Raw genomic sequence first — 71,188 nt, forward strand, 5'->3', positions numbered from 1 at the left:
AAGATGGTGAGTTACAATGGTCCTGAGAAGGAGGAATGTCCTTGAACTCTGACCTCTTCTTGATTTGGGGGTGCTTTTTAAACATTCAGTCCCCTGGGGACTCTTATGTGCTAAGGGAAAACAACGAAATAATTCAAGGTTTCCTCAAACAGGAGAAGTGGGGCTCCTTCCTAACCATCAGGATTCAAAGAGAATCAAAAGACACAATTCCTCTGCACCTCAGTTCCTTCATTTGGAAAATGGAAATGTTAATGCACACGTGGCTGACTCGGCACCAATCCGATTCCCTTCCGGACTGCCTTCTGTCCTGCGGCAGCTGGAAAGCTGGGAACCCAGTTCCTCAGACTCCTTTGCAGCTGGGATGTAGGCCCGTGGCCTGTTGCCCACCAAACCATTGTGTTCGCGTGGGACTCAGATGTAGAAATGAGTAGGGGAAGAAGGCGGCCACAGGCTGGGAAAGGGGACTTTCTGAAAAGCACAGAGGCAGAGGTGTGGGGTCTTCCCAGAAAATGGAGGAATTTTGCACATTCGGGCTCAAACACCAAGGGTGGTAATTGGCAGGTGTCAGCAGCAGAGGGCTTTCTGTGAAAATGGTGAGTTGGAGCGTTTGGGGGCTCTGCTGACCCGAGGGGTGTCCAGTATTGTTCCGGGTCTGAGTAGCATTCGAGCTTGGCTCTTTGGTCATCTCGGAAGGTCTCTAAGGTACCTAATAAGTAAACTTGAATAGATGCCTTTCGGTGTGAATTTGCTAATGTGGATTCTGTTGCCTCAACTAAGGACCTGGGCCTAAACCACAAGCAAAATGTTAGATCAATGCCTGGCACCTGGCAAATTCTTACCACATGTTAGCTAACATCCTGTACTATTTGAATATTCTATGAAGAGAATGATGTGTCTGCTCTTGTTCAGCAGCACACGTTTTACTTTTATTTTTTTAAAAGATTCTTATTTGTCTATTTGACAGAGAGGGAGAGAGAGAGCACAAGCAGGGGGAACGGCAGGTAGAGGGAGAGGGAGAAGCAGGCTCCCCGCTGAGCAGGGAGCCCGATGCGGGGCTCAATCCCAGGACCTTGAGATCATGACCCTAACCGAAATCATACATTTAACCGACTGAGCCACCCAGGCGCCCCATGAATCCTCATTTTATAGATGGGGAAACCAAGGTTCACAAAGGTGAGGTGACATGCCCAAGGTCTCATAGCTGATGGGTGGCAAAGCCAGGATTTGAACTCGGGCCGTCTGATTTCAGAGTCTAGGCATATCACCCACCTATTCCACCTATGGTGAGGGAAAGCAGGGGCAGAGAGCCACCTCGCTTTTCTTCTTTTCAGTGCCTTTAAATGTAAAGGGACTTAGCAAAGTGCTGGCACATAGTAATTGCTCAGTAAGTCCCAATAAATTATTTTTATGGATACCCAGGAACCAGGTGGGCTATGGCCGGCCTGAGCTTCTGTGCTCTGCAGGAGGCAGAAGATGCATGTTTGGGGAAAAAATTGATTTATATCAGATGCCAAGCAGTCAGAAATAACCGGCAAGAGGGGAGAGACCAGACAGAATGTGTAAGTCTCTCTGTTTCTCTTCACTTGTCACACTATTATAGTTAAAGAGGGAAAACTTAGCAAGAAAAAGAGCATACGTCTGCCCACATTTTTCTAGATTTACATTTTTTTCACTTATTGGAAAAGAAAAAAAAAAAGGACCAAATGTTAAAGACATGAAAAAAAATCAAAAGGCAAGAAATATAGAGGGGGGAGGGAATCAGACTGGCAGCTATGTGGAAACTAGAAAATGCAAATGACATGGAGCTGGTTTCAATTATCTGAAACCCCTGTGCTGGAATTGATTATTGCTGTTGGGAGGAGAAACTGGGATGAGAGAAATCTGCAGAGTGTCATCCTCAAAACTTTGTGTGGGGGGTGGGATTTAATGCCCAACACAAAGTGAGCCCGTGCGGCGGGCTGGAAGGTGGACACAACATGGGAACCCCCTTGAGAAGAGAGGCTAGCGAGCCTTGGAGCCTCCAGAGGAGATGTCCCTGCAGTAACATAGATTCACCTCTAGGGGGCGATCGACTCCCCACCCCCACACCTCGAAGTCGCGGCTGCGGTGGGGGGCGGGCAGCATGGAAGATTGAGGGGCACTGGGCTGGACCCCCAGGGGGTAGGCAGAACAGATACGCAAACCCCACAGGCGGGACCGTTCAGGTTGCCCCAGCAGGGTTCTCTCTGCTCAGCAGGGCCTGGAGTGAGACCAGCTGAAGTCAAAACCAAGCCATGAAAGAGTAACAGCACCAAAAGAAAAGTGGCCAGTTGGGCCAGAATTTGACACACTTGGAGTCAGGAACCCCAGAAGGGAGTTTTTGATCAGTAATCGTTGCCCATGAAAATTGCTTTTCTGGAGATGACAGGCCCATTAAGGAGGGAATGGAGATGATGCCCTAAATCAGGGGTCCGTAAAACTTCTCTGGAAAGGGACAACTAGTAAATATTTTAGGCTTTGCAGGCGGTTGGGCTCTGTCGCAACTGCGTTGATAGGGCGTGAAAGTAGCCACAGACAATGGGTAAGCTCATGAGCACGTCTGTGTTCCAGTAAAATTTTATTTATGGACATTAAAATGTAAAGTTCACTGTTAAAAGAATGAAAAGAAAAGCTACCGACTGGGAGAAAATATTGGTAAACTACATCCAGTGAAGGAACTGGTACCCCAAATATATAAAGAGTTTTCAAAACTCAACATTAAGAAAACAAGCAACCCTATTTAAAAAATGAGAATGAGATCTGGACAAACACCCCACCAAAGAAGAGGTACAGAAGGCAGGTAAGCATATGAAAAGTTGGACAACATCCCAAGCCATTAGGGGATTGCAAATAAAAACAGCAAGGAGATACTATTGTGGAACCTGGACTGGATCGTCTGACAGAAAAACCAAGCGGCACCCAGAGATCTTGGAGGATAGGAGGTTTAATACCAGCGGGCTCAGAGGAGAGTGGTCTCCAAAGGTCTGAGCCACGAGCACAAAGGGAGTAATTTATACACTTCTACTTCCGCATACTTGGCACTTTTGGCGCGTGCGCGAAGCGGGGCAGGGAGAAGAACCCGGAAGAGGCCCGGGGCAAGGACTGGGACTCTCTCGCTGGCTCGGTCGGCCATCTTAGGACACAGATTTTCCTTATCATTCCCCCCTTCGATGCCCCTTTAAACACCTAGTTTAGAGAGCATCATTTTTATCTTCTAAGGGGCGATAGTGAGTAAGGAGTAACTGGAGTCTGATTTTAGCAATTTGAGTAGTGATAAACCTAGTAAGGGCATTAAGAATACAAGGACCAAATGCTACTATGAGGAGAAGCAATAGGAGGGGGCTGACGAGGGGGGTGAACCAAGGGAACCATTGTGAGAGGGTATCCCACCAAGTTGTCTGCTGGAGTGTTTCCCACGGGCGATGTACTCGTTCCTGTAATTGGGTCAGAGTTTCTTGGACCACCCCCGACTCATTAGCATAGAAACAACATTCCTCCTGTAAGAAGAGGCAGAGCCCCCCCCCCCCCCCCCCCCCCCCCGCACGGCCATAGGTCAAGCCTGCACCTGTTTTGGAGGACCACTGAGGTCAGTGAATCGAGTTGGTGCTGCAGGACCAGGGCAGACTGAATGAGGGTGGAAAAGCCCACCATGAGTTGTTGAGTTAACCCCTGGTACTGAACCTGGGACATCCCGACGCCAGTGGCGCCGAGGGCAACACCTGATGCGGCCAGCAGGCTCACGATAGGAGGGATGGCCACGGGGGAGCGTCAAGGGCGGCTAGGACATCGCCATATGAGTGGGGCATCGCTCCCAGGGAGGACTGAAAGATCAGGTAAGAGACTGACAAGTGTGCATGATTGATGGCGTGGGGTGATGCTGATGTATACACCTTGATCACAAGCCAGAAAAGAGTTGTTTGGTGCACAGACCCGACTGTGGCCCGTGATGGGAGAGGAAGAGTTGCCATACAGCGGTACCAGAGCCAGGAAGTGATAATCTGAGGTCCCCAGTGCCGAGGTGGGAGGTGACACAGTAGATTGGTTGGGATGACCCCTAGGTTTTGGACAGGACCGGGCTTCATACAGATCCAGCAGTCAGACGCTAGGGGTGGATTTGAGTGGTTAAGCGTTTGGTGGGACGCATTAATCATACCTAACAGTTACGCTAGAGATGCTTGCTGCATGTGCATGGGGGACTCAGGGATGCGCCAAGGCGAGTTATTTTCTGTCTGACTCCATGGGTTAACTGAAAGGCTTAGAGTGCACGTGGACTTAATCATAAATTTGGCCATGGGGTCAGTCCCTATAGGGTGATATTGGCCCAGCAGGAGAATGATTCCTGTAGCCCATGATGTGGCATTGGGTTCTAAGACTGAGAGGGTGAGCGGTATACAGTGATTGTTAGGGCAAGAGGTTGGGGCGGCCTTGCACGACAAGGAAATCCGGCTGTCACTGCGCTGTTTGAGGCGCCACCTGGTGGACATCGTTCCATCCCTGGCCAAGTCGCCACCCAGGACTCGCAGCCCCAGGCTTGCGAGCAGAACTGAGGGCAGGTGTTTGGCTGTTGAGGCATGGGGGCCCCCACAGATGTAGCTATCTACCAGCTGGTAACCAGAGTGACGGCCATGGTAGGTTCCCAGGAGGTATCAAGAAGCTGGCATCCGTCAAAATGGAGGTCAGCCTTTGGTGTGTGTCCATCCCAGGTGGAAGAAGTCAGTGGGGGCACTGGTGTGGGATTGAGGGGGATAAGCTGGAAAGTCCATTTGCCAGTAATGGTGATACGAGAGTTTGCCCCCCTTGCCTGGCCGGGCAAGCTAGAGGCAGTGAGGAGGAACAGCACACCAGGCAGCAGAAGACCGGGACTGACTGGGGCCAGGAAAACCATGGTGAAATCCACTCAGGAGTAGACAGCAGAGGGCCAGTGAAAGTGGGGTCTATGACCTTAGGTAGAGGGAGCCATCATGGCTAACCCGTCAGCAGATGAAGCCCATGGACAAGTAAGTGCAGGAATACACCCTAGGGACACCCAGTAAGCAATGACAGTAGTAAGCCTCTGGGGGAAAGTCCAGCCAGGAGGGGCAACAGTAGAGTCCGACTCCCAAGATGAGGGAAATCATGCCAATGAGAGCCAGGGACCACGGGGAGTAGGTGTCCATCAGTCGGTGAGGTCTCGTCGAAGGTGAAACCGGAGCGGGTTCGTGAGGTCTGGCTGGACTCTCCACTGGCATGGCTTCTCATCCAAATGATGAGCTTTCTTCACTCTGGAGTGGTGGACCCACGGCGGACACCTGAGACCTTGAGGGCAGTAGGGGCGGTTAGAACAACAGTGTAGGGCCCTGTCCACTGCAGTTTGAGGGGGTCTTTCTTCCAATCTTTAACCCAAACTGAGTCCCCTGTCTGGAAGGAGTGTACCTGAGACCCTAAGGAGATTGGGGCCCTCTCAATGGTGTACTTTTGTAATTTACTTAGGGTGGCCCCCAGGGCCTGAAGCTGCTCCTTTATCCCTTTATCTCCAACCTGATGCAAGTTTCCTGGAAGGCTTCCCAAGCACGGGGGAGGCCGTCCATATATTAATTGGAATGGGGGAAACTTGATGTCCTGGGCATGCAGCAAGCACACAGGAGAGCTAGGGGTAGCAGATCCGGCCATGGGAGGTTAGTCTCCTGACAAAACTTTGTTAAGTTTTCCTTGAGGGTGCGATTCATTCACTCTACTTTCCCTGAACTTTGGGGCTGGTAAGCAGTGTGGAGTCTCCAGGTGATGTTGAGAGATTTGGTCAAGACCTATACAATGTCTGCTTAGGTAGAGGGTCCATTGTCACTATGGATTGTTAATGGCAGGCCAAACCGGGGCAGGATCTCCCACAAGAGGACTTTAGGGCTACTTCCTGGCTTTGCTCCGTCCTGGTCGGGAAGGCTTCAACCCACCCAGTAATAGTAAGCACCCAGTGCATACTATTACCAGGAGATATCTGAATCCCCTGCTCGGCTGCACATCTGTGAAGTCTACCTCTAGATCTTTGAAGGGCTTGCTCCCATCCTCTGGACACCTGGGGCCGGGGGGGGGGTGGGGGGCGTGGTGCAGACTGAGCATTATTTTTAGCACATGTTATGCATGGTTCACTCGTTGCTCGGCATAGTGCCGGCAGCTGACTGATGTAATAGTGCTTCGTGAGAAGGGCTCTAATGCAGTTTTTCCCAGCTGAGTGAGTTGGCGGTATTCCTTGACTAGATGCCCTCCAGTTGCTGTTGGAACAAAGATGCGCCCATCTGGCATCATCCACCATCCCTTTTCAGTCAGGGTGGCTCCCTCAGCCATGGCCCATTCCTTTTCCTTTTTAGTGTAACTGGGCAGAGAGACTTCTTCCAGGGGTGTTAGGGCCATGGTGAGGGAAGGGGCTCTGTCCATGTCCTCGCTGGCTGCGGTCTTGGCTGCCATATCAGCCAGATGATTTCCCCACGTTATGGGATCATCTCCTTTCTGGTGTCCCTTACAGTGCAGGATTGCTACTTCCTTTGGAAACCAGATGGCTTCGAGGAGTCTCAGTATCTCCTCCTTGTTCTTGATAGCTTTTCCTGCTGCGGTTAGGAGGCCCCTTTCCTTGTAGATGGCTCCATATACATGTACAGTAGCGAAGGCATACCGAGAGTCAGTGTAGACGTTGACTTGTTTGCCTTCACCAAGGGTGAGGGCTCAGACTAAGGCATATAACTCAGCCCGTTGAGCTGACCATCCAGCTGGTAATGCCTTAGCTTCTAGGACTTCAGGGGTTGTGGTTACTGCATAACCCGCTTTCCGGGCACCCTCTTGTAGATAACTGCTGCCACCGCTGAACAGCGTGAGCTCTGGATTCTTTATGTCTTGATCCCGCAGATCTGGACGGCTCACGTAGACTTCATCAGTCACCTTGGAGCAGTCATGGTCTGGTTCCCCTTCTTCCATGAGGAGAAAGTTGCTGGATTTAATGTCCTTACTATTTTGAGGGTGACCCGGGGGTTTTCGCAGAGGAGCCCTTGGTATTGTGCTAGCCGAGAGTTGAAAAGGAAGCGGGGTCCCTATGCGTTCATGAGGGACACAACTGCATGAGGGACCTTGACATTAAGTTCTTGCCCCAGGGTAAGTTTGTCCTCCTCGTTGGTAGGACTGTGGCTGCCAGCACCCTGAGGCACGGCGGCCATGCTGCTGCTACGGGGTCCAGCTTCTTTGACAGGTAAGCAACTGGCCATTGCCAGGGTCCAACAGTCTGGGTGAGTACCCCAAGCACTATTTTTTCCTTTTCATGCACAAAGAGATTGTAGTAAAACATCTGGTAGGTCCAGGGCTGGACCCTGCCCCAGGGCGGTCTTTATCTCTGTGAGAGCAGCTTCTGCTTCCTCAGTCCAGGCAGGGGGTTCTCAATCTGGTCCCCCTAAGAGATCATAAAGGGGTCTTGCTATTGCCAAGAACCCAGGGATCCAGATGCGGCAGAATCCTGCAGCCCCCAGGAATTCTCGTAGGCCCCTTTTTGTCTGGGTCTGTGGCAGGGAGATGACGACCCTTTTCCTCTCTGGCCCTAGTTCTCGTTTCCCTTGGGTGAGGAGGAAACCAAGGTATCGGACTCTTGTTGGCAGATTTGTGCCTTCTTCCGTGAGACTCGGTATCCTAAGTCTGACAGGAGATGTAGGAGAGCCTTTGTGCCTTTTGTGCAGTCTTCTTGTGTGTCACTGGCGAGGAGGAGGTCATCCACATACTGGAGGAGGGTGCATCATGTGGCCTTTCTTGGGAGGCTGACGAGGTCCGCGGCCAGCGCTTCCCCGAAGAGGGTTGGTGAGTTTTTAAACCCCTGCGGGAGGCGCGTCCAAGTCAGTTGCATCTGGCGCTCTGGATCAGGTTCAGACCATTCAAAGGCAAACAGTGGTGGGCTCTGGGGAGCTAAGCGGAAGCAGAAGAAGTCATCCTTCAAATCTAGGCAAGTGAACCATCTGGCTGATCTTGGGATTTGGCCGAGGAGAATGTATGGATTCAGGACCACTGGGTGCAGAGAGATGGTCACCTTGTTGATGGCCCGCAGGTCTTGAACTGGTCAGTATCCCCCTCCTGGCTTCTTGACTGGCAGGAGTGGGGTATTCCGAGCTGACTGGCACTCGACTAGAATACCTGCTTCTTTGAGTTTGGTCAGATGTTCTTGGATGCCAATCTTAGCTTCTTGTGGAAGGGGGTATTGGCTTTGCCTCTGAGGTTGGGCTCCTGGGATCAGTTCAACAATGATAGGGGCCCAATTCTGGGCTAGTCCAGGTGAGTTGTTTTCAGCCCATACTAAAGGGAAGGCAAGTCTGAACTCTGGCGGGCTGCTCGGTTGGGCTGGGCACAGAATAGCCTCCATTCTTCTTCCCTAGGCATGGTAATTGCTACTTTAGAGACCCCGTCTCCTCTTGCCTTGGGTTCAACTGGAGGCGAGGGTGTCCAGTGGGCTCAAAGTTTATTTGAGCCCTAAGCTTGGCGAGTATGTCTCGGCCCAGGAGAGGGATGGGGCAATCACGCAGATAAAGGAATTCATGTTGGACCTTATGGCCCCCGAGTTCGCACTGGTGAGCCTGGCAAAAGCGCTGTTGTATCGCCCGCGTCCCAGTGGCCCCAAGGATGGTCGCAATCCTTTTGCTGAAGGGTGCCACTGGGGAGGTGACAACAGAGTGCTCAGCCCTGGTATCAATCATAAAAATCACTGATTGGCCCCCCACCTTCATTTTGACCATGGGCTCATGGGGGCCAAGGAAGAAAGAGCCCGGTCCCCCTGTCTGAGTCAATTCCCACAAGGCCTATGAGGTCCTCCTCTTGGGGTTCTTCCTTGTAGCGGCTGGGCTTTTGAGCCTTTCCCCGGTTGGGACATTCGTTTTTCCAATGCCCTTTCTCTTTACAGTAGGCACATTGATCCCTTGCCAAGGGGGTTCTGGGCTTCCCCCCTTTCAGTGGTCGGGGTCTCCCCACCTTTGTGTTGTCCTTTTCTTTCAGGGTGGTGGCCAGGAGGATGACTTTCTTTTTCATTTTTTTGTTGGCTTCCCATTTGGCCATGACCTCCCTGTTCATGTAGACCTTATTGGCAATCTCTATTAGTTGGGTGATGTTCATCCTGGCAAAACCCTCTAGTTTCTGAAGCTTTTTCTGATGTCTGTGGTGGCCTGAGCCACGAAGGAGGTGTTTACCATCTGTTGGCCTTCCTGTGCCTCGGAGTCAAATGGAGTGTGTATCTGTAGGCTTCACATAGTCTTGCGTAGTAGTCCCTGGGGGAACCCCCTGGTCGTTGAGTGACCGAGGATACCTTAGTCATGTTCATGGGTTTCTTAGCTCCTGCCTGGATTCACCAGAGGAGGGCCTCCTGGTACCAGAGGATGAGGGCCTGTCCCTCGGTTGTGGTGAAGTCCCATGCTGGGCGCTCTTTGGGTGCAGCCATATTAGCCCAGGCAGCAGGGTCGATGACTCCCGCTGGCTCGTGCTCTTCCAGGTACTGCCGTGCACCTTTCATTATTCTCCTCCTTCCCTCTGTGTTAAACTGGGTGCGGAGTAACTGTTGGCAGTCTTCCCAGATTGGCTGATGAGTCTGGAAGAGGGATTCTATGAGGTCTACCATGGCCTGTGGTTTCTCAGAGTAGGATGGGGTGTTATGTTTCCAGTTGAGGAGGTTGGTAGTGGAGAAGGGCTGATAATACATCATGGAATGGCCGGGTTGGACCGTCCCGTCTTCATCCTGCCTCTCGGGTTCCCGCGTCTCTCGTACTGGCATTTGGAGGGTGCTTGTGCCCGGACTGGGGCACAGCCTGGCCGCTGGTCCTGGAGAAAGTGGATCTTTTGGACCTGGGGGCGCCAGTGGATCCTCTGGGCCTGGGGGCACCAGTGAAACCAATGGCAGCGGAGTGTCTGGAGCTGAAGGGCCAGGTGTAGACGGTCTTGGGGGTATGTACAGTGGGGGCAGGTTTGGTTCATCCTCGGGATCTCCGACTAGGATCTGTGGAGACTGGTGCTTTTGTTGATTTTCTTTAGGTCACTTGGATGAAGCAATTAAGACCCTGGCCTATCCCTGCCTATCGCAAGCGAATTGTACCCAGAGGGGAAGGGTCTGAGCAATTCCTAGCCAGGAGTCAATGTACGGAAACTGGTCAGGGTGTCCTGGTTCTCCTGTTATGACTCGCCATACTCGACGAATCATTGGGACATCAAATGTCCCTTCTGAAGGCCACCCGACATCAAAGGTGGGCCATTCCAATTCACATAGGGTTCTCAACTAGCCAGGGTTCATCCTGACTCCACAGTCTCCCGAAAAACCCTTTCTTGAAATTTTTGATCATGGTCTCTAGAACCATAGGTTTACTCTGCCCTGACCCCATGGTGATGTCCCCGTGTGTGGCGGCGCAGAGACAAAGGGGGGGTGCCTCCTGAGGTGAGGAGACCAATCAGATGCCTGTCTGGCTGTGTCCCAAAGGAGCTTAGGTGAGGCTTAGCCATAGCGGTCTCAGCGTTGTGACTTACGATCAGAAACTATTCCAATACCACCATAGACTATATGCCGTTCACCACAGAATCGCAGACAGGACCACTCAGACTCCGTAGGCTTCTGGGGACCTTAAGGGTGCCCGCCTGTGGAGTCACAGGATCAGTCCACTTGAGCAAGCCAGGTCGGACTGCACATTCACTCATGCATTCACACTCCAGAAGTTATTACATTCCCTCCCTGGGAATCCCTACCTGTGAGACCTCTAAGAGGTCTCTGGGAGTGATCAGGCTCCCCTTCCACCCCAATGGGGGTGAGCCTGTCTGGGTCCGGGGCTCAGACAGGCCTTACCGGAATCCGACGTCAGGACCAGGTCCTCACCTGCCAAGTCTCCTCTAGTCCAGCAGGTACAGCGGAGCGGGGCCAGCCTGAGGCGACCGGGGCAGGAGACTGCCCAAAATTAGGCAGGGCGTGCCTTCTCCATTACGATCCCTCATTCCGTCACCGCCCCAAACCGGTGGCAACAATGGGCCAGCGCAGTTGGGTTTCCTGGGCAGGGAACCAAATGTTACAGAACCTGGACTGGATCGCCTGATGGAAGAACCAAGCGGCACCCAGAGATCTTGGAGGATCGGAGATTTATTTAACGCCGGCAGGCTCAGAGGAGAGTGGTCTCCAAAGGTCTGAGCCCCGAGCACAAACAAAGGGGGCAATTTATACACTTCTACTTCCGCATACTGGGCTCTCTTGGCCCGTCCGCGAAGCGGGGCAGGGAGAAGGACCTGGACTGGTGCGCACGGGAAGCAGAGCAGAGAGAAGAACCTGGAAGAGCCCCAGGGCAAGGACTGGGACTCTCTCGCTGGCTTGGTCGACCATCTTAGGACACAGATTTTCCTTATCAATAGCACCACACACCTATTGGATGGCTAAAATCCAAACCACTGACAACACCACGTGCTGGTGAGGATGTGGAGCCACAGGAACTCTCATTCTTTGCAAAATGAGAGGGGGGTGGGGATGCAAAATGGCACAGCCACTTTGGAAGACGTTTTGGCAGTTTCTAACAAAACCAAGCATACTTTTACCATCCAGTCCAGTAATTGTGCTCCTTGGTATTTACCCAAATGAGTTGAAAATGTATGTCCACATGAAATCTGCGCACAGATGTTTCTAGCAGCCTTATTCATCATTGCCAAAATTTGGAAACAGCCAAGATGTCCTTCAATAGGTGAATGGATAAATAAGCTGTGGTCCGTCCAGACAATAGACTCTTATATAGCTCCAAAAAGAGATGGGCTAACAAGCCATGGAAAGACATGGAGGAAACTTACATGCATATTACTAAGCCAATCTGAAGGGGTTACATACTACCCAATTCCAGCTACATGATATTCTAGGAAAGGCAAAACTATGGAGATAGTAAAAAGATCAGTGGATGCGGGGATTTGAGGGGAAGGAGAGAGAAGTGAATAAGGGGAGGCTATGCTCACATGCAGAGGATTTGTAGGGCAATGAAAATATGCTGTGTGATACGATAATGGTGGATCTATGTCATTATACATTTGTCCAAACCCCTAGAATGTATACCACCAAGAGTGAACCCTAATGATAAACTCTAGTTGATAATAGTGTATCAATATTGACTCATCCATTGTAACAAATGTACCCCATTAACCCAAGCTAATAATAATAGGAAAAACGAGTAGTGGAGGTAAGGAGGTGTGCAGAAATTCTATATGTTTTGTGCAATTTTCCTTTAAACTTAAAATTGATCTAGGGGCGCCTGGGTGGCTCAGTTGGTTAAGCATCTACCTTCAGCTCAGGTCATGATCCCAGGACCCTGGGATCGAGCCCTGCATCGAATCGGGCTCCTTGCTCAGGGGAGAACGTGCTTCTCCTGTTCCCTCTTCCTGCCACTCCCCCTGATTGTGCTCTCTCTCTCTCTTGCTATCTCTCTCTCTGTCAAATAAATAAATAAAATCTTAGAAAAAAAAAACTGATCCAAAGAAGATAGTCTATTTAAAAACAAAGAAAAATTGCATTTCATGTAATGTTCATGTGTCAAAAAATATTCTTTTGATTGTTTTCCAACCATTGAAAAGGTTAAGACTCATTTTTAGCTTGTGGACCATACAGAGATAGGCAGCAGGTGGATTTGGCCCACAGGAGGTATTTTGCCATCCTCTACCCTATGCAATCATATCGGTAAAGATAAATCTCTTCTGAGAACTTGGGGAGAGGTGGAGGGCAAGGGAGGGAGCCGCTCCTTAACAGCCCACTTTATGCATGTTCCCCTCCATAGTCATTCCCAACGCATAGGCTGGGCGTCGGTCCCCCACATGACGGTAGTGCTGACTCAGAGCGACCACAGAGGCCCGCAGTAGACCAGGCATGAGGAGAGATTCTGGAGCCGGTGTGCCTGGGTCTCCTCTCCAGCTCTGCCACTTGCTGGCTCTGTGGCCTCCTGCTGGTGATTTCACCTCTCCGTATGGTATTTCCACATCCGTAGAACACAGATGACAGTGATAAATCTATTTCACAGCATTATTGCAAAGAACAGATAGTCTATGCACTGTCTAGTTAATCTCTAGCCCCTGGCACAGTTCCTGGCACATAATTGCTGCTCAAATATTTTTGGGAGGGAAGGAGAAAGGAAGAGGAGAAGAAATAGTATATGTCAGCTCTTTCTACCGTGCTGTGTAACAATCAGCCCAAAACTCAGTGATTTAAAATTATAATCCTTTATTCTCATGCTCAAGGTCAGCAGGTCAGTTGCCACCTGCCTGGCTGGGCTGGGCAGAACCCTTGGCTCCAGGCACCAGTTTATCCAGGCTGCGGGTTGGGTTCAGATCTGCTTGATATGTCCTTCAACTTCCTTGGGCCAGTGGCTATTTGGTGCAGGTTGTCTACTCTATGTGTCCTTCCCTGGTGCCCACATTGAAGGAGTGGTGGTGACCTGGTGCATGTCTTTGTAGCAATCCCTGAGCATAAGAAGACAGGGCCAATGTCCAAGCACAGTTCAAGGGCATAGTCATGTCATGCCTGCTAATTACTGTCATGTCCTATCCGTTGACCACCGCAAGTCAGGTGGCCAGGCCCAATTCATTTTGCCCTGTAGGTAATAGAGAGCCGTGATCTCATATTCTAGAGCTGATATTGTCTGTGTCCCCTGTGGGCTCGGAGTTCCTATGGTTCAGGGACTGTCTTTTACCTTGGGCCCTGCTGTGTGGAGGTTTCCTTAGACCAGGTCCAGGAGGCCAGAGTCAGACGCCAAGGTGCTCGACTTCTTGTGGCAGAAGGAAAAACAGACTCAGATTTGGCTGAGCCAGTGTCCAGCTGGCTCTTCTGGAACTTGTACCAAGCAAGAAGGAGGATATGGCTTTCTAAGCCAGAAAAGAAAGCTACGGGCAGGGCAGGAAGGATCAGATGAGGGAGGACAGAGGGCCACAGCAAAACACCACGGGGCAGTGGACACAGCCCCTTGAACACTGAATGTCCACCGAAGTACGTCCTTCTACAGCCTGCTGCCCTGTATGGGCCACAGGCAGACTTTCCAATTTATTTGTCCTTTAGAATAACTTTTCTAGAATGTTCAGATTTCAAAAGCAACACCTATTTTCTGTTTTTTTTTTTTTTAAAGATTTTATTTATTTATTTGAGAGAGAGAATGAGACAGAGAGAGAGAGCATGAGAGATGGGAGGATCAGAGGGAGAAGCAGACTCCCTGCTGAGCAGGGAGTCCGATGCGGGACTCGATCCCTGGACTACAGGATCATGACCTGAGCCGAAGGCAGTCGCTTAACCAACTGAGCCACCCAGGCGCCCCAGCAACACCTATTTTCTGGAGAAAAGTTAGAAAATGCGAGCAAGCTAAAGCAAAGCAAAGAAAAATTCACCCATGATCCTACCACCCAAAGATAACAGACTCTTTTTACTCGCTCAATAACCATCTGGCCTTTTCCCTGAGAGTACCATACATTCACATATTCATTTGCAAAAATTGAATCATACTCTATAGCCCCACTATAACCTTTTCTGTCCTCATGTGGCAATATATAATTAATGTCCTTCCATATCAATAATCTATAATCTCATTCGTAATGGCTATATTGCGCGGACATACCTGTGCCCTAATTTAGCAACATTTACTATTGAACGTTTAGGCTGCTTCTCAATTTTCATTATTCTAAACAACTGTGATGAGCGTCCTTTTGGCTAAATATTTACCCACATCTTCATTTACTTACCTGCATTATATGTTTAAAGGTGGAGTTACCTCATTAAAAGATATGCCCATTTTTAAGGCTTTGATGTACATTGTTTAACCAACCCCAAGAAAAGTAGTAGTGGGGCACCTGGGTGGCTCAGCTGGTTAAGCGACTGCCTTTGGCTCAGGTCATGATCCCAGGGTCCTGGGATCAAGCCCCGCATCGGGCTCCCTGCTCTGCGGGAAGCCTGCTTCTCCCTCTCCTACTCCCCATGCTTGTGTTCCCTCTCTCACTGTGTCTCTCTCTGTCAGATAAGTAAATAAAATCTTTAAAAAAAAAAAAAAAAGAAAAGTAGTAGTAAATTATACCTCAGGGATGGATATTTAAGGGTACCCGGCTTATCTTTATACACAGTGTCTGGAACAAAGCTTTGCCCATAGCAGGAGCTTAATTAATATGCATGGATTGTAATTTGAGCATAATAAATCCAGACTCTCCCAAGCACACGATCTGCACTTTTGCTGCTCTCTTGTTAGCTCTCAGAGACAGAGCAAAGATTTACTCATAAGAATGAGAGAAAGGTCAGGGATCACGAAAAGGAAGAGGGACCATATCTCAGGGGAGTGGCCATTTAGTAACAGCAGCTCTTTCACTGAAGTTCAGCTGTTAATGGTCCAGTTCTGAACACATCTATTCCGATATAAATTAGAGTCTAAATTATTTAAAACAGCCCAATGGAACTATGCTGGGCAAAAATCATGTACATAGAAGTACCAGGGCTCAGAGGTTAAATACCATGCAGTAAGGAATTATGGCAATATCCAGACTCAGAATAAACCTGAGAGAATTACTACTCAAGAATACATACTCTCTCTTCAGTATCCAATGTAACCAGCTGGTGGAAAGCCCTTCATAGAAGTGTGGGTGCAAAGATAAAGGAGCACTTAGATACAATCTGAGCTCACCCTCTAAGCTTTGATTTCTATTTTTTTTTTTTTACAAATCCTCAGACCAGAGGGCCTGGTTCATTTTGACAGAAAAAGATAATCATAGAAAAACAGAAGGAGGTTTGGTTCAGCCTTATAATGGTTTCTATGTTAAGCCTCACAAATGAAAGTCATATTAAACTGGATTTATACAGCCCTGACATCAAAGAAAGGAGAATGAAAGAGGAAAATGTATTAAAACATGCAAAAATAATCTTTCTATAAAACCTGACATTTATGAACATAACTCAGAAAAATACCTTAAAATTAATCTGTGGATTAAAGCAATCTGAAATGTATGGGAAGAATACAAGGATGAAGGGGGCGGGGAACGAACCAAATGAAATGTATTGACATTCTAAAGTCTCTTTTCATTTGACGACAAATACTTTCAAAGAACACAAGGCTCTCTGTTATTAACAATTCATTTTTCTTTACAAGCTACATTCAAATTTGATCATACACAATAATATGAAAAATCCTCTTCAGGATTACCTGCACAAAATTGCAGAGAAAAAAACATAAGATTGTATGACAATTTCAAAGCCAAATTACAAATGTGTGCACCCAGCAGCAGATAAAAATGAGGGAGAAGAAAGGAATGATTAAGTTTTCAATTTCCCCACAAGGACTTGGTGTTAATTTCAATTCACTTACATGCTGCTTTGAAGAGGATTATTAATGAGAAAAAAATAACCTGATGGTTTGATGATAGGAAGGTTGTGGGAAATTATTTCCCAGAGAGATTGTCACTTAGGAGCTGGGTGAGTTTCCCAGTGACTCAGAGCTTCAGTTTCTCATCTGAAAACTGAGAAATGACCATGACACCTGCCCAGTAGGATTAATGTGAGGATTTCAGTACGTGATGAAATGTGAGTGCAGGGCACATTGTAGGGATTCCCCAAAAACAGCGATTTTTATTGACATGAGCATGGCAAAATTTTATTCTCAAAGTGCCTGTAATAAAGATCATCAATAAGCCTAACATAATCTACTTTTCTAGACTTTGTCTTTCCTTTTAATCCTTTCACATCTACATGCAACCAGTAATAAGTTCTGCTCAATGTGTTCTGAGATGGAAGGCATCCACAAATAACGAGAATTTTTATGGAGCATTCACTATGCGTCAGGTGCACTATATGATCTTAAACAGTCTCCACAACAATCCTGTTGAGTAGGTACTATTATTCATCTTAGTTTGACAATGAAAAAAAATTGAAACCTAGAGGAGTTCAGCAATTTTCCAAATTACTGGAAGTGGCAAGGGGGTTAAGAGTATGGGCTCTGGAGCCGGGCTGCCTCAGCTTCCCCACTGAGGGAAATTAGGATGGGTGGTGAGCCATATCCTATATGTGTATATTTATATATGGTGTGTGTGTGTGAGAGAGAGAGAGAAAGAGAGAGAGAGAGAGACATAGAGAGACAGACTGACTTTATTTTAAAGATCTGGCTCATGTGATTGTGGGGGCAAGAAAATGCAAAATTTGCAGGGTTGACTGGCAGGCTGGAAATTCCAAAAGTAGTCAGTGTTTCAGTGTTGAGTCCAAAGGCAATCTGGAGACAGAATTCCTTCCTCTTTGGGGACCTCAGTCTTTTCTCTTAAGGCATTCATTTGATTAGATAAGACCATCCACCTTATGGAGGGTGATTGTCTTACTCAGTCTGTTGACTTAAATGGTTATCATATCTAAATGGTTATCATATCTAAATGGTTATCATATCTAAAAAATATACCTTCACAGCAACATCTAGACTGGTGTTTGACCAAGCACTACAGCTAAGCCAAGTTCGTATAGAAAATGAACACCACAGGTGGTGAGAATATTACCTCCCTCATAAGATTTTGGAAGGAGTGAATGAGACAGTGTAGGCACAGTACTTGGTATGCCTCAAGTACTCAGTATCTTTAGTTACTCTGGACAGAGCCTGGTATGGAAGAAGCAGTCCATAGTCGTAAGTTATTGTTATTAAGTGATGGAACTATATCGGAACCTAGGTCATTTGCCTCCAGAGCTCATTGCCAACCTCTCAACCTGTTTTGTCCAATATGATAGCCACCAGACAGATAGGGCTACCAACCACTTGTAACGTAGCTAGTGTGACCAAAATTTAAATTAAAAACGAAAGCAGGGAAAGTTTTTAAATATTGAAATGACCTAGATTCCAGGATATGTTGGGTTAAACAAAATATGCCAGCAAAACTAATTTCACCTGTTCCTGTTTACTTTTCTTAAATGCGGCTTCTAGAAAAATTTAAATGACACATGTGGCTTGCATTATATTTTCAATGGACCTGTGCTTTCCCAGCAACACATGGGCCTCTCCCGTGTTCATAAGACCTGCACAGGACAGGCCAAGCAGAACAAACACTACATCAGTGCATCTTAATTTCAGTGAGGCTGCCCAAATTCTTTCTTAAAAAATCTTAACAGTAGCCCCAACCACAAAGGGAAAAAAAAAATCGGACGTTATTTCAGTTAAGACCTTTTCGTTCATTAAAAGGCACTGTTCAGAGAGTAAAAAGGCAAACCACAGATTTGGAAAAGATAGTTGCAATGAATACACCGGACAAAAGAATGTTATTATGTTGTTGTAGTTCCAGGATTTATAACAAATTCCTGCAAATCAATATGAAAAAGTCATAGAACCCAAGAGGAAAATGTGTAAAAGATCTGAACAGGTATTTTAAAAAGCAGATGTCTGGATGAGCAATTAACACATGGAATGCAAATTTGAACATAATGGCTAAAGTGAAAGTGACAGGAAACACCAAATGAGGACAAAGATGTGGCACTGAAATTTTCATGTGCCGCCGCCGTGGGGGGATAAATTAGGACAATCATGTTGGAGAATTTTTTTTTTAATCTGTTTTCTGATTTTCCTACTAAGAGCAAGCATGCTTCTCTCTCCCCCATCAGGAAAAAAAAAAAAAGGCAGTAAAATTGATCTTTACCTTAAAAAGTCAGCATTTCAAAATATATAAAATAATGAGACAGAGAGAAGAGGGCCCAGGGCTCTGCCACATTGGAAGGAATTGTCAGCAGTTAATTGAGCCACAGGGAGACTTTTGAGAGCAGGATCATAAACATGGTGAGCTTCAGAAATGACAAAACACAGTGCCTGATCTGTTTAAAGCAGGCCCCGTGGGCTCCCTGCAAACTGCGGGGCATTCTTTGAGGCCAGGAACCAGAGGGGCCCTGCCAGGGGCTTTGGAGAAAGCAGGGGTTTTCTGGGGGCAGGGGGGGTTACTTTCACATCAAATCATGAAATAATTCTCTTTGAAAAAATGTGTAACAAATGCCCCACAGAATTAGATAGATCACTGAAAATTGAAATTTGCAAAGCTTTGCTCAGGCCTTTGATATCATGTTCTACCTTAAATCTCAGAGTTAAGAGTTATTCTTGCCAGGCTTCTGTTTTTGAAGTTCCTCAGCATGTTAAGCAGTGCATGGGGCCCCGCTGTAGCTCTTGATCAGGGAAATGGAGAAATGATTGTCGTTAACACAAAACTCAGGGCACTGGGATCAGCTTTCTGTCTGCCTGCAAAGCCAGCTCCTTCCAAGCTCCTCTATCCCGTGGTTCTGCTCTCTGCTGAGGTGCAAGTCCAGGGAGTTTGATCCTAGGGTCCACGGACCCCCTCATGTGTTTGTGGAAGGAATTCAGGGCTTCTGTGAACTTGGATGGAGAAAAACGTATTTATGTTCACCAACCTCTAATCAAAATTTTAGCACTTCATTTTGAAAAGTAGCAACAAACCACAGTAATATTACCAGTCCCTATTGTCATTGATAGAGGTCAGGTATTTTCCTATCATAGTTGTTGCAGATATGTTGAAATAAAGTCTATGCTCGTGCTCATCCAAAATTGGTTCTTAAACCCACTGCTAGAACTTGTTTTATAAAGCCTTAATAAAGAAGCATACATATTACTATAATTTAAAAAGTATTTTTTTTTTTTAAAGATTTATTCATTTGACAGAGAGACACAGCGAGAGCGCGAACACAAGCAGGGGGAGTGGGAGAGGGAGACGCAGGCTTCCCACGTAGCAGGGAGCCCGATGCGGGGCTTGATCCCAGGACCCTGGGATCATGACCTGAGCCGAAGGCAGACGCTTAACGACTGAGCCACCCAGGCGCCCCTAAAAAGTATTTTGATAATAGTATTTCAATATAACTGTAATCTTATGTATTGCAAGCATTTACAAATATTATTCTGAGGTGCCCATAGGCTTCACGAGAATGCCAAAGGGGTCCCCAGCACGACAGCGATTAAGAACCCCCAGCAGGACAAGAAGAGGTGGGATTGCTTAGGGCAGGGGGAACCAAGTCGAAGGAACAACACAGGACAAAGGGGCTGGGCTTTGATTCTGGCATAGGCATAGTTGGATATGGCAAGGAGGGGCCCAGCCTGAGTGCCAGGCAAACCAGAGAGGTCCAGAATAGCCTAGTAGGGCGCCCACTCTTGGCAGTACTAGAAAGCACAATCAAGGGATTGTGCCCCACCCTTTAGAGAACCTGGGGTCACTCTTTGAAGCTCTGACTTGGATTTTGGTCAGATCCAAAAACCATTTGGTTTAATCCTGCCTCCATCACTCACTTTGGACAACTTACCTAATCATGAACCTCGGTGTCTCCATCTGTAAAATAGTGATAATGTTTGCCCAAACATTTTGTTAAATAATTTACTTGTAAATATAATGTTGAACAAAGAAAGCAAGTTACAGGATGATAGATATTCCATTTATGAAAAATGTTGTGATGCAAAACAATGTTATATGATGTTTATAGGTAAAGACTTATGTAGTCAAGTAGAAAATCATACATGAGAATGATAAATACCAAATTCGATTTCCTAGTGCTTACCTCTGGGGAACGGAGGGAAATAGGTTTGGGAGGTGTACAGGCGAGGGGGAAAAAAATCAGAAACAAATACAAGATTTGATGAAGCTCAGTAGTGGGTTCTTTTTAAAGCTTTATTTAAGTGACCTATAATCTGAACATATAAAAATACACAACTTGGTAAGTTTTCATATATGTGTATACGCATGAAACCATCACAATTAAGATAACGATCATATCTGCCACCCCCAAGTTCCACATACCCCTGTGTGATCTCTTCATCCTGCCTTTCCCTATCCCCTACTCTGAGATAATCATTGATCTGTCACTATTGATTACCTTGAGTTCTCTAGAATTTTATATAATTGGAATCATACAGTATACTTTTTCTTTCTCATTTGGGTTCTTTCACTCAGCATAATTATTTTGAGATCCATTCATGTTGGCAGATATATTCATATTTCATTCCTTTTTATTACTGAGTATATCCCATCATATGGATACTCTAAAATTGGTATATCCATTCCCTTATTATTTATCATTTAGGTCACTTCCAGTTTGGGGCTATTAAAATAAACCTGCTGTGAACATTTGTGTGCAAGTCTTTGGGTGGACATACACTTTCATTTTTCTTGGGGGAATGGAAAGGCTAGCTGTATGTTTGCTTTTCAAGAAACTGCCAAAATATGTCCCATTTTGTACCATTCCCATCAGCAATGAGAGTTCTAATTATTCCACATGCTTTCCAGCACTTGGTATGGTCAGTCTTCTTAATTTTAGCCATTCTAGTCGGTGTGTGGTCCTAGCTCACTGTGGTTTTAATTTACATTTTCCTAATGAATCAAGATATTGAGCATCTTTTCATGCACTTATTTGTCATCCATGTATCTTCTTTGGTGAAGTAGCTGTTCAAATATTTGCCCATTTTTTATTCACTTATTAGTGAGTTGCAAACTTTTAAAAATCTATTTTAGATAGAAGTCTTCTGTCAGATACATGTTCTGCAACCATTGTCTCCCAGTCAGTGGCTTGATTTCTCATTTTCTGAATGGGGCTTTCTGAAGAGCAAAAAATATAAATGAATTCCAATTTATTGATTTTTTCCCATTTTTCATAGTTTTTCTGGACTACTTACCAAACTCAAACATACTAAAATCTTCTTTTGTGCTTTCTTCTATAAGTTTTATAGTTTAAGCCCTTCTATTTAGGTTTATGATTCATTTTGAATTGTTTTGTATATGGTTGAGGTAAGGGTCAATGTTCTTTTCTCTTTCTTTTTTGCACATGGTTGTCTAATTATTCCAGCATCTTTTGTTAAACATTATACCCTCTCCCTTTGAAATGCTTTGTAATATTTATCAATTTACTAAATATATGTGGGTCTATTTCTAGATTCACTATTCTTTCCATTCATATGTTTGCATATATTTATGAAAATACTGTGCTGTCTTGATTAGTAAAGCTCTATAATGTGCCCAACAAGGCCATAGTCTTATGCTTGTTTTATATATAATGTCCAGGGTTTTTAGTTGTACTTTGTGGGAGAACAAAGGGAAAGTATATCTACTCCATCTTCTTGGAAGCAGAAGTCCTGATGCATTTTTAAAAGCTGGCCACTGGTTCCACTTTCACAAAAAAAGTTTTCCTGTGAAATAAGGGCAGCTTCCCAATGTCCTTCAAAAGAAATGGAAAACACGTTTGCAGGAGGAGACAAGAGGATCAGCAAAGTTTAGACCATCCCAGTCCACCTGCTGAGACATTATACCAGGGGCCAAAAACTACTGCTAGAAATGCAAGATAGCAGGATGAGAATACTGGTGATTTCATCCCCTGCTGATATAGACCTAACTGTCTGGGGTCTAAATGGCTAAAATCTGCTCGTTCTTCTCTGCCTTCCCCTCAACTCCAACAACCATGCACATCTCCACTGTCCACAAACCTTTCAGACTCGATTCTCTTCTTTCAATGATTTCACCTCCTTTTCCCAGGCAGAATACATACAATGAACGTAGGTACCTCAACTTCCAGCACCAAACTTCCACTACCAACAGCTGCTGTGGCCATTTTGTGTGAATAAGAAAGAAGCACCCTTTCCTCAAAGCTCTTTACTATCATCTGCCCCCAGTCATGGTTACTATTCAAAACTAGGATGACACTGCAGTCAATAGTGCTCCCTGGATTTGTGAAATGCACAACCTACTCAACATCAGAGATCCTAATGACTCTACCTGTGCCCGCCCCCCTCCCACCCATGCTGTGTTCTTCCTCTTCATAAACTATTCTTGGGCATGGGTCCATATGGTCATGAGCTGATCAACATTAAAAATCCCTGCTCCTTCTCGTCAATATCTAAACAAACTTATGTTTCTCCAGTCTTTAAAAAAATAGTAATAACGTCTTCCTTCCAGTAGCCTTCTCATTTCCTCACAGGCAATTTCTTGGAAGATTTGTCTATGCTCATTTGTCTCCATTTTCTCACCACCACCCTCCCCTGCTCCTCAACTCACTCCAAGCTGGCCTCCTCCTACCATTCAATGAACCTGCTCTAGCTGATGGCAATGCCTGTTTGGCCTGGCATTTGTCTTCGCCTCCCTAATTTCTCAAGAAAACTGATCCAGTTTACAACCCGAAGTGCTCTTCCCTTGCCTTCTGCAATGCCATATTCTCCTGGTTTTTCTCCTAAGGCTACCTGCTCCTCCTCCCCCTCTGCAAGTAGAGGAGCTCTTGGGGTCCGTCCTGGGCCTCTTTCCCAAATGGTATTCTCTCCACCAGGCAATATCCTCCATGCTCCTCTCCATTCTCATCCCCATCCACGAATCCAAGGCACAGACTTTCATTCGAGATCCAAACAGGCACATCCCACGGCCTGCTAAGCTTCTCCATTCGAGGGTCCCGCAGGCTCAACATGTCTAAACCCACACTATTTCGCCAAATCTGCTTCTCCTGTGTTCCCTTCCATTATGTGGTTCCCTACCACTCACCCTGCTGTCAGCCTAGAAGCCTGGGGGTCACCCAACTCTGCATATTTCACACACCCAATCCACCACCGCCTGCTTCCCAACTCTCTCTCCATCCCTCCCTCCTCTATGCACCATGCCGAGGCCCTAACCCAAGTAACCAAAGTCGAACAAGCCTCCGAAGATGCCCGAGACCAGCTGCGCCCACGTACTAAGTGCTTCGTGCTCCGGAGGCCTCCTGCTTCCGTGTCCATCGCTAGGTTTGAACACTCAGGAGGGAAAGCGCCAGGTCGGTCCTGTTCACTGATTTCTGGCGCACCCTCAGTGCCAGGCACCAGTTAGGTCGGTAAATACTCGTTAGAACGACAGAACGACAGAAGGACAGTGAAAGACCGGGTTCACCCTCTCTGCTGGGCGGCTGGAGCTCGGAGCCCTGGGGGCCGCACACCCCATCCGCCACACACAACATGGCGGCGACTTAGACCTACGTCCCACTTCCGTTTCCTGTACGTCACTTCCTCTCCGGTTGCCCCGGAACCCTTTGGAAGCTAAGAATACGGGGAGCCTCTGTTCTTTTCCCTTGCAAATTCTTGCTTCTGCTGCAGCACAGTCTGACCGAACAGTTTCGAGGCTCTGCCGCCAGCGGCTTGTTGGTGACAGGGGGACCGCAGGGAGGGCCTTCTGGGGTGTGTGCGGGGGGTGGGGTCTGGGGGAGCGAGGGACGGAGTGGGGGGAGGGGGCTGGGAGGTAGGTCAAGAAAGTTTACGTTGCAAACCCACCCCCAAACCGGTTATTATTGGAAGTGGCAGATGGAGTGGACAGAGACGATGCTTAACAGCTAGGACTTCATCGCCATAAAATGTGTGCGCGGAGGGCCTTAGCAGCCAGAAAACCATTCCTTCTCCTTTAAGATTTCTGTATTAAGTGGGCCCAGCCACCACCTGCACCTGCTGTTTGGTAACCTTTCCTCCTGTGTCTGGGGTCATGTCCAGCATGAGAAAGAAACTTGTTGGTTTTCATTAGTGGCAGGCACCATTCTTCACATTTCTCACCCTTTATTGAAAGGGCAGTGAAAACCCAAGTGCAGGAAGCACTTTTTTTTTTTTTTTTAAGATTTTATTTATTTATTTGACAGAGAGAGAGACAGCGAGAGAGGGAACACAAGCAGGGGGAGTGGGAGAGGGAGAAGCAGGCCTCCCGCGGAGCAGGGAGCCCGATGCCGGGCTCGATCCCAGGACCCCGGGACCACGACCTGAGCTGAAGGGAGACACTTAACGACTGAACCACCCAGGCGCCCCAGCAGGAAGCACTTTTAAAGGTCTGAAAAGGTTACAGGAGACCAGAGCCATTGACTTTTATCTATTTATTTATTTATTTATTTATTTATTTTTGAGAAAGAGAGAGAATCTCAAGCAGGCTCCACACCCAGTGCAGAGCCTGACAAGGGGTTCCATCTCAGGAACCCAAGATCATGACCTGAGCCTAAATCGAGTCAAATGTTTAACCGACTGAGCCACCCAGATGCCCTGACTTTTATTTTTTAAACAAAGATCTCTTTTATTTGAAGAAACTTAAGGATTTTGGCATCCTAGGATGTGCTGTGAGATTGAAAGCAGTAGAATTTTTGCCATAGAGGGCGCCTGGGTGGCTCAGTCGGTTAAGCGACTGCCTTCGGCTCAGGTCATGATCCCAGGGTCCTGGGATCGAGTCCCACATCGGGCTCCCTGCTCTGCGGGGAGCCTGCTTCTCCCTCTCCCACTCCCCCTGCTTGTGTTCCCTCTCTCGCTGTGTCTCTCTCTGTCAAATAAATAAATAAAATCTTTAAAAAAAAAAAAAAAGAATTTTTGCCATAGATCAGAAGAGAGATGGTCACCAAATGAGTGTTCCCTGACATGCCGACAAAGTGAGCACAGTCAAGATCTTCTTCAGCAACCACCTTGGCTTTGCAACAAGCTTCAGAGTTCACCTTTCTTCAACCCAGTCCTCACATCTCCACATTCAGTTTTGCTTAGTTGTTCATGTTTCTGGCCTGATCAGTTTTTGTTTTTGTTTCTGGCAGGTGCCGTGGAAGCCCCCAGGTAGCTGAGAAGTTGATGGAATCTTCTTACTGGTCCAACTTTCACTATTGCTTGTGTTGGAGTGTGAGGTAAAGGTGAGTAGACATTTCTCAAGTGCACTGTTTACTTAACAGCACGCTGCAACTTGACTTCTGAAAGTCAAGAGAAACAGGTTTGCACAATTGTTGTGTATGACATAGAAAGGATATGTCATCTGATAACAGGAACATAGCTTTTATGCTAATAAAATGCTTTTAAAATTAGTGTGCGGTTTTTGGTAATTAGCATATAATTTTAGTTATCAGTTGGTTCATGACAGACTAATTAGGTGCCCCCCCCCCGAGTCATTTATCTAAATGACTGCTCTGCTAAATTGTATTTGTGGGCATTGATCAGAGCTAATGGGAAAAAGAGATTAAGATGAAAATCATGGGATTAAATTTTTAATTAGTTTGCCCCCTGAACAGTTGTTTGGTGTGACACAGTGATTGATTGGCTACTTATGCCCACCCACCCTACTACCAAACTTCTGAACAGAAGAGTGTTTTACAAAAGACTGAATATTTTATTCAGTTATCTTTCTCTTTATTTCTGCTTAACAAGGAACTGAAAAGGAAGGCAATGTGTGGGGATCTCATAGTCCTTTGTCTGGTGGTACATATAAAGTATGAGATGAGGGCTTCGGTCAGTTCATTAATAAATATCTCAGACTTAAAAAATAAATAAATAAATAAATAAATAAATAAATAAATAAATATCTCAGACTTAATATGTCTAAAATAAAGCTATTTCCCAGCCCCAACCCCTTCTGCTCCCAGGGTTCTTATCTTGACCAGTGGCACCACCACGTATCCACATGTTCAAGGCGCAAACCCAGGAGCAGTCTTGATTCCCTCTTTCTCTCATTCCCTACAGCTTGTCCATCAACAATTTCTATCAACTTTTCTTCCAAAACATATCCAGAATCCACCCACCATTCTCATCTCCACCACCTTAACCCAAACACCATCGTCCTTTACCTGGTGAACTGCAGCACCCTCTGATTCTGGTCTCCCTGTTTCTAATCTCATGACCCATTTCTACCCACGCCCCCCACACACACCATCCAGTCCATTCTCCACATGACAGCCAAAATGGTTGCTTAAAACATAGGTTAGATTCTATCACTTCTCTCTCTGGAACCACCCAGCATCTTTCCACACTAGTTACCATGCCCTAGAAGCCCCTGCATGATCTCGATTCATCTGGGACCACTCCCTACCCCTCCACTCGCTATGACCCAGCACAGTGTCTCTCTCTTCATCTGCCAAGTTTGGACCTGTCTATGGGCCCTTGCACTAGTTCTCTCCCCTTTGCCTGGAACTCTCTTCCTCCAGGTGTTTGTAGGGCTGGATCTCTCTTGTGTAGACCTAAGCTTAAAGGTGACCTCCTCTAATAGGCCCTTTCTTTACCACTTAAGCAACAGTGGCCTCCTATTACTCCTATTACACCATCCTAATTTGCTTTCACCACGACACTCCTCATTATTGCTGATTTCTTGTGTCTTTGTTTACTGATTATCTCCCCCTACTCCTGTATGAACTCCATGAAAGCAAAGCTCTTGTATTGTGTGTAACTGTATCTTCAGAGCCCCATGAGTCTCCAATGCATGAATGAATGAATACACGAATGAATGGATTTCGTTGGCACCAAGATGATTACCATCTCATCTCAAGTACACTGAAGGAAGGCTGAGAAGGGTCAGGGGACCAAACAGCACGTAGAATGGACCTTAAAACATGAGACTTGGGCAAGGATGCAGAATGGAGAGAGGCAGGAGAAATATTTGGGGTGGGAGGCGAAGGGACAGTGAAGGTAAATGGAAATGATATCGTGCAACTCTATAGATACATCCTAGAAATCCTAACCCTTGGGGGGCCTGGGTAGCTCAGTCGGTGGCACGAGCCAAGCTACTCATGCTGTTTGACAAGGTCCAAGTATGGGGGACGATCCTGAAAACAGGAGACTCCACAGCTGGCTCCCGCTATTCTCTCTCATTTTGTTTATGGCAATCTTTATAATTGTGGGAATATTTCTGGGCTGGCTCCTGTTATTCTTTTTCATTTTATTTATGGCAATCTTTATAATTGTGGGAATATTTCTGGGGTCTCATGATAAAGTGACTACTCATCTTAGTTACGCCTATCTAAGCAATCATAATGAAATTAATTCCACGAAGAATTAGTTTCTATAGAACAAAATAACAAGACGGTCACGCTCTGCCTAGCACCTTTCTCTTTGCGTACTGTTTTTTAGTTTTAGCGAAAGCCAATAAGCAGAAACCAATAAAGGTCATGTTAATCATTACAAAGGAAAAATGAAAGAAGGCTATGGCTGTAATCCAGAAAATGATCTAAGATTTGGAAAAACAAAAATATCCTAACATATAAGTAAAGTTCCTCCAAGGCTGTCAGGAGGAGATGCTTGCAACCTGACCCTGTGTCTGTGTCTCCTCATTCGCCGACGCCGTCCTTTCCTACAAGAGACCCACCCTGGCTGGAGCTGGACTCCAGCAAGTCGGTTAAGTTTCCAGCTCTTGGTTTCAGCTCAGGTTGTGATTTCAGGGTCGTGAGATCGAGCCCTGCGTTGGGCTCTGTGCTGAACGTGGAGTCTACTTGAAATTCTCTCTCCCTTTTCTTCTGCCCCTCCTGCTTGTATGCTCTCTCTCTCTCTCTCAAATAAATAAATAAATAAATAAATCTTTAAAAAGAAAAAGAAATCCTAATGCTTGCACAAGTATGCACCAGCATCCACATACACACAGTCTGGCTGAAGAACAGTGGCTCTCTATGTTTGCTCTGTCCCTGAGTCTTACAGAACACATTTCCCGGGTAGACATGCTTGGGCTTCAGTGTCAGAAGAGTGTGATTCAGAAGTCTAGGTGGGGCCCACGTGTCTGCTGCTGGGTAATCCTTGTAGGCTGGTCTCATTCTTGGTCAGGACCATAAGGCTGGGTAAATACTAACAGCTTGGAGAAGACAGCATGGCATCCTGCAGTGGTTCTGTTAAATCACCCAATGGGGTGAGCCTGAGCCCCAGTTTCCTTCAAATATAAAGTGAAAGCCTTACTTGGACTCCTGTGTAACTTTAAGACTCAAACTTAACTGAGACTGGGTATGTGGGATCCCCTCCTCCCTGAGGAGCAAGGGGCCTATTTTTTACCTTGAACCTTGAACCTAAGGCCTACATCCCAATTTGGCAATTCCGCTTAAATGCCACATTTTGTCTAAAAAGCACTTTAGCATATTATGCCACCCAATATTTATGTTGCTAGCCAGTGAAAATGTCAGGAGCACATTCTGCTGTGAAACTGTGCTGAGCGGGCTCAGACCTATTCTCTCACTCTAGGTTAAATTTCAGGGGCTGGGGTTGAAGGAGAAAAAGTGACTGTACCATTGGTGCCCAAGCTTAAAAAGATGGGGGGAAATGGAGCTTAGACTTTAATCCTCTCATAAATCTTCCTCACCCCCAATTGGTCAGTAAAATTCCTGGGATCGGCCTCCTCTTTTCCATGTACCCCTCGGCTGGCCCTTTTGTTAATCCTTTTCCCCCTTTGAGGCTGCCTTTGACTTTTTAATTTTTTTTATTTTTTATTTTTTTTATTTTTTAAAGATTTTATTTATTTGACAGAGAGAGACACAGCGAGAGAGGGAACACAAGCAGGGGGAGTGGGAGAGGGAGAAGCAGGCTTCCCGCTGAGCAGGGAGCCCGATGTGGGGCTCGATCCCAGGACCCTGGGACCATGACCTGAGCCGAAGGCAGACGCTTAACAACTGAGCCACCCAGGCGCCCCGCCTTTGACTTTTTTAAAAACTGAAACGCAGGCTTTGTTGAGATCCATGCAGGGCCCCATGTTGCACATAGATTTCATGGCCCCTAGTCTCCTCCAATCTGTGATAGCTCCTCATTATTTCCTTGTCCTTCACGACCTTGTCACTTTTAAAGAGGTCTGGTCAGCTATTTTGTAGACTCTCCTTTGATTTGGATTAGTCTGCTGTGTCCTCATGATTAGACTAAGGTTTTGAGGTTTCCACAAGGAAATCACACAAGTGATGCGTCCTCTTCAGGGTACCATATCAGGTAGCCTAGGGAATGCCGGTATGTTTTGTTTCTGGTGGTGTTAATCCTCACCACCTGGTCACGGTGGTGACTGTCAGGCTTTTCACTATAAAATGGAGAATTCCAGTTGTAATTCCTATATATTTGGGGGGAGATGTTGGGCGATTCCCTTGGCATTATTTGTAACGAGATGTTCCTTCTAGGTGTACGTTGGGATGGAGGTGAGGGCAGGCGGTGCGTTTTGTTCAGCGTGTGTGCCAAGTCTAGATCGGAACTTGCCATGATTATGCTGCATGAAGTCAGAGCTAAAGAAGCCTGTGCCCCTGTGCGAAAGAGCTGTGGCTGCATCTCAATACACAGAAAGGAAAATGCGGTATGACCTGTTCCTATTGTGTTTGGGGGCGGTGTATGTTGTTAATTAAACAGAGTCCTTTTCATCCATGGGTTCGTTCAGCAAATGTTTAGTATAGTTAGTAATAGTTAGTAATTAGTAAATATTAAATTAGTAAAGAGTGATTTAGTATAGTTAGTAATAAAGGCTAACGTTTTTCAAGTGTCTGCAATTTTCCAGGCACTGTACTAGGCTCTGCCTTTCTTATCTTGGTTCAAACTCGCAACTCTTTAGAGTAGGTGGTATTGCCAGCTTTATAGGTAAGGATCCAGAGGTTTGAGGAAGCAACTTGCTCGAAGGCTACTGGGCCTTGAACCCAGGGCTGTCTAACTCAAAATTGTGTGCTCTTTCCCTGGCACCAAGCTTGCTGCCTTCCAATGTGCCAAGCGCTGGGATCAGTGCTGATGATACAGAATGTAAGATCCACATTGGGGAAGAGCTCGTACTGTCTAGCACAGGAGGCCCCTGGGAGAGGCACGGAAGGCCTGGGGAAGAACCTTCACTCAGGGTGGGAGGGTGTCACCCTTTTGTTCCGCGTGGCAGTTCCTCAGCCTTGAGGACCACCAAGCTGGCTTTTCTCAGGACTTTACTGAGTCAGGGTGGATTTGCCAGGTGGCCTTCAGCTACAGATAGTTAACCAGAGAAAGGAGTTAATGCGGCTGGCTTGCTTGCTCTGCTTTTCATTGGCCATTATTCGTCTCAGCCAGCCTATGAAGTGGTTATATTATGTCCACGTAGCTCGTGAGGAAACCAAGGCTCAACAGGGCTAAAGAAGACGCCCCATGTCACCAGCCAATAAGTGGCTGAACTGGAGTCTGATCCCAGATCCGACTGATTCCACAGTGTATTCCTGGTCTTCAGTACCCTTTGCTATCCCAGGGAGTACAGATTCCAGCATCCTCACCACTCATGGGACTATGTACCTGTTGTCTTCTTATTTGTACAAAGGATGATCATGTTTATGTCGTGCCTGATGGACGCTGACGGCAGTTCGTTTGTCGCAAGTGTTGTGAGTTTTTTTTTTCCCCTCAAACCAAAAGATCTTTGTGCAGCTTTTGCTTTTTTTAACCACCTCCTCCCACAGTCAATCCATGTCAACAGAAGGAAACTGGAAAGTGATGATTCTGAATCATTTGCGACATATAAAATGCTCCCGTATAAATAAGCATGCTTCCCTAAGAGAGATGGCATATGGCAAGTCAAGTCTCTCTGTTCCCTGGCTTTTGATGAGAGAGTTCAGTGCCTCCTGGAGTCAGGGCTTCACAAATAGCATCTGATGCTGCTGCTAATAGTCTGTGGCCTTCGTGTCACAGGGCATTTGCCGAACTGTCCAGCGAAGGAGGGGACGGAAAAGGTCTGTCATTCCCCTGCTTCTTCCATTTTGGCATCTCCCCAGCTCTACATCATTGTTCTTTCTATTGCTTGTTGGTTTTGAAAATGTAAAGACAAAGCAACGCTGCATTCAGTGCTTAAAAAGGAAAAGGCAAACTGATTATTAGCAGGCCTGGGGAGTAGGACGGGGAGACCACCTGGCAGTCCGGTTTAGTAAAGTTACTCCATTTTGTCCCTGCCATATATGACTGAGGTTCATTGATGACCTTGATTCTGCTGCTGTTGTTCAGAGGCAGTGAGAACGACCAAAAAGTGGGATTAGCAGTGGCTGTGAAGAAGAGTGGGCATAAGGAATTGGAAGATGTGCTTGTTTGTCCCATCATAGTTTGGACTATGCCAGACCCTGAGGCAAGGACTCATGTGGGAGTTACAGGAACCAATGATCGGGAATTAGGGAGAATGAACTGGAAAGGGGAAAAAGCCAACAAAGGATGTGTTAATGAAGCTAGATGCTACTGTAGGGACTGGAGCTTAATAATCCAACTGGTGAAGCCTGGGGAAACAATGCTGTAGAGCGCATGTCAGAATTATCCAGCGTTCCCCCATTCCACTCAGGGGAGAGAGCTGGGGTATTTACACACCAGCTTCTCAGGGCCAGTGATTGAGGGCTGCCCCCATGAGGTGTGCCGGGCACACTGGTGGTTTCTGTAGCTTGGGAGGCTGTTCTCAGGCAAAGAGATGCAAATGGTGGGCCATTGGAAGTCATCCAGTGTGCACTGATGTAGTAAGACCAGGCTGGTACAGACAGCATCTCTCATGTGCCCTTAAAACAAAACAAAACAAAATACCCACTCCTCCTCTGGGGTCCCCCATATCATTAAATAGCACCGCCACTTACTCAGTTTCTCATGCCCAAGACCTTGGAATTTTCCTTGACACTTCTTCTTTTTCTTTTTGCTCCTGCCTCACATTCAGGCTATCTCCAAATCCTGTGAACCCCATTTTCAAAATATGTCTTTAATGTCACTACTTCTCATCATCTTCACCATCATCTTTCAGTGAATTTCTGCAGTAGCATCCTAGCCCAAATTCTACCACAGGGTAGACAGAGTCATGTTTTTAAACCTCAGTCAGGTCATCTTACTCCCCATCTCAAAACCATCCAGTGGCCCCTTATTCTTAGAATAAACTCCGAAGTCCTTACCATGTCCTAACAGGCCCTGGGTGATCTGGCTGCTGTCCACGTCCCTGACTTCAGTTTCCATCCAATCTCCTTGTTCACAAGTGCTCCAGCCGCATTGGTTTTCTTGTTGCCCTCCTGCCTCAGGGCCTTTGCACTTGTTCTTTCAACATAGAACACTACTGTAGATACCCATGTCACTGAGTCAGCAAAAACAATCGGGTTTTTGCTCAAATAATCACCTCTTTAGGGAGGACTCCTTGTAATACTCTATCTAGAAAAGAGCCTTTTGTCACTCTCTTTCCTTAGTCTGTTCTATTTCCTTTTTCCACAGCAGGGATCATGACCTGGCAGATTGTAGTTTATGTTTCTATTTGTTGCCTCTTCCTGCACTAGAATGTAAGTACCCTCAGTGGGAGGACTTTGATTCGCTGTATGACCCCTGACTTCTAGAATAGCACTGACACATAGTAGGTATTCAATAAATATCTGTTGACTGAATGGATTAATAACTGTTTGCTGGTCCTGCCGAGCGCAGCCATCAGTCAAGAACTTTCAGGACAGACAGCAGAAATTGCAGACTTCAGTTCGACAACCGCGTGGCTGAATCTCTTCCCAGAGCTGCCTCTCATGAGGAACACATACTCTTAGTAGAATCAGTTGAAGGTCCTGGGCTCCTTCCAATATGTTCTTTCTTGACGTCCGTTGCAAATTGCAGCTTGTTCGTTTTTCTTTTTGTTGGCCTTTCTGAGAACAGTAGCAGGGACATCAAGGTAACCAGTGTGCTACAAGTCATATATGATGATGTGGACAAAGTGTAGTATCATTTTTTAATAAACTGGAATGTGAAGTCAGTCATCTCCCCTAGTGCCTGGCGCATAGTAGGTGCACACTGCGTGTTGAGCAAACTGACAGTGTCATCTTTTTGATGTTATTAGCTTTGTGTGTGAGTTGTCCTGCCAAAGGTATTGCATTCTGTGGCCCACACTCTTAAAGACACCAAAGAGTGAGGAGAGTTTCTCCATTACTCTCCCTTCCCCACCAACCCGGACAACCCTTAGCCTTATCCACACCCGTCCCTTCTCATACATACCATCCCATCGTCCTAAAAATAGTCAGGAGAGTCAGCTCTCTCTTCTGTGTGTGGTTTAAGATGATTTAATTTACTCCATTATAAAAGTTACATATATATAAAGTAATGCAGGCTGATTTTTTTTTAATTTTTTTATTGTTATGTTAATCCCCATACATTACATCATTAGTTTTGGATATAGTGTTCCATGATTCATTGTTTGTGCATAACACCCAGTGCTCCATGCAGAACGTGCCCTCCTCAATACCCATCACCAGGCTAACCCATCCTCCCACCCCCCTCCCCTCTAGAACCCTCAGTTTGTTTTTCAGAGTCCATCGTCTCTCATGGTTCGTCTACCCCTCTGATTTCCCCCTCTTCATTCTTCCCCTCCTGCTACATTCTTCTTCTTCTTTTTTTCTTTCTTAACATATATTGCATTATTTGTTTCAGAGGTACAGATCTGAGATTCAACAGTCTTGCACAATTCACAGTGCTTACCAGAGCACATACCCTCCCCGGTGTCCATCACCCAGTCACCCCATCCCTCCCACCCCCCCCCCCCACTCCAGCAACCCTCAGTTTGTTTCCTGAGATTAAGAATTCCTCATATCCGTGAGGTCATATGATACATGTCTTTCTGTTTGACTTATTTCGCTCAGCATAATACCCTCCAGTTCCATCCACGTCGTTGCAAATGGCAAGATCTCATTCCTTTTGATGGCTGCATAATATTCCATTGTGTATATATACCACATCTTCTTTATCCATTCATCTGTTGATGGACATCTTGGCTCTTTCCACAGTTTGGCTATTGTGCACATTGCAATGCAGGCTGATTTTAGCAAACGTATAAACTACAGAAAAGTAAGAGAGAAAAAGAAGGAAAAAAACCACATGACTCTACCACCTGGAGAGAGCACTGTTAATCTGTTGGTGTATTTATTTCCAGTGTTTTCTGTGTGTATTTTTACATAATTTAATAGACAATTTTAAGTCTCTTTTTACTTAACATCATAAGTAAATATTCTTAAGTTAGTGTTCTTAATATCCAACACTTTGTAAATATCTTCTTTAGTAGTTGTGTGCTAGTCCATTTCCCTGTTGTAGAACACTTAGCTTGTTTTCTTTTTTTTTTTAAAGATTTTATTTATTTATTTGACAGAGAGAGAGAGAGACAGCGAGAGAGGGAACACAAGTAGGGGGAGTGGGAGAGGGAGAAGCAGGCTTCCCGCTGAGCAGGGAGCCCGATGCGGGGCTCGATCCCAGGACCCTGGGATCATGACCTGAGCCGAAGGCAGACGCTTAACAACTGAGCCACCCAGGCGCCCCCACTTAGCTTGTTTCCTGTTTCCCAAAACTATAAGTAATGCCAGGATAAATATCCTTTACCTGTATCTCTACTGACATCACTAGATTTCTTTAGAATAGAGTCCCAGAAATGGAATGACTAGTTCTAAAAGATACAAACTCTTAATACACTTTGTGAGATTTCATTTTGATTTCTAAAACTATTGGGATGTGACTTCCATAAAGGAGCCCTAGAAAAGCTGATTGCCTCGAAGAATTTACTTCCAGTTTTGAAATGTTTCAGACCCAGAGAGTTTTAGCATTCAGCTTAAATGAGCACAGACATCTTTTGTAGCCTGTCTCCACTTTAGGCCTCCTCCCTCCCTAATAAAATGCGGCAATGGCATTATAAAAATCCTTCTTTGGTAAACAACGTATGTTTGTGTTCTCGAGGATTAAGTTGTTCCGGCAGGTATTGGGTTTATGCCTAGGATTATACGTAGTACTTTTCATGCCTATTTATGACGCCTTAAGGGTTTAGTGATGCTTTCTGGTTTTTTTGTTGCCAAAAGGAAGTCCAGATTTCATGGCAGTGACCTGCATTTACAAATCCGAGTCCTGCCTGAAAGGCCAGAACTGGACCTTCACCGGCACTGCTCCTTGGGCACATTATATGGATAAGGAGTTCTCTTTCCAAGACTGGGCCAGCCTGGAAACGGCCTAGTCAAATTTAGACAGTTTATAAATGGAGGGAAGCCATGACACTCATCATAGAAATGAGCGGTCAGGCATAATATATTATCAGAACATCCAGGAGATAAAATATCCAGGAGAGTCAAGGTTGTAGGATGGTTTGGAAACTTATGGCACACTCATACTACATAATCTCATGTACGCAATGTTATTAAAAAGAATGAGTCTGACACCTCTGTATTGACATGAAAACATGCCCATGCTATTTTGTTAATTCTAAGTAGCAAGTATGGTTTGATCCCACATTTGTAAAAAAAAAAGGCAAAAATTGGGTTCAGGGGAGTCTTTAATATCTACCAAAAGAAATTGTGTAAGGACACACATCAGGCTGTTGGTAACTGTGACACTCAGGAGTGTGGAACTGAGTTAGAGAGGAATGAGGAAGACTTGGCTTTATACAATTCTATCGAGCCCCATGCTACAATGAGCATGTGTTACTTTTATAACTTAAACAAGGAGGAAAACTAGTAAAGAAGAGTACCAGAGACAGGACTAGAATGAGGAATGAGGCCAAGGAACTCCTTTATGGGTAGGCCCCATGCAGGGCTGGGGTCTCCGTCTCGGCAAGGCTGGTGCATGCTCCACAGGAAGGCCCAACTTTCTAGAAGAGGGGGGCCGAGCTGGCATGTCCCTTCCCTGGCAGCAGTTAGAAAAATCTCATGTGTTAGTGTTCACCTCAGTGTCACACTAGGAAAAGCTTCTGGAAAAAATAATTGGAATGATCCGGACAGAGTCAGGAGTTGCTATCCTTCCTCTGAGGGCTTGAGAGAGGGTGACCAAGAGGGGAGAGAAGAACATCCTTTAAAAGCCCCAGAATGGAAGAGATTGATTGGGCCTCGAACCAGAGTGCACTTCCTGGCCATCTGTGAGGCCGGCAGGCCAGGCCTGGGGCTGGGCTCTTACTGCCCTTCTTCCCCAGGGAGTGAGCGCTGAGGTGCGTGTCTTTGAAGAGTGATGGCTCCGAAGCTCCCTGGCTCCCAAACATGATTTATTTTACATCCTATTTGTGAATTAGGGTGTGTTTACCGTGAAAGGGTGATTTAGACGGTGACGGGTCTGCTGGATATATAAAGGGATAATTGAATCTCAGAGTCTATTAAAGACTGTTGTCTTACATCTTGTGGGATGACATTTTATTACAAGGGCTCACTTGGCTCTCGCATCCAGTTTCTTCTCTTCCCTTCCTCCCTTTCTTCATTATCTTTCAAAAATTAGATTTTCTCCTTGCCCCATCAGAAGTCACAAAAACGCCCCCGAGGAGAGTCAGGCTGTCTGAGAGGAGTCCCCAGGGGACGTGGCAGTTCAGTGGGGGCTCTGGAGTCGGCCACTGACCTTGAATCTAAGCCTCAATTTCCTTACCTGTCAAATGCGACAGCGGTTTCTTAGTTGTCACGAGGACACCAGGGGTTGCTTAGCCCAGTGCCTGGCACTTGAGGGGAGTGCCCGTCAGCTGTTCTAGTGAGAACTTTTGTCACCCCCGCTTCTGCCAGAGACTTGCTCTGTTTCCTCAGGCAGACCAGTTCATTTCCTGCCCCCCCCCCCCCCAGCCCGTTCCTCCTCTGGCCGTGGAACGCCTGACAGTTAACAGCTCCAGCAAAGCCCACGAAAAGCAACAAAAGCAGCTGAACGGCAGTAAAAATAATCAAAGTCACCCACCCCAGTTCCTCAGTAGAAGCATCACGTGATCTCATGGGGGCCACTCTCCCCCAGGAAGTGGGGCTTTTCTCTCCAAAGAGCTTGGCATCTGCGCCTCGGGGCCGCTCGAACTGGCCTCGTTCTGCGGTCCCATGTGCCAGCGACCTGTGCCCACGCTCTTCTGAAGCTGGCTGGGGGCCCTGGCACAGCCCCGCCACACGGCCCGCCAACTCGAAAGGTCCTTTCTTTGGAACAAATATCATCGTACGCGTTGCCATCAAAAAATGAAAGCCTTCACAGTGGCACGGCATCCAGCTTCCGTCTGGGGCCTTTCGGAACAATTTCGTGACCAGAGAATGGCAGGAGACAAAAGGTTTTTCTATCTGATCTGCTCCCCAGGCTGGCGTCGGGATGTGGGGGCCTGTTTTCCTTTTGCCCTAGTACCACACAGATTGTTATCACCGTGTTGTCTCTCTCTTTGAGCAGGACAAGGCAGGCAGGCAGGCAGAGGGATATATTTCAACTGCCCTCGACTGTTTATAATCACAAACATGAAAGGAAGGGAAAGAGATTGAGTTTATAGGGCCGGTTCTTTGTGTAGTCTAATTTATCTCTCCCAGGCAGCAGTGGGCTGAGCGGGTTTCCTTTTTGTTTCCGATGGGGGAAACTGAAATATGAATCTATGTTGATGACAGAATAAAGGAATTGAAAGAGGCATAAATCTTATCTTCTTCGCAACCCTGGAAGATCAGCTTCTTGTGAAGAAGGGGATTATACTTCTGTAATTAACTGCTTTGCAGCTCCTGGTGGTGGCTCCGAGCTGAATAATAGCACCCAGCAAAGTTGGAAGAAAGGCAGGCAGGCGGGAGCAGCGGCTGATTGTGAACCACGGTCCCAGGGCCCAGCTCTCAGAGAGTCATGCCAGGAGACATTTGTCCCCGTCCATCAACATTCGCTGCAGAGAGAATAGGATTCCGGAACAAACAGCTCACGGAGACCTGTTCCTCTGTGGGCCAGTAGCTGCCAGATGCCTTGAAGGCCCAAGCCGGGTCTTACACTCCTTTGTGGTCCAGCCCCGGGCTTGCTACCCGTTAGATGCTTGTTGGAGGTGACTGCCACTTACCAGCCATGAGATCCTGGAAAAGTTGCCTAATTTCTCTGATCTTCACTGTGACCATCCATGAAATGGGCGGGGCGGGGACTCTTGTAGAATTCTTGCAAGGAAGAAATTAGATCATGAATATAGACAAATGACTTATCATAGTGCCTGGCACATGGCGGGTGATCAATAAGTGATAGCTATTATTATTACATTGTGGAATACAAATCGATTGCAAATTCGGCCATTGTAAAAGTCAGCACTTATGAGGCTCACCACTCACAGGTACGTACGTACACACGAGTACGTCCGTGTCCAAGCGTCCCATAGGCAGTCTTCTTCCCCCCGTTTCATGGGTGACAAAACAGTCTCAGAGTGGAACAGCGACCTGCTCCAAGTAAGGGGCAGACATGCAGACTGGAGGCCAGGTCTTCTTTTCTCTGCCCCTCCCCCCCATCCCTGGCCTTTCAGAGCCAGGCTCACCCCTGCTCATCCTGCTTCTCTCCTGCGGTCCCTCACCCGCCAGACCTCACCGCCCCAGGGTCAAACCTCCAGGCCACCTTTGCTTGCTCTTCTCCTCTCTGCCGCTTGCTGGCATCACTGAGTCCCAGAGATTCTTCTCAGATGTTCCTAGAATGTCTCCCTTCTCAATCCCGCTGCCACTCACACTGGCCCAGACAAGCAGGCTTCCAACAGCAAGGGGCTCTCACGCGGTGTCTCCATCGCTCCACCCCAGGGCCAGATGAGCCGTCCCAGTCCCCCCCTTGCCTGTCCTTCCCCGCTGGGGAGCAGGCCACACCCCGCTGTGCGTCAGATCAGCCACATGTGCCCTCCCCGGCATTCTTCAGCTGATCCGCCAGAACTTGTCTCTTCCTACTCCTGGTCAGAACCCCCTCCTCCAGCTGAGCCTGCCTCAGTGTCCCTCAAGCACCACCCTGTAGCCACTCTGAGGGCTCAGTGTGTTCAATCCTTCATAAAGACACAGATGTCTGACATAGGCTGCCCCATCCATGCACAAGCTTGGCAGAGCCGTGGGGCAGAGGGATCATCTATGCATCCACCCACCCATTCCACAGATGGAACAACCTGCAGCTCGGAGAAGTTTCAGAACCAAGTCTCACACTTAACTCTTCTGATTTAGGATTCAGTGCTCCTCCGTCAGACCCATAGGCCCCACCACCCTCAGTGATGACTAGTGGCCCTGGCCAGGGGACGGGGGGCAGGCAGTGTGGTTAGTACTCGGCCTGCACGTGGGCCCCGGACTAACTCACCAGAGGGTCAGCCTGAAGCCCTGTTGAGGGCAAACGCCTGAGTTAGACACTGGGGGCAGACGTGTGGTGGGCAGAGGCTGGGTTTCGGGGAGAGCTGGAGATTGAGATTTAGGGGATCATCATGGAAATCAGCACCCGTACGGCAGGTGAAAATGGGACTAGATACCAGTCCAAGCAATGTGCTGTGGAAACATAGCAATTAACTGATAAGAGATGGGATCCGGGAGGGCTTCAGGGAGGAAGTGGCCAGCGCCCTGGGTTGAAGCACCACAAGATGGCACTCAGGGGCAAGGCATTCTAGGTGGAGGGAGCAGCATGGACAGGAGCAGGGAGGCCAGACGACCTGGGGTGGGCATGGAGAACAGCACAGCTAGCAGCGAACGAACCTTCCACAAGCAGAGGCCTGGATTCAAGTTCTGACTCTGCCTCCATTCTGACTCAGGATTTGGGCAACTCACCACCTTTCTGGATCTTAGTATTCTTTTAAGTGAAATGGGCATAAGGACATTACATGTTTCCTGGGGTTATTGTAAGGATAAACCAAAATAGTCACCGAAAACAAGACCTGGCGCGTGGTAGGTGCTCAGCGAAAGGTCCAGTATGGCTGGAACTTAGGTACTGTTGGACCACAGGGACCAGCAGAGGCTTGGGTGAGGCTGTGCGTTTTCTTTTGCCTTCCAGTGGGCTCTTTCTCCTCCTTGCAGGACCTCACCAGCTGGCCTGGGAGGGCTGCTTGCCCATTCGTGGTTGCCAGGATGCTGGCCGTTCCCCGGTCCAGAACGATCCTCTGGTGCTGTCATCATCCTTGAGCCCTTTCCAGCCTGAACACACGTGGCGCGAGTGTGCCAGGTCTGGTAAGGTTCGCTGGCAGCGTTTGGGAGCCAGATCTGTATTTAGGTAGAAGCAGACACCAACAACAGTTGCTGGCTTCTCTGCCTTGGTAAACACGCAGCGAGCCTGGTGCTTTGGGCTTCGGGAGGGAGCAGGGAACACAAGGTAGGCGCTGCTCACTGCAGCTTGGGGGGTGAGGGCAGGCTCTTTGTTCCGGGCATGTGCCAGCCTGCTCAGGCTGCGGGCATGAGGGATGGACAGAGTTAGAGGCCCTCCTCTTCCTCTGGGCTTCTCGGTCTTTGAGGACTCTAGGTACTTTTGCCATGTAGTGTGTGGGACTTTGGGTCAAGTTTTCAACCTCTCTGGCCAGCGGTCAACAAAGGCAATTCCTGGCATGTCCCTGGATGCCATTCCTCCTTCGTGAGTGCTTGACAAAGTTACCCATGCATCAGAGTCACTTGGGTGGGGGCTAATTAAAATTCAGATTCCCAGGCCCAGCCCCAGACTCACTGAGGCAGAGCCCGGGAATCTGCACTTTAACAAACGGCCCAGGTGATTCTGGTACGGGTATCCCAGGAACTACATCTAGAAAACCACTATCCGCTTTCCAGTGGGTTCCCTGGGAAACCAGAGAAAGAGGTGGTCAGAAGGAGAGGGTTGATGGATGAGGCCAGCATGCTTCTCCTCTTCACATGCACATCTGCATTTATGCTTTTTGAGTTTGGCTTGGAAATATGTTCTTAGATGTATGTCTCCTTAGATGCCATCCCTGTTCAATGACATTGAATGCCATCCCTGTTCTACGCCATCCCCTAGAGTTAGCTCATTTGCCATCCATCCACCCATCATCCGTCCATCCATCATCCATCCACTTACCCATCCATCCATCCATCCACCTACCCATCCATCTATCCATCCATCTACTCATCATTCATCCACTCATCTATTCACCATCCACTCATCCATCCATCTGTCCGCCCTCGTTTTCTATGTACCTACTGTGGCTGGTCTTTGGAGACACAAGGAAGAATGAGGGCTCTCGGTTTTCCTGGCCAGAATTCCCCATCTGGACAAGGAGACAGTCAAGTCATCGTAATATAGGAGGATTCAGTGATTGATGTCTCAAGTAGATACAGTGATGGCACAAGGTAAAAATGATAGACTGTACTGGCATGGAGAGAAAGTCAAAGAAGTCCTCATAAGACAGCAATTTGTGAGTGGGTCATGAAGGGGGAGTGGGAGTTTGCCTGATGGAGAGGGTGAGTGTGAGGGTGTATAGGAAGGTAGGTGAGTCCTGTGATGAAATCCCTTCCCATCCACTGTGAGAAGTCTCTCCTCAGTCCCCACGGAGCCCCTGTTGTGATGCTGATCTGCAGCCGTAACCTCTAAACTGGGCCCCATATCCTGGCATTTCTGGGTGAACAGGAGCCCCTCTCTAGTGTGTGTGTTGCAGGCTCATGATGGTTGTCTCTTACACAGTAAAGTTATTATGGAACTGACAGGTGAACAGCCATCCAGATCGAGAGACACGGGATGCTTCAAGAGCCTGGGGTCAGGTACTCGTTCTGCCTGCAAGTCACTCTGTAACTGTGGACAGGTCTCTGACCCTCCGTGTTCCCATCCCCAAGATGGAAGATTGGCTTCTAGCTCCGCCAGCTTCCTGTCTGGAGCATGGCCCTGGCTGCCATACACGTGTTATCGACGACTTTGCTCTCCACCCCAAGCCCATCTGTTGGAGCACATGAGCAGCACAACATCTCAGAGGTTCGGTGGATTTGCTTTGAGCCCCCAGCATACCACCTGCAGCCCAAAGCGGCGTTTTGCAGGGAAAAAGCAAGGTGGACGCGAGCCTGAAGGTGGCGCTGTGGCTCCAGTCGTGGCTCTGTTCTCCAGAGCAGGACGGTTCTCCGAGGATCCGCGGAAACCGGGCAGGGCTGATGGCAGGTTTTGCTCCATCTTGGGGCCCTCACAGTTCAGCAAGCCCTGCTTATTTGCAGAAAGCAGCCAGGCCTTACCACTAGGGCCTCCCCGCCTCCTGGGCCCCTTCACACATCTTCAGAGCTGTGTCCCTTTGGGTCTTCCCTGGGCGAGAGGAGGAGGAAGCCAGCCTGTTGTGAGTGGCACGTAGGTGGAGCAGGGCTCTGTGCCTGGGTTTCCCGGGAGCCTGGTTTTCTGGTGCTCATTGCAGGCAGAGGGCCCTTGGCCTGGAGCTGCCAGTTGAGTCTGGGCCATGATGTGCCGCGATGATGTGTTGGGTCACAGCCTGCTTGACCCCCCCACCGTGGACCCCATACTCGGGTGATTCACTTGATATTTTGAAAATACTCCATACTCATCCTGCTGCCTTCTCTCCATTTCTTTGGGTTCGGTCCTTAGCTGAGCCATCTAATAAAGAACCCCGGGGGAGAGAATGATAGGGGGCAAGAAGAAGGAAAGAGAAAAGTGCTGACATTTATTAAGTGCCTGCTGGGTACCAAGCATTTCCACAAGAACTAGAACAGGAATTTGTACCCTTTCTTTCCACGGCATACCCCGTTCCTTCCCCCAGAATCACAGAGGAACCCAGCCATGGAAACCAAACACCTGGGCAGCTGCTGTGAGGGGGTTGGGGTGGGGCGCCGGGACGCCTGAGTCTTCCTGTTCCGCCCCCTTCCCTCCCCCCCAGCAGCCCCTTTGCGGCCATCACAAAACCTGGATCGAAAGCACTGTTTCATTCATCTGTATATACCTCTTAGAGGAAATATTATTTCCACTTTTCGGATGTAAAAGCTGAAGGCCAGTGAGGTGAGGTGGCTTGCCAGGATCACATGATTAAGAAATAGCTGAGAGCCAGGCTGCGGACGCAGGAGTGTCCGACCCCAAAGCCCCCAACTCCATCTGGGAGACCGTGGGTGCTCTGCTTCCTAAGGAGGGGCAGGAAGGGGCCGTGGCTCCTGGGAGGGCCAGGCCAGTTACACGTGAACACAGTTGGTACTTGGATGTCTGGTAAACTGCCTGCAACGAAGGAACCTGGATAGGACAGGAGAACCATGGAAGATGGGAAACATATGGGGTGTAGGTTCAGTGCCACCAGGGAAATGATCCTTCAGCCCCCCGGGCAGGCTCCAGCTTGGCTGACTTCAGAAGACACCAGCCAGCCATGTGCTAGAGATTCAGCAAGCTTTCCAGGCCCTGATTAGGCTTCTTTTTGTTCCAGGGTCTGAGTCTGGAATATCTGAACCGGGTCTCAGTTCCTGCTCTGCTGGTGGAGGAAAAACTGTGTAAGAGCAGCTCCTGAAAGGCAAGATGCTTTAAAAAGAAGAAAAAAAAAAAAAGGAAGCCATGTATTTGCTTGGAATTTGTTTTTGCTTGCTCAGGATCTTGTAGCAAGAATAGATTGGGAGTCAGAAATCCTTGGGTCCAAAGGTCACATCTACTGGTTCAACCTGACTACTTTGAGTCTCAGTTGCCTCTTTGTAAAATGGCATCACAAACAGGCCCTATGTCACCAGGCTGCTGTAAGGATTAAATGAGCTCTTGTGTGAAGCACCAAGCTTGGGGTGTGCAAAGCAAACAGTGATTCTCTCCCTGCTCTCTTTGAATTTATGGTATGTGCTAAATGGATGTGCTTCCAAGGGGCACTTAAGGGATGGGTTATCACTTCTCATTGCAGTCAACTGGCTGAAACACTCACTTTTTCATCTTGATATGTGAGATGTGACATTCTGATCCTCTGAATTGTAAACTTAGAATCTCAGAGAGCTCAGGATGGCTGAATCCAACTCCATCATTTTAGAGATGGGGACAGTGACTTGCCCAAGGTCACACATTGGGCCGGTGGCAGAGCTGGGGCGAGAACCCAGGTCTGATGACTCCCAGCCCACTGCTTTGTCATCCCAGGTGAGAAGGAGCCACGGGAAGGAAAGACCACAGGGACACTGCCTTGATCCAACCTCGCCATGATTCCAACATCTGAGAGGAGGATAGAGTGAAGGTTTCGCCCAAGGAGGCCCACTCTGCTCCATGAACCCCATCCTGTGGGGGTCACATGTTGGGGGTGGATGGGGCCTCCGCGACAGGACTGAGATCTCAGGAGCTGGGACCAGTCCTGCCATTGCCGAGTCAGAGGAGGAGCCCGGTCCTACTGCAGGGATCAAGGGGTAAGGCGATAGCCCAGCTTGGCGTTGGTTGCTGCTTCTTACCAGCTGTGTGACCTGAGCAGGGAATGGCGCTCCCTGAACCTGTTACCTTATCTGAGAACCAAGAAGAATCTAAGTGTGTACCTCATAGGTTATGGTAAAGATTAAATAAGTTAATATAATCATAATAATAATGGCCAACAGGGGCGCCTGGGTGGCTCAGTTGGTTAAGCGACTGCCTTCGGCTCAGGTCATGATCCTGGAGTCCCTGGATCGAGTCCCACATCGGGCTCCCTGCTCAGCAAGGAGCCTGCTTCTCCCTCTGACCCTCCCCCCTCTCATGTGCTCTCTCTCTCTCATTCTCTCTGTCTCAAATAAATAAATAAAATCTTTAAAAAAAATAAAAAAATAAAAAAATAAAAAAAAAAAAAATAATAATGGCCAACATTAACGCACATGTACCATGTGCCAGCTTGGGTTGTAAACTCTTTATATGTATTTGCTCATTAATCTTCATACCGCTTGTATTTTGCTGCTGGGGAAACAGAGGCTCAGAATGGTGACGCAGAAGCCGGGGACACAAAATCAGAGAGCACAGTGCCAGGTTTGAACCGAGTAGACTGGCTTTGGTATCCTGTGCCGACCACTCTGCCCTTGGGCCTCTCAATTTAGGCAAAACTCGGTGCTCTAAAAATGCCCAGCCCCCTACCCCTTTCCCTTACCTTCCTCACCTATGCCCTTTTGTCCCAAAGCGTGCATTCCAGAAACTGTGTGCTGTCATTTCCCGGATACCGGAAGTCCACACAAAGAGTTTACAACCCAGCCTGGCACATAGGTTCACATAGATTCACCTTAAATTATTTTTCTTCTCAGTTTTGTTGTCTTTGTTTTTTTTTTTATTTTATTTTATTTTATTTTATTTTATTTTATTTTATTTTGTTGTTGTTCCTTAATCAAAAGTACAACTGAGGGCGCCTGGGTGGCTCAGTTGGTTAAGCAACTGCCTTCAGCTCAGGTCATGGTCCCGGAGTCCCGGGATCGAGTCCCGCATCGGGCTCCCGGCGCAGCGGGGAGCCTGCTTCTCCCTCTGACCCTCTCCCCTCTCAAGCTGTTTCTCTCTCACTCTCTCAAATAAATAAATAAATAAAATCTTTAAAAAAAAAAAAAAAGTACAACTGAATTGCCAGCAAGGCAGAGGTCTCGATTCCCGGGCTCACGGGCACCAGGCAGCCCTGCACACACAGTGAAGCCCCCGGTGCCAGTGAACGAAGGGCCCCAGTTGCCGGCTTCTCATCGTCCGTGTGTGCGCGTTAAGCCCCCAGCCCACGGGCCAGCTTCCTGAATACAACTGACCAATTTGGGAGAAAATACGCCGCCTTGTTTCTGGGTTTCTGGCAACATTCATTCAAGTTCCTGGTTACTATAGAGACCTTGTCAACACGTCCAAATATGCTTCTTGGTACAGAAACTTGTCTTCTCACCGGTTTTCACAGAGTCCCAAAGAACAGAGGGTCTCAGGAAGCAGCAGGAAAGGCTCACCCGCTGCGTCTTCCTGAGCCCCGACTGGCCCCCCAAGGCTCTGGGCCCACAGAGGGAAAAAGAGGGAGCAGAGAAGGTGACTGAGCAGGACCGCGCCGCACGACAAATCAAGGTGCATCAGCACGATGGAAAATCCAGCCACAGTGTTCAAATGTCCAAACTTATTTCTCCTTCTAGGGGCCTGAAGGAAAGGCTGTCTGCCCTTGGGGTGTGGATGCCCTCCTGTTATGGCTGGAAGGGCAAGGTCAGGTTCAGCGGACGCGCTGCTGAGGTCGGGTCTCAGGCCCTGCTTCGGAGCCTCCAGGGCGGTGTCTGCAGTATGTTTCCACGGACGCTCGGCAGAGCCCCCAAGCTGCCCCTTGTCCTCCCCATCTCTGCCCGCGGACACCCTGCCCAGGCCTTAGGAGCCCTCTGCAATGCCACCATTTCCGGAGAGACTTAGAACCAAGTCCCCCTCCCTCCCTCGTCCCTCTTGTTATCATCTCATTTCTTACCCGCTTCCACCCGGCATTATGGCTGCTTACACACCGGCCTTCATTCCAGAGATACTCATCGAGCTCTAATTATGTAGCAGGCCCAGAGCGAGTCACCAGCAATGAGAAAGATACAATCCTTGTTCTCACATAAAGAGCTCACACGCTCACAGTCTAGCAGAGACGGACGAGTCAACACATAATTAAAACGTGCGGAGGAATGTACAGACTGCCTGGGTGCTGAGGGGCTGGGGTCGGGGGGCATCCGGGAAGACTTGCCAGCGGTAATAATGTTTGGCTTGTATCTTAAAGGGTGAGTTCCCCAGAAGCGCATGGGGATGGGGAAGAGGGAGCAGTCTAGGGTGGTGGAATAGCATGGGCACGTCCAGCGACATTTGAAAAAAGTCACCAGATAGACACCCCTACTGAAGGTGTTTGAACTGGATCGCAGTGTGCCACGTCTCCCTGGGGTGTTTGTGCTTCAAGGAGAAATCCAGGAGAAGGACACAAAAGGTGGGATTCCGGGGTTGTCGGAGAGATTTGGCAAGAGGCTGTCTCCGGGCCCTGAGAACACGCTTGCTGGGGGTGGTGGGCAAGCCGGCTGGGGCTTCTCCTCTGGGGTCCTTTCCTGTTTGCGCTGAGCCAGCTCTGCAGCCTTCAGTGGTGGACCCTGCACCCGGTCCCACCCACCCCACCCCTACAAACACTCCCATGTTGAGTCCATACCACCTGCCACCAGACCCCAGACCCCGGAAAGTTCTTTGTCCTTCTTAGGCTACTTCCTTGTTCATAAAATGGGAGGATTATACTCTCTTTCCCCTCCACCCACTATTCTTCTTCCTTCCTTGGTGGTTAAGAACAAGGACTTTGGAATCAGGCTGATCTGGGTAGGAATTTCAGTTTTGCCACTTTCCACCTGTACCAGGGACTCCACCAAGTACCTTAATTTCCTCATTGGTAGGGTAGGCATAGTAGTTGTGCCCACTGCATATTGTTATTGTCCATGTTCAGTGGGATGATGCATGGCAAGCTCCTAACTCAATGCCTGGCACGCAGTAGGTTCTCCAAAGCTGCTCAGGTCGAGGGCATTATGTCATCAAGATTCCCCCCTCCCTCTCTCCCTCCTCCCCTCCCCACTTCCCTCCCTGAGGATCACTCTTGCCTGGGCTGCCAGCTCTTCAGTCCGGAGGCAGAGGACTGGACAGGATGACCCCTAGGGTCTTTGGTTCGGGAATCTGGGATCTCAAAGGCTGGGAACATCCCCCATGAGCTTTCCTCACCTCAGTTCTCGTGCTGATTGCGGAGCTGACCTCTGCGGGTCTCTGCCTCTATGTCATTTTTTCAAGTTCTCTGGAGGCTCCCTCCCTCTACGCCCCCCCCGCCACTTTTTGCATCCCCTCTGTGTCCAGACAGGTTATGGCATGTGCTCTCAATCAGCTGTCACAGGCTACCTGCTGGCTCCCCAATTACTGAGTTCCTGGCTAGGCTTCGCTCTGCATTTCCCGCCGAGGTTCTGAGGAACTTCACGTACATCTCCCCGCCTGCCAGAGCTCTGAGTTTCTGAAGCCGACTTCAGAGCAGAGGGAAATGGCTTTGGCAGAATGAGCTTTCATATTCTCTGTGCCACCTGCATGCCAGGCAGTTCCTGGTAACCTGGTGCTCGGCTTCGTGCAATTCCTCTGTTGATCGCCTTGGTCCGTCTCCCTGTGTATTAGTCATGGTTCTCCGGAGAAACCGAACCGATAGGGTGTGTGTGTATGCGTGCTGTGTGCGTTTAAAGAGATTTATTTTAGGGAATTGACTCGCACAATTATAGAGGCTGGTAAGTCCAAAATCTATAGGGTGGGCCAGCTTTAGCTGAAATCCAAGGCTTCTGCTGCAGAAGGGGAAGGTTAGTCTTTTGTTCTATTCAGGCTGTCACCCCATTGGATTAGACCCGCCCACATGATGGAGAGCATTCTGCTTTATCAGAAGTCCACAGATTTCACTGTTAATATCCTCCGAAATACCTTCACAGCACATATCTGGGCACCCTGTGGCCCAGCTGAGTGGACACATAAATTAACTGTCATTCCCTGTTTTTGGCAAACATGCCGGAGAAATACCCCAGGCCTTAGGGATGCCTCTCCCTGACCCTGTCATCCAGGCCAGATGATATCAAGACTTGGTTCCCGCTTCCCCAGAGGAGCATGTTGGAAAGGGTCCCCAGAGCATACACATGTCCTGAGTGTATTGCCACAGAAAATCTCAGCCAGTCCAGACCTCTGGGTCTGCAGCAGTTCAGGCCTGGGCCTGGGCCTGAACATGAGGTGCTGAGTGGGAGGCAGCGAGCATCACTGCAGTGGGGGTGGGAGGATGTGTTCAAGGATGTTGTCGCCCCCGTGATTTTCCAACCTGGTTGTATAGCAGAATCATCTAAATGCAGATTCCCAGGCCCGACTATGGGGGAGAAATGCCCCCTTCAGAAGAGCGGGGCAGCTGAGCTCTCAGCACATAGTTGATGCACGGCCACAGGGGATTTCGGAATCCAAGTGAGGCTGGGAGTGTCTTCGAGGCCAGGCACCCGGCCCAGCCCAGCGCTTCATGCCGAATCTCCTTCTTACCGTCTCACTCTAATGACTCCTTGATGGAGGCCTGACTCCCTTTGAGGGAACCCCTTATGTTCTAAGAAGAGAGACGTGAAGTCTGTCTTCCTGCACCTTCCAGCTACTGGTCCTTGCTTCGGCTCTTAGAACCAGAAGGAATCTAATTGCCCCTCCACTGGAGAGCCCTTGAGGTATTGATGACAGTTTTCATTTGCTGCTGTGTCTTCTCTGGGCTCAGAGTCCCCAGCCCCCTCACCAGGCAATGTCTCTCTCAGTGGGAGAGGAGTGGACCCCGCCCAGACTGTGGTTCGGCCCATGCAAGGTCTGGCAGAGGCATCCCCTCCCTCCTTCTGGACATGCCAGCCCCATTAATGTGGCCTTTGGCCCCGTGTGTTAGCCCCATCGCACCGTGGATGGGATCCTCCTAGTCTGAGCCCCCAGCCTGATGCTTAATTTCCTCCCTCTTGACTTCACTGTTCCACGGAGGAGGAAGAGCGCCTTCCAGGGCCTGGGGACCCCAGAGCTTTCTTTACCATTTTGAAAAACACAGATGACAGGATGTTTCTCCGGGCACCTGAGAAAACACAGGGTTTGCTGCCCTTTGGGACTGGCCACCTCTGAGGCCACGACCTGCCCCAGACTCTGGTGCCCGTTCTGGGAGAGGGGGGCACAACAGTGTAGTGAAAAGCTTATCGCCTCTGGGCCTGGCGGGGGCTTGGGTTCACATGCCAGCTCTAGCAGCCGTGGGGCCTGGGGCAACTGAGCCTCAGGTCCTCCATCGTCAATAGTACCTACCTCCTAGGCTGTGCTGGGAAATGTCAAAGCAGCCGGCCCAGGGCCTGGTACGTAGTAGGTACACCGTAAGTCTAAATCCTCGTCTCCTCTGGAAGAACTCTGTTGTCTTCTCCCTCCTCCTTTCCTCACCAAATGCCTCAGTCCCAGCCCCTAATGCTGAAGAGCCTTGTTAAGTAAACAGCCTGGAGGCTCTAGTCACATCTTGGGGCTTGGGGAGGAATGTGCCCACAGGTGGCTCATGGGCCCTGGGATAAGCCTTTCCTCCGGTCTTGGGTCCCTCATCTCAGACCTGAGAAGTGCAGACCAGGAAGCCACTGGAAAGCCCCTCGACAGCCCTGCCCAGCAGGCCTCCCCGCAAGCCTCTGGGACCCTGGGCCCTGGAAGGGAGGCAGGCAGATGTGAAAAGCCTCTGACAAGCTCCCTAAGACAAGGGTGGGCCCCTCGGCCTGGGTTCCTCCCTCATTCATCCCTCAGAGCCCACCGGCCCCTCCTCGGCTAGGAGGGAGTGGGGACAAGGTGAGAAATAACCAGTCTCAAGATGCCGGCAGCCCAGCAGGGAGGACAGACAGGTCAACACATAAGTGGAAGCCAGGTTGATAGGAGCTGTCCCTGAGACGGAAAACACAGAAAGTACGGGGGAGCACAGAGTGGGAAACACACCATGCCCCCAGGAAAAGGCTGGGCGGCCGTTCCAGAAAGCTGGTGAGAAACAGGGTTTGGAGTTCAGGCTCCAAGGACAGGGGGAGTTCGCCTGGTGGACAGGGAGGACGGGGCGCTCCAGGCCAAGCAAAAAGGTTGGAAAGTCCAACCTTTTGCTTTGAAATGACCTAAGCATTCAGCAAAGTGTGAGGCAGCGGCTGGAAGACCAGAGTGGGGGCCGAGAGGCCAGCGGGGAGTCTGCTGGGGTGATCCGGACTGGAGGCCATGGGGACGCGAGCTGGGACAGCAGTCTGCACGAGGCAACGTGGGGCCACAAAGACCAGCCAGAGGTGGGTCCTTCTCTCTGGGGACTGCCCAGCCCTTCCTCTCATCAACAAATATTTCTTGAGGGACGCCTGGGTGGCCCAGTTGGTTAAGTGTCAGCCTTCAGCCCAGGCCGTGATCCCAGGGTTCTGGGATCGATCCCTGCGTCGGGCTCCCTGCTCAGTGAGGAGCCTGCTTCTCCCTCTCCCCCTGCCTCTCCCCCTGCTTGTGCTCTCTACCTCTCTGTCAAATAAATAAATAAAATCTTTAAAAAAAAATAAAAATAAAATCCTTAAAAAAAAATAAAAATAAATATTTATCGAGCACCTAGACTGTGCCAGATACTTTCATGAGCAAGGAACTTTCTCCAGGAGAGAGAAAAGGCCTGCACCCCAGTGGATTAGTTTCCTGGGACCTGCTGTAAGAAGGAGCCATGAACTGAGTGGACTAAAACAACAGAGACTTACTCTTTCACAATTCTGGAGGCTGGAGTCTAAAATCAAGGTGTCAGCAGGGCCGCAGTCCCTCTGAGACTCTGGGTAGGATCCTCCCTGGCCTCTTCCTTGCCTCTGCTGGTAGCCGGTAACCCTTGGCTTGTAGCCGCACTCCACTGCGTCACATCGTATTCTCCACGTGTGTCCATTTCTATGTCTCTGCTGTTCTTATGAAGACCCCAGTCTTACTGCATTAGGGCCCGCCCTGAGAATGACCACCTCTTAACGAATTACATCTGCAGCGACCCACTTTCCAAGTGAGGTCACATTCACAGGAAGCGGGGGTTGGATTTCACTATATCTTTTTGAGAAGGGACACAATTCAACCCACAACACCAAGTAACCACAACGCACTGTGGCAACTGCCTTTCAGGAACCGAGGACAGGATGTGGGAATTCAGATTAAGGAGAGCTCTTGCCAAGCAGGGGAATCCAGGGAGGCTTGCTGGGGGAGGTGGCCTTTCAGCCATACATTGATAGGATTTGGATGTGCAGCTCTGGAGAAGGCAAGGCATTCTGGGCAGAGGGTGGTACGTGAGGGAAAGCAGGGAGGAGGGAACAGCAGGGTGGTAATTATGTCCCAGTTAGAACCAGTTATAACCAGTACTTGGAACGCTCTCTCTCTCACCCTCTGCCTGCCCCCCACATCTTGTGCTGCCCAGACTCACTCCAGCTCCATCCCTTCTGCTCTTGGTTCTGGTGGGGTTTAGAGGAAGACTGCTGCCCAGGATCATCAGGACATCCCTACTCATGTCCAAACCTGGATTTGTTTTTCCTGAGCTGCAGTTAAGAAAAACAATAATAAAGTCTGTATTTATCAAGCAGCCAACCAGTAGGAAATTATAACCTTTTAAAATAAATATGTATCTAATTATAGGAAAGCAAGTTTACTTTTGCAAGCACCGTCAGGATTTCCCTCCCAAGCAGAGTCTGCAGATCGTGCCCCCACCCCCAGCCTACCCCCAAATCTCACGGCCTCAACCTCAAAACTACCATGTCTGCTGGTCTCTGAGCAAACAGTGAGCTGGGCTGTGCTGAATGCCCCAGCAGGCTTGCGAGGAACATGGGTCCCTGGGTTTTCCTTTTAGAACCAAAGGCCCGGCCCCTTGATTAGCTCCCAAGCACCAAGCCGCAACCCCCACCTCCTCCTAGACTGTCTGGCTTGCCCGAAGGTCTTTGCCCAGCGCAAATTTCTGTGGTTGGCAGTTTTCTCCCTTCCAGAAAAGTCCGAAGTCCCAGAGAGAGCAGAATGGAGCCGTCGTCGGGGAGGAGCTCAGCCCCGCTGCTCCTGGCAGACCAGGCTCCAGGCGGTCCTCCCCATACCTGCCTTCCAGTGTGGTGCAGAATGTCTCGTCCACACCACACCGTGAGCGAGGAAGCAACTGTGACCGTGTTTGGGCTAACACGTGGTAACCATTGTTACTTATGAACAGCGTGCAATCCCCACCTGCCTGGGGAGTCCTCGAATGAGTTCATTCTCTCAGCAAGTGTTTCGTAAGCATCTCTTATGCGCCAGGTACTGCGAGTCGACTGGTTCACTTCCTCAGCTCTTCAAGTCTTTGCTAGAATGTCCCCTTCTCACGGAGGCCCGCCCTGCCTGCCCTGTTTAGTACCTATCCTGCTCCTACCCCACTCCTGGCTTGCCCACCCTCCCTCACTCTGCTCAGCGTTTTCCCTACCACTTGTCACCTTCTAGGATTCTCAGTGACTCATCTTTTGTCCATTGTTTTTGTCTGTTCCCCCACAGAGAAGGAGAGCTCTGATGGTGGGGTAGATTTGGGTTTTGTTTACTCCTGTAGATCCACTAGGTCAAGGCGGGGCACAAAGTAGGTACTCAATTAGTATTTGCTGAATTGCTTTGGACTGAAGTCATTTTTTTTTGGAGACAGACAAATCAGATTAAATTCCCCCTCCTTCTAGCTGTGTGAGGTTGGGCTGTGACGTAATCCCCGCTGAGCCTCACTCTCCACTTCCAGAAAGTGGAGCATCCATGGGGATCCCAGGAGGTGGAAGAGGCACCTAGCACAAAGATACATCCTAACAACTGACAGGGAGGCTTCTCAGCGTCGAGTTTGGGTGGGAATTCCAAGGGTCACAGAGGCCTCAAGGGTCAGGCAGGCTGGGTTTGAATTCTGACGCCTCTCCTTCCTAGCTCTGTGACCTGAAGTAAATCACTCAACCTCTCTGCGCCTCAGCTTCCTGTTTGTAAAATGGGGCTCAAGCAGCACTCCCCCTGTCTCAGAGATGGTATGAAGTTGTGTCCATGAAGGAAGGCACAGTGCCTGGCAGGTCATGGGCATCCGGGGCTGATTGGTTCCTGTTTTCCCTCCTTCCAGAGGACCTGGTGGCGGGGGGGGGGGGGGGGGGGGGGGGGGGGGGGGTGCTGAGGAACAGGAGCCTACAAAGGTGCAGAGGCCAGGGCAGGGGGTGGGGGCAGGGACAGGTGCACTCTGTCAGTTAGAAGAGCCACCAACCCTTCTTCCCCCTGGCCATCCATCCCCTCCCCCTCCCCCTCCAATTACCCAGCCTGGGCCTGCAGGATGCGCTCGCTCCCAAGGATATTCCCATCTCCCCAAGTCCAGCCCGGCCCCTTTGCTCCCCCGAGGAACTCTCTGCTCACTTTGGCACTAATGGGGTCCTACAGTCTCCCAAATAAGATGATGGCTCCCCCCAGCTGGGGCCTATAGCAAATGCTGAGGAAGCTCCCAAATAAGATGATGGCTCCCCCCCAGAGGGGTCCCCTGGGACATGGAGGGCTCCCCCAGGGTCGGGAGGAGGGGGCTGCCTTCCAGGGTCCTGCGGATGGCTTTGTACATTTGCACAGAGGAGGGTAGGGCGGGACTGAGGCTGCTCTGCAGCTGCCAGTCAAGAGCAGGGTGGGCTGGGACAGGGTGGGAAGCAGAACGGGGAGGTAGCCATGGCAACCTTGCCTGACACTCCAAACTAGGAGATGCCCCTCTGCCTTCTGTGTCTGGATGAGGCCCAGAGAGGGCCAGCCACCGCCCCAGCCTGACCTGATGGGGCTGACTCTTTGGACGACTGTCCTGGCCCCCCCATCACCGGCACAGAGTTGGGGTGAGGCCTGATGCCTGCACATGAAGCCCCTCAGCAGAGATGGGGAGTGGGGCGGGGGGAAGCATGGCACACGCTGTGTGCGAGCCGGAAACTTACTTATCGTCCTAAAGGGGGCACTTCCACCCAAGGCAGAGACATGCCAGTTGCCAAACGGACCTATTCCGGCTTCCCCATTGCAGCTGCTTGGCAGGCACTGACTTGACAGGGTCCTGGAGCCTCCCCGCTCTGGACACGACGTGTTCCAGAGTTCCAGGGCCCGCCTAGTCTGGGCAATGGCAGGAAACAACGGAGGCCAGGACAGTGGGCGCACAGGAGACAGCAAACGTGGGACAGAGAGGAGATGCGCACAGGACAGAAGATCGAGTGTCCTGGGCTATTCGGAGTCTGGTGGGGGAGACGTGGGCTTCCCATCAGCCTGTCACACTGGGTAGCCTGGGCTGGATGCCGAAGCATCAGGTTCATTCTGGGGGTTTCTATAGGTTACCGCATATTGAGCTCCTCTGGGGGCGCTCTGTTAGGCACTTTGTGTGCGGTATCCCATCCAAGACTTTGAGGAAGGTACTCCATTCCCCAGCCAGTCAACTGAGGCTTCATGATGTCGGGACACTTTCCAAGGGCACCCACAAGCAGCAGAGCAGGTTTTAAAGCCAGGTCCACCAGCCTGATGAAGAAACCAAGGCCAGGAGAGGATAAAGCTCCCCCAGCGAGTAAATATCAGAGCTGTCAGGCTCTGCGGCCAGGATCCTCGATTTAGGGTCTGTGAACTTGGGTGGGAAAGAAATACCCCTGACCGTCCCCTCACCGCTCATTGAAATGTAGTATGTCCTTCAAGGGTGAACGTCAGCCGCACCCCACAGTTATACGAGTGGCACCTGTGATTTTGTCTTCAATCTAGATCACAGATATGTCCATGCCATGCTTCCACTGTGGCAGAGATCTAGAAATTCCATTTGTGCACATCACTGGTGTGACATCACAGTAGTTATCAGACCGGCTGTTAGGGGTTTTTATTTAATGCATTAGAAGCACACACCACCGTTGCCATGACTCAATTTAAAAAATTTTTGGTAACTGTTTTTTTTTTTTTGTCATGTATATAATTGGCTTGTTTTGTAATCAGGTGTATTTTAGGCAATTAAAAAACATTGTTCTGAAAAGACACAATGGTCTTTAGCAAACAGTCATGGCACGGAAAGGGTTAAGACACCCCCCACCCCCACCCTGCTCCAAGGCTGTGCCCCTCACCCCGACTCACCTGCCTCCCAGGTACTCAGCCCTGCATGCCACCTTCCCCTCACCTGAGGGAAGCTGAGTAACAAGCTGGGGGTTTGGCACATCTGGGGGGGATGTGCCCCTGATCCCTATCTGACTCGCCCCCCCCCCACCAAGCCCTCGGCCACATAGGAGTTAAAATGCCAAATTCTCTGGAGAACCCACTCTTCCTTTTTACAACCAAGTCAGGTTTGTGCTCATTTCCAGGCACCAATTATGGGCTAGCTCTCTTGGACCAATTAAAATGTGCAGGTGCAATAATGTCGACATCGACAGTCTGGGGTTATCTCCGCAGATATTTTTCATGAAATATTTATAAGAGACTCTGGGAATTTTAACCCCTTCCGTGGCTACGCTTCCCCTCTGTGGCAGGCTCCTCGCTGGCGGTGTGAGAGCTAGTGAAGTGTTGAGGGCCAAGAGGCGTGCAGAATCTTGCAGAGGTGGGGGGTGGAGGGCAGGGCAAGCTCAGAAGAGGGTCCAGGGGAACAGGACTTCTTTAAAGGTCTTTTAAAAAAAAGAATGTGTAGAATCAGACTAATGATGTGACTGGTGTTCTGGAAAGAGCCCATGTGGGTTTCAGAAGTCCCAGGTTTTAGCCCAGACTGTGCTGTGCCCTGGGTATGTGACCCCGGCAAGCGAGTTGGTCGGCCTCTCTGGGCCTCAGTGTCCTAATTTGTAAATGGGAGGAAATGCCCTCTCCCTGTCCACCCGCCGTGGCCACGGTGGGAATTAAATGGCAGAGTGACTGGGAGAGGCTTTGGAAAGGGGTCCTGCCCGTAGGGAGGTTCTGAGGTTTTGCAAGGGGGTCTGGCTGCAGAAACAGAGGACTTAGGCTCTCAGGCTACCAGAACAGGGGTGGGGATCAGCCTGAGAGCCCCAGCGTCTGGCACCGAGTGAGCACTGATGAAGTGTTTGTGGAATGAATGCGTGAACAGACCTGAGCATTTTCTTGCGTTGTGACTGGCTGTTAATGTCCGTCGGTTTCAGGCTCTTCACCCACAGCGGGGGCTACGGGTCTCAGCCTTGCAGATGCTGGACAGAGCTCCGGAGTCCCTGGGTGAGGGGCAACACCCTCCCCTTCCAGAGTCCTGAAGGTACCTCTGCTCGAATATGATTGTATTCCCTCTCCGGCTCTCCCCTTCGAGAATCTTGCCCTCACTCCCGGCTCACTGGCTGCATGCTGGAGGTGGAGGCGTTCTCGCCACTTTATGTATTTATTCACTCATTTGCCTGAGGCTCTCTACTGAAACCCAACTCTGCGCCCCTGTCACCTCTTCTTTCCGAAAAATCACTTTCAGAGTTTGCAAAGGAGGCTGGAAGCGTGTTAAGGCTTCAGGAAGGTCCAGTGCGTCGGTAATATTAACACCGTGGGAAAGAACTGCCCATAAAGCAGCTGTTATGTGGACCGATTCCCTTCCACGGGTGGGCAAACCATGAAATGGGTGGAGGCAGAATGAATACACCATTTTTCTGTCTGCTCTGTTCCCTCACTGTCCGACCCTAAGCATTTTTCCCTCTTGTTGCGGCACATTAAATTATGGTGAATCCACCAGTTGAATTTGAGACAGTCACGAAAAAGTGATGGTTAAAAAGACCAGATTGTTTCTTGGAATGCAGGGATGAAACAGCACCCTTTCTCATTCTGTGGCCTGTAAAAATTGCCCACCAGGTCCCAGGCCCCAGACGGTCCCTGGAGCTCTCTAAGGACAGAGGAAGGTACCCATGGTCTCGAACTGGGCTGGGCCAGGTGATTTGGGTGCTAATGTGTGCCCTTTCTCTCACTAACCAGAGCCCACACTCCCAGACCCTTAGGGCTCAGGAGGCAGGAAGCTCAGTTCCCGGGACTCTGCCTTCGCTCTCCTGTAGTGTGGTTTGCATGAAAGATGGGGACAGCGGTGCAGTGATGTTAGAAGGAGGAGACAGTGTCGGGTGAAGCATTTGGAGACCGTCACCCTGGAGTGAGGATCCCAGCTCCCTCATGGACCAGCTTGCTTTCATGCTCTTGACCTTGGCTTGCACATACATCATCACATTTGATCTCCATAATTTTGAGACGGTGGAATCCTCCTCCTCATCCCCCAGGTTTGAAGTCAAAGAAACTGAGGCACATGTTTAGTAGCTGCTTTAAAAACGACGTAGAGGGCGCCTGGGTGGCTCAGTTGGTTAAGCGACTGCCTTCGGCTCAGGTCATGATCCTGGAGTCCCGGGATCGAGTCCCGCATCGGGCTCCCTGCTCGGGGGGGAGTCTGCTTCTCCCTCTGACCCTCCCCCCTCTCATGTGCTCTCTCTCTCATTCTCTCTCTCTCAAATAAATAAATAAAATCTTAAAAAAAAATCAAAAACGACATAGAGAATGAGAACTAGAGAAGCCAGATTCTGACCCCGGCCTCTACCGCCTACTGTCTGACCTCGGTAGGTCTCTGAGCTTCCCCGTCCTCACAGAAGCAGGGCCTCGCAAATGCTTCGTAAACTCCAACCGTGTGTCCCTTCCCACATGCCGGGAGAAATCCGTGCTCAGCGAGGGAGCTGCGCAGACTCTGGGCAGGAGTAGCTTGGCCCGAGTCACTTGGGAGCAACTTGTCTGAGGCGGACCCACCACGGGGTCGGGGGGCTGGCAGGGTGGGCCTCTGAGGGTTCGCCGTCATCCTCCGTTTCCTTCTGCCGTTCTCACCATGGCTGTGAAGAGCAAGCCTTTTGCTCTGCTCTGGCCACCGGCCTCCCAGCCTCAGCAGAATCCCCCCCACATCCACATCCCCCTCAAAACGGTCTGTCTGCTGACAGCCAGACTGGAGGCAGGGAGGCCACTGAGGAGGCCTTGACAGGGAGTTCTCCAGGAGAGGGGGATGGGGACAGGAGAGGGGGATGGAGCCAGGAGAGGGTGACGGGGGTGGGAGAGGGGGATGGCCGTGTGATGAAGATGAGGGGCAGATTGAAGGTGGGGAACAGACAGAATCCAGGGCTCTGCAGCAGATTGGAGGCAGGAATGAGGGTGGGGAGGAGCGTATGAGGACCCCCAAAGGTCCATGTTGGCCCCCGGAGGACCAGGTTTGGGTGGAGACGTTGAGTTTGACTTCTTCTGCAGGAGAGGCAGGCGAGGATCTGATTTCCAGAGCCTCCTCTGCCAAGGGAAGCGGGGAACCTGGGGGGTGGGGAGAAGACAGGCCGGGTCTGGGGAGCCCCGTTGGATCCTCTGTTCTCTCCTTTAACCCCTCGCATAGCGCTCACACGGATGGGTAAGCAGGATGCTTAATGACCATCCGGTCAAGGCCCCTGGCCTCACAGCCTCCTTTGGCCAGAGATCTCCTCAGCCTGTTTACCCATCCTGACCTTCAAACTCATCAAAGGCAGATTTCATTTTCGGAAACTGTCCATTTGCTTTTCTGCTTGCTGAGGCAGCCGTCGCTTTAAGAGGCCTGTCCAGATATGGGCTCAAACAACCCACCCCCAAGTCAGCGCTGAGCGTGTCAGGGGGAGGCAGCAGCTCCCTGGGCCTAAGCCCCAGGCCCATGGGCCAGGTCTGTTTCTCCTGATAGGACATGCGAGGCAGGAATCTTGGGGACTCTCAGCCCCTCTGGCTGACCTGGGGTTGGCAGCATCGGCCCCAGGAATGTGACTTTCCTTCAAGCAAGAAGAAGGAGCTTACTGTTGGGGGCAGGGGGTCGAGAGGAGCAGAAGAGTCCTGGAAAAGTACTCACCTGATCTAAGGGCTCTGAGCTGCTCTGTGTTTCTTCTTGACCCTCTCTCCCCGAACCTTCCCGGCATCTGTTTGCTGCTCTGCAAAATTCATCCCACAAATATTTTTTACGTGACAGGTGTACCTTAGGGGTTGGGCACGTGGCAGGTGAGAGAATCCTGCCCTCTTGGAACGTATGTTCCAATGAATTAAAAGCAGGCATAATACTGCTTGCCCTGCTTACCCAGAAGCCCCTGAGATCTCGCCCAATTGCCTCATTTTACAGAGAGGCAAATCCAGAGGGGGAAGGGACTTGCCGAGGGTCACACAGCAAGTCCCCTCAACCCAGGTATCTGGGGTGTTACCCCGTGGGGCTCCCAGTACCCCAGGCTGCTCATAGGAGTTAAAGTAGGTCACCTGTGTGTCACGGTTGCTAATGTTGTAATTGGAGGAAAGAGCTAGGTTTGGAGACCCAGCCATCGCTGCTGGCTGCCTCCTTCAGCCAAGAGCCTGGCAAGGGGCTGTTGGCCCCGGAGTCTGGGGTACCTGCCCACCTTCCCTCACTGACAGTGGGGCCCAGGTAGGGCCTGGAGGTGATGGAAAACATGAGAATGGGGACACTGCCTTTGAGCTTTACACACTCTACCAGGAGGCCGGGACTGGGCCTTAAAGAGAGGCCCAGACGTCCGGAGCCGCCTCTCTGGGCTGAGGCTGAGCCTGGGGCTCTATCAGGCCCTGGTGGGACCATCACAGTCCGGTTCCCAGGAAGCCTCTGCGACAACCCGGAGAGCTGATCTCGGAGGCTCGGTTATTAGCAGAGCCCATTAGCAGCATTTTTTTCCTGCTATTGCATTTTTACAGCCCATAGCTCCTCTGGATAGCATTTTCCCTGTTAAATCAGATGTTTTGAGAAAAAAAAATAAGAAGCACAAAAAGAGGGAAAAAAATGAATCATAATCATAACCATAAATCATAAGTCACGTTACTGTGAGCGGATGGCTTCCTGGGATCTATGAATCGAAGGCAGTGTGTGGGAAAGCTCGCCGTAATGAGGCAGCAGGGGAGGCCGGGTCTTCCCAGGGGGTGTCCTCCACCAGCCTGATATTTCACACAGCCTTGCTTCCAGATGACTTCAACCTCCGGGAGGGGTGGCCCATTTATCAGGAGGCTGGGGGTGGGCGAGGGAGGGAGCCAACAGGGAAACGTGAATCTCCAGCAGAGAATGACGGTGGCCCCAAACCCTGGCTGATGATTCTAGAAGAGGTGAAGCACCGTCCAGGACCCCCCCCTACCTTTCCTGCCCTGCCCAGGTTTCAGAAGGTTCAGAGTCCTTGTCCAGGATGCGGCTGAGGGCCCCAGAAGGCGTGCGTTCCCGTGGCCCACACTCTGGCTTAAGAGCCAGAATCCTTTATGGATGAGACGACTCACATGGGCAGCCGGTGGGGGCTCCCAGTCCCAGCCGGCAGCACCTCTGTGATCCAGCCAGCTCTCCTCTGAGCATACATAAATCAACTACAAGAGGACTTGGGGAAACTCAAAGAGGAGAATTTAAAAGAAGGCTCTGGATAAACATAAGATATAAAGCACGCTAGCACTTGGGAGAGGCTCGGGCTCTGAGGGAGGGGGGAACAGGATAGTTCAATGTTTATGAGCAAGTGGCAGATCTTTCTACTCAGACTTCAGGAAGAGGAAATGAGCACAGAGAGGTTCAGGGACTCGCCCCAGGCCACACAGCGACTGCTCCTCATTCAGGCTCAGGATCATTCATCCTCATGGCTCAGTCAGCAAGAAGTACTGAGCACTGCTAGGGCCAGGCCCTGACTGGGGGACACAGAGAGTGAAGCTACACCCCGACCGTCCGAAGTTCCTGACACGGCGAGGGAAAAAGGCACTAGAGTGAGTTCCATGGTTCATTCCCTGAGGGATTTGAGGCAACAGCCAAAAATGCTGTATCAGAGGCAGGAACAAAGATTCGGGGGGCGACAGTGGGAGAGATGGTCTCTGTGCGTGCTGGGGGCAAGGAAGTTGTGCTAGAGGGAGAACGAAGGAGACCCTCTCCTTAATCATGCTTCAGCCTGATCTTGAAAAATGGGAGTTTACCTGGAACCGAGGACTCAGAAGTGCGCTCCGGGTAGAGGAAAAAGTCTATGCAAAGGCCCAGAGGTAGGGAAGAGCGGGGTGCGTGCCTCACTGCGAACACTCCAGGGGCTGCCACGCAGAGGTAGGGAGGAGGCCAACTGGGGGAGGGCAGCAGAGGCCAGGCTGGGAAGGGTTTTGGGGCCATGGAGTCTGGACTTTGTCCCATAGGCAATGAGGGGGCACAGACAGATCCTAGGAGGGAGAAGTGTCAAAGTGAGGTGGGCATTCTAGAAAGATCCTTTCCACTGTGGTGAGGCTGATGAAGGCAGGAGGCCAGCCAGGGTGCTGGAAATGAGGAAGTATCTGGCAGAGGGAACTGGCAGTGGGGAGAGAGGATGGAGGGAAGTTTTGATAGAGATATTTCTATGGAAGAGACTGAGAAGGGCTTTTTGGGGGTGAGGAAGGCAGGTTTCCTGGCTGCCGCTGAGGTTCCAGCTTCGGGAGAACTCAGATGGGGGGTGATAGTGTTAATTTTTGAGCATCCTGACCCCCGGCCTCATCTGCTCTCTCTTGTTAAGAAACCCGAGTAATGTAAAGAAGCCAGGTTTAGAAGTCTGGCAGATGCAGGTTCTAATCCCAACTCCTCTATCATCTGCTGTGCAACCTCGGAGAAGTCACTTCCCCTCTCTGAGCTTCTAGGCTCCAGTTTCCTTATCTGGAAATGGGATAACTTGGAGGCAGGGCTGGCTTGAAGATTACAAAATATGTATTTCAGGTGAGTCCCAGCAGGCAACAGACCGCTCACTCAAATGGGATCACTTGAGGAGAGTTGAATAAAAGGACAGTTTACGGAGATCCAGGTGGGAAGCAGGGAAATCTCTAGGACGGCGCTGTGCCCCAGGTGACAGCGGTCCCAGCTACCACCCCCAGGCCCGAGTGGGGAGGGCTGCCTGGTGGGAGCTTGTGACCTTCAGTCTCAGGACGCAGTCGCCGCCCCTTCATTCCCATCCTGAGCCCCTGGTCTCAGGCAGTCTGTGCCCTGGGGACCGAGTATATGTCTCCTCTCGAGTGTGAGAGAAGCAGTGGGAGGCCCCAGCCAACCATCAGCCTATGCAAAGGTCAACATGGATCCACACCCTTGACCCCAGCCGCCTTGATCCTGACCAAATTGGATGGTGAGGCCAAGGCAAGCTATGATACAAAATCAAATTTATCCACAGCTCTCACCACCAGGACCTCAAATTATCTTTTTCCCTGTCTGTGCCCCATCCCTCTGTACCCCCTTCTTTTCTTCCCTCCCTCTCTTTACCTCCCTCCCCCTTTCTCCTCTCCCTCCTCCTTCCTCCAATCTTCTCTCTGCCCTCTCCCCGTACCTTCCTCAACAGCCAACACTCAAAGAGCCGCTCTCCAGCCGGAAGTGCCCTCCATTTTGACTTAACATTTCTAGCGAGAGAGGGAGGTGTGGGGTTAATTGTTTAGGCGTTGGGGTCCCAGCCACCCTGGGACTGTGTCTAACACACAGGGGCTTTCAGGGGCTCCGGGGGTGGAGAGACTTAGCATTCCGTTAGTGCTCAGAGTTCCCGACCCTCCGGAGAGAGTGGCCCGCATCAGGGTCTGCCTGCCCGACGGCCTGGACCATCCATCCAGTGGGGTGGAGGTCAGTCCCGGGGACGCAGCAGGTGCTCTGTGTGTGTGCTGGGGGTGGGGGGACTCAGCCAGCACATTGGCACTATTTCAGGTGACCAGCGAAGGACAAGGAAAGACAGGAACCACCTAGAGGGAACCTAGTGCGTGCCCGGCACTGGGCAAGGGCTTTCATATACTCTACTTTTGACATTGGCTATCCATGGTACTCACCATATTATAGATGAGAAAAGCAATATCGGGGGCCAGCTAAGGGCTCCTGTGTGTGATGGGTCCTGCGAGGACAGGGAGCAAGAAGAGTACAGGGCAACAACCTTATCAGTTGGGCGTCTACCATGTGCCAAGCACAGGGCTGTTACGAGGACGACTGTTTTCGTCTCCTACAATTCCAGAAGGGAGTGGATGCAGCCAGTGCTCAAAACCCTGGGATGTCAGGGCTGGATGTTGGCGGGCATCTTCTAGAAGCCCAACTCCTCCATTGAACCAATGGGCAACTGAGTCCCAGAGGGAAGAAGTGGCTTCCCCAAGCCACATGGCAAGTCTTCTCGTTCTACCTTGCACCGTCGCTTCTCGAAAATGTTCATTCTGCTTCTAGGCTTCCCTGTTTTGAAGTTGATTCTTATTCCCCTACTTAAACAATTAAGCTTTAATACACCAAAAACAGATCATTATCCTCCTAAGGTTTAAAAAGCAAGATCGCTATTTGTAACACAGCAATTAGCGACCTTCTGGTGCTTCCTCACTTCCTTCTTCTCCAAAGGGCTGAGATCGGGAAGTTGCAGAGGACCCAGCAACTGGGGGGCTGGCCACAGCCACCCTGGAGCAGGCAATGGGGGTGCTGGGATCTTGGGAGCCGGATATGCTCCAGAAAGGGAGGGAAGGGTCGGGCAGACATGGAGAGTTCTCTTTGGGGGTGCTGGCTTGGTTCTGACAGCCCTGGAACTTTCCTTTCTCCACAGCTCCCCAAGGCACATCACTGCACTGGTGGAATAAAGATGCCGCCCACCTCTGGGGATGATGAGCGTGAGAATCAACTGTAGCAGCAGGTGTAAGTTCTTCCCATAGAGGGTCTCTAAGGGGCCCATGAGCCTTGGCAATGGAATGGAACGTTCGGATGTTTTTTAATTGTTCTGGAAGCAGGATCCATAGATTTCATTAGATTTTTTTTGTAATGGCAAAAAGAAGATTGATTTATTTTCATATCCCTTTTCTTATGTAATATACACAAAGAAGAGTATGTAAGGTGTATGTGTATAACGTAAAGAATAAGGAATCAGAGGTCGTGCACCCATCATCCAGATTGAGAAATAGGACACTGTCACCATCTCAGACACACCCAGCAGGCCCCTCCCAGATTGTATCTCCCTCCTTCCCACCGAAATGACTGCTTTCCTGAGTTTTTAAAGAATTATCATCCCCTCGCTCTCTTTATAGTTTTCCTGCCTATGTACTTATTCCTAAATCGCATGTTGTTTAGTTATGCCCGTTTTTGAACTGTTAATGGATTTATACTATAAACAGTCAGACTTGGTTTTCGAGTGCCACATGACATTGCTTTTGGGCTCTATCCCTGTCGACGTGTGGACCTGAGGTTTGCTCCTTTTCTCTGCTCTCCTGTCCTGCTTTCTCTCACTCAGCCATGGCCCACCAGGTCCTGGATGTTTCGGGGTATTTCCAGGATCTGACATTTATGGACAATGTTCTGTGGATGTTCTCTTATATGCATGCAAGCATTTCTCTAGGGAAAATAACTGGCAAGAGGATTGTTGGGTCATGGCTATGTGCATATTCAGACAGTGCCGAACTGTCTCCAGAGTGTTTCTACCAATTTACACGTCCATCAGCTGTGGAGGAGAGTTCCAGTTCCCCCCACACCCACCCCACCAGTGCCGATACTGTCATTTTCCATGTTGTCAATCTGGGGTGTGTTTGGGGTGAGGGGCTTGGTCATGTTACTTAATTTGCATGGCTTCGGTGTTTAGTAAGACTGAGAACTTCGTATACATCTGTTGGCCATGGGTTTCCTCCTTGTAAAATACAGTTCAGGTCTATTACCCACTTTTCTGTAGAGTTGTGTGTTTTGTTATTGATTGATTCAGATAGGGTTTTGGGGTTGTTTTGGTTTTTATATTCTAGACATCAATCCTTTGCAGTTATAAGAGTTGCAAATATCTTCTCACACCATGGCTTGCCTTTTGATTTGCATTGCCATGTTTCCAAAGGTAAGATTGAGAACCACTTACCTTAGGGTTCTATGAGCAGGAGGAGCATGAGCTGGAAAACCCCAAACTTTTGTTAAGCTCAATGGTATTACACACATTGAACTGGAAATTAAGAAGTCCAGATTTGTAGCTTCTTTTGAAATTCCAGAGGATCCGGGCCTGCAGCTCCTGTGTAGTGGGGGCTGTGAGTAGACAGAGGGCAGGTGTTGTCCTTCACCCCAGTTCCTATTGCTTCCCAGACACCGAGGGTCTGTCGCTGCTTATCATCCTTAGGCGGCCCTGGAGGTTCCCTTCCATTGGCCTTTTTCAGCTGTGTATGTCCTTTGTGGGCCTTCGTGTGTGGTTAGCACCCTGCCCCTTGGCACCCGTCACACCACACAGAGCTGCACCTGGTCCTGTGGTTGTCATCGTTTCTACTGTCACGTGGCTGTGTCCAGTAGGACCATGACTTAGAGCCGATCTCCATCCTGAGTCCTGAGCAAGAGGAAATCTCACTTTCTCTTCTGAGCTGGTTTGATCAAAGCCTTCCCCTAAGGACCTGGCTCCTTCAGGAGCACGGAGAGGGAAGAAGGGTCCCAGAAGCAGGTGCCATCATCTGTTTGGGAGAACCGGTGGTGACCGACGTGAGCACAGGATCATCTTCAGAGAGAGCCCATCCCCTTGAGGCCCGGAAGGAGGAGAAGAGACAGCTAGAGCTGAGTTAGTTGGTTTCCTATTTATCTGAGGACAGCTTGGTTCCCACCTCATTTACATCCATTAGTGTGCGGAGTCTTGAAGGTCCAAACTCTGGGTGTCTGAGATAAAACAGAATTATACAACCCACTACAGCTGGTTCTACACCCAATACGGGAGGGTTGACAGGCCCGAAGCCGAGGGGGCTCTTTAGCGCAGCTCATTTCTTGCACACTTATTCTGTACTGCTGCTGTGCTAGGAGCTCCTACCTACAGTGTCTTATTTTTGCATTAACACAATTACGCGTGGTGTAGAAACTCAGTCCTCATGTTCAGACTCAGAAATGGAAACTTGTCAGGGGACCCAGTGTAACAGAACAGCACGGTGGTTCCCCACTTGGGCGTTGGAGTTAGACCCGTCTGGATTCCCAGCTCTGGAGTTAGACCTGTTGTCTGGGTGTTCCTAGACAAACGACTGTTTTGGAGCCTCGGCTTCCCCACCAATAAAATGGGAATAACAGCGTACTTATGGCTCGAGGTTTGTGTGAGGATGCAGTGAGCCAGGTCGTGAAGCATTTGGCACAGGGCTCCCACAGAACCAGGATGAGAAGGAGCTGGGCAAAAAGCCGAATTCTCGCATCTCTGGGGTTCACCATACCTCCCACTAAAGCACTCGCTCTCTGTGAGCCACAGACACAAAATGCCCATTTCCTGCCGAGACCTGCCAGGTACCAACCCCTCCTCCTCACCCCTCTTCAGAGTCCCGTTGTCCTGGCAAGGACGCATACACAGCTGTGGGCTGGGCATGCTCTGTGTCCATTCTGTGGGGATGCCAGCTGGGAGAGGTTCTGGGGGGGGTGGATTCTACATCGCCCCCCCCCCCCAGTGTTAGTCACTGCCCATCCTCACTGGGGAAAACCTGGGGCAGGGCATAAACATTCACATTTCGCTTGGCATTCCCCATCATTGTTTTCCTTCTTTCTCTGAGCAGCTCTCCCATCAGCCCGAGGCCATCAATGAAGATGGGGATGCCCATGTTCCCATAAACAGTCGGAGTGTAGAGGACCTACGCTACAGGCCTGCAGAATGATGTGGAACTTTCTGCTTTGTTCTGGACAGATCTAGAAATGGGTCAGAGGAGAGCCTTTCTGGCCTCTCCCCTTCTGCTCCAGAGTCTGACCAGCCCCCTGCAGTTAGCTGGGTTCATTTCAGCCCCCTGAGCCTACCTCTCAAGGTGGACCTTCTATAGAAGGCCTCCCCGCCTCTCCAGGAGAGTGTGGAGATGAGAGTGGGCTTTGGGGTGGCTACCTGGGCTTGAATCCTAGTGCTGCCACTCACTAGCTGTTTGTCCTTGGGAAAGTTACTGAACTTCTCTGTGCTTATGTCCTTATCTGTAAAAAGGGGATAATAATACATAGCAGGTGGTTGTGCGCATTCAACAAATGGGGGTGGGGGTGGGGGTGGATAAGGCTTAGAACAGGGCCCTGCTCAGAGTGAGCACTCCGTGTTGGCTCTCACTCTCGTCCGAGTCAGGCTTGTGCAAGAAGCATGGGCTTTAGCTGGGTCCCTCGGCTAAGTTGCCCTGTGACCGTAGCTGTCTCTTTTGATCTCATTGAGCCTGATCTGGGTTGCCCACCCCTGAAGGGTGGTTGCAGAACCAGTGTGTCACACAGGCCCTGTGCTCAGAAGGGCCCTACGCTTGGTTGTGCTCTGCTGTTGCCATCTTGAAATGCCTATTAACTTTGAAGTATTTAACACCGAGTCCTGCAAATCATAGCTTACGTTTCTCTCTCCTGTCTTGTGCCTCACCCTGGCTGGGCTGGCCAGCAGGGCCCATGACTGGTCCCTTAGGGGCCACCCAGGCACAGAATTCAGGGCCTCCTGCTGGCTGTCCCTCCCCAGGAGTGGCTGGGTCCTGCCAGGGGTCACCAGGCTCTGCTCCTCTGAGGGCACAAGGGGGACTGTTCCCCACCAGGTGACACAGGAGCTGTTTTCAGTGGAAACTTTTCAGCATGGGATTCTGACCTCGGAGTGGGTTGATTTAGGCTATTTGCTGCCGTGGAACTGACCATATATTTTCTGTATATTAGGTGATTTCAAGAAAAAAAAATCAATTTTAATAGCAGCAATCAAAACTGTAGAAACCTCCAGCCGGTATCATAGTGCTGCTTTATGTCTGGGTTGATAGGACAGGAAGGCAAAAAGCCAGAGGTCCCCCAGCTCCCTGCTGCCTCCCCAGCCCCAGGGGTTAGGGTAGAGGGAGGGAAAGGGTGAGGGGATCACATCAGAGCAGACGGAAGCCTCCCCGACAGCAGCTCTTCAGATCTAACATGTCATGTTACAGCTGGTTAATCTTTGAGCCAGAATATATTCTCTATTTGATGATAATTATTAATTGTTTAATAGTCAATTCAGGGGCGCCTGGGTGGTTCAGTCATTAAGCGTCTGCCTTCGGCTCAGGTCATGGTCCCAGGGTCCTGGGATCGAGCCCCACATCGGGCTCCCTGCTCAGCGGGAAGCCTGCTTCTCTCTCTCCCACTCCCCCTGATTGTGTTCCCTCTCTCGCTGTGTCTCTATCAAATAAATAAATAAAATCTTTAAAAAAAAAAAATAGTCAATTCATACTCATGATTGAAAATCCAAAAGGCATAAAAGGATAGAGAGAGAAGAGTCTCCCTCCCGTCCTCCTTCCTGGAGGCAACCAGTGTTCTCTGTCTCTTGTGTGCTTCCAAGAGATAGTTTATTTATATTCAAGAAAAAAAAAATTATACTATATATTCATACTCCTCTGTTTCGTCCATTGTAATACAAATGGTCGCATACCATGTCCGCTGTCTGCACCTTGCTTTCTCATGATGTATCTCAGAGACAGTTCGTTATTCATCCATATTGAGTTTCTTTGTTCTTTTATATGGCTGCATAGTGGTCTGTTGAAAGAGAGAACCCGAATTTATTTAAGCAGTCCCCCACTGATGGATGGTAGGTTGTTTCCATTCTTTAGAAGTGTGAGTCTTTAACAAATTCTGTTCTCCCTCATCCCACTATTGACAGGACTTGTTTAAAGCAGCAAATAGTGCCATTCCCTTCTGAGTCATTCAGCCTTCCTTATACAGCATCTGTATGCGCTTCCAGATGCCCAACTGGAAGACACAGGCCTCTTCCCTTCCTTGTCCTTCTCTCCTACCCTTCCTTCCCCTCCTCCATCTCCCTCACCTCCCACCTCTCAGACATCCCTGCCTACCTCTCTCCTTCCCTACAGTCACCTCCTGAGACCAAGGCTCCACCACGTTGGGCTTGGACTATTGCAGTACCCTCCCCTCCTGTGGATGGAGACCACAACAGGTCACTCTTCCACCTAAAGCCCTTCCATGGACTGATGCCCAGGAAATGAAAGCCCCAAATCCTCACCACCACCCTACCCCATCTCTTGCGATCATCCCCCACTCATTACCCCAAAGCCACATACCAAACTCTTTCCTGTCTCTGAGCAAATGTACATACTGTGCCTTCTGCCTGCAACACCATCCCCACTTCGGTACCTTCCTTCACCTTCCTAACGCCCACTCGCTTGAAGTCTCAGCTTAGAGGGCATTCTTCCCCCAGAGACCTGCCCTGACATCCCACCTAAAAGCAGCCGTCCACCCAAAGTGTCCAGCCCTGCCTTCTTCATTCCCTTACTTCATCCGCCACTGTGTGTAGTTATATATTTGCTATGTGTGTGTGTGATGAATGTCTGTTTTCCCCACTGTGATATAAGCCGTCTGCGGGCAAAGACGTGTATCCTATTCACTACTATGTCTCTTGTCCTGAGTGTGGGGCCTCATCAATGTTTGTCAGACGAATGAACATTTTTGAGCACTTGTTCATTGCCGGCCTCACACTCAGCACAGGACATCCCCAGTTTCCCAGCACCCACTGAAGCACCCAAGTAGAAACCAGAGGGAAGTGCACCTTCCTGGTCACACGACCCGATGAGGAAGGGCTAACGCTACCACAGATGAGGTCTGGAAGGCTAAGGACCATTCCATGGGTGAGGAAGAAGGGAAAGGAACTTTTGGCAGAGGGGACAGCCTGAGCAAAGGAACAGAGACATTAATGCTCACAGCCTGTTGGGGGAAGAGCGTGTCATCCCAGGACAGCTGGGACGCAGGTGTGCGGTGAGAGGGGACAAGGTCAGCTGGGAAATGTCACTGAGGTCCTGCCGTGGTGGGTCAAGGAATTTGAGCATCTTTGTTTTTTTCTATTTGTTTGTATCCCTAGCCCTTCTCTTGGTGCTGGACATTCAGTGCAAGTTCAACAAAAAATACCGGATGCAAACTGCTGTTACCTCTGTTTGACAGAAAGGGAAACCAGTGGCCCCAGGTTCCAAAGTGACTTGCCTTGCACTTTCTTACTCTCCTCTGTCGTGTTTATTGGAAGTTCCTCGTATTTGTTGGGGGAAGCTAAGCTGCTGTGACAAAGACACTGTCATCCCCACCCCACCCCCGCCCCGCCCAAATCCAGTAGCATAAAGCACAAAGATGTGACCTTCTCTTTTTTGTACCAGCTTTGGGTATGCAGATGCCGTCACTCAGTCATCTGGTGACTGGGTTCTTTCCATCTCAGTTCTCCACCATTCCCTAGGGTGCTGTAAACATCTACGGGGTAAAGCTGGGTCTCAGCCACGTCCTGGCTGCAGCAGAAGGGAGGTGAAAGAAATCAAAGAGGAAGTGTGCCCGTTGTCTTAGAGGCTCTGTCGCAGCCGGGGCACACGCCACTTTTGCCGACAAAAGAAGGTACAAGGCAAGAACTTGGCCGCGGGCGCGCCTGGGTGGCTCAGTCGTTGAGCGTCTGCCTTCGGCTCAGGTCATGATCCCAGGGTCCTGGGCATGCAGGTCCTCCGCATCGGGCTCCCTGCTCGGCGGGAAGCCTGCTTCTCCCTCTCCCACTCCCCCTGCTTGTGTTCCCTCTCTCACTGTCTCTCTCTCTCTGTCAAATAAATAAATAAAATCTTAAAAAAAAAAAAAAAAAAGAGCTTGGCCTAACTGCAAAGAAGGCCAGGGAGTGTAGTCTAGCTGGGCAGCGAGGTGCCCACCGCAATCCCACCACCCAGGAGGAAGGCAAGAA

General features: G+C 49.5%; 2 long non-coding RNA genes across 3 annotated transcripts in view; both read left to right on the plus strand.

The window, feature by feature from the left end:
• The first annotated feature begins 24,004 nt into the window (after positions 1 to 24,004).
• LOC116638652 lies at positions 24,005 to 44,793 on the plus strand. 2 transcript variants are annotated; one of them, XR_004300713.1, is made up of 4 exons: positions 24,005 to 24,155; positions 25,529 to 25,621; positions 29,828 to 29,997; positions 43,675 to 44,793. It is a non-coding gene; the product is annotated as an uncharacterized LOC116638652 (long non-coding RNA). The 2 variants fall into 2 exon arrangements; XR_004300714.1 differs by having other exon boundaries at positions 24,005 to 24,122.
• Positions 44,794 to 56,803: 12,010 nt separating this feature from the next.
• LOC116638860 overlaps positions 56,804 to 71,188 on the plus strand; it is a 17,392-nt gene continuing 3,007 nt past the window's right edge. Inside the window, exons 1-2 of the long non-coding RNA XR_004300719.1 lie at positions 56,804 to 56,886; positions 64,148 to 64,236. This is a non-coding gene — a long non-coding RNA (uncharacterized LOC116638860). The remainder of the gene's footprint in view (positions 56,887 to 64,147; positions 64,237 to 71,188) is intronic.

This window comes from Phoca vitulina, unplaced genomic scaffold (assembly GCF_004348235.1).
Source record: "Phoca vitulina isolate PV1807 unplaced genomic scaffold, GSC_HSeal_1.0 scaffold16, whole genome shotgun sequence".
NCBI lineage: Eukaryota > Metazoa > Chordata > Mammalia > Carnivora > Phocidae > Phoca > Phoca vitulina.